The following is a 72,089-nucleotide window of genomic DNA, read 5'->3' as shown; positions in this document are numbered from 1 at the left end:
TAGGTGTTGTGTAACCCTATCAGTACTTATTGTTTTAGCTTGTTGGGTTTTCAGAATAGAGATGGCTGGAAGAGGTAGAGACGATGCTGCGATTGCTGAGGCTCTGGGTATGCTAGCTGGAGTACTTGGAGGAAATCCGAATGTTGTGGGAATGGGAGCTGCTCGTCAACTGAGTGAGTTCCAGAAGAACAATCCTCCAATGTTCAAGGGAGCATACGATCCAGATGGTGCTCAGAAGTGGTTGAAGGAGATCGAGAGGATCTTCCGAGTGACTGAGTGTGCCGATAACCAGAAGGTCAGGTTCGGTACGCATATGCTGTCAGAGGAAGCGGATGATTGGTGGGTTGCTACCCGCACTGAGTTGGAAGCTGCTGGGAATACTGAGATCACTTGGGCGGTGTTCAGAGAGAGATTCCTGAGGAAGTACCTTCCAGAGGAGGTCAGAGGAAGGAGAGAGAAAGAGTTCGTAGAATTGAAGCAGGGCAATCGGTCTGTTACTGAGTATGCTGCTAAGTTCACAGAGCTGTCGAAGTATTACATTCCCTATGATGAGGCTACTGGAGAATTTTCAAAATGCGTGAGGTTTGAGAACGGGTTACGTCCCGAGATCAAGCAGGATATTGGGTATCAGCGGATTAGAGTGTTTTCTAATTTGGTCGACTGTTGCAGAATGTTTGAACGGGATACCAAGGCCAGAGCGGAAAGCTATCAGCAGAGGGTTGATAGGAAAGGCAAGAATCAGAATGATCGTGGGAAACCGTATGCAGCTGGCAAAGGTTTCCAGAGACAGAGTGGGATGAGGAGACCTAGTGGGGGAGACTCCAGTGTCCCTGCCAAATGTTATAGATGTGGTCAGGCTGGACATCGTTTCTATGAGTGTACCAGTGCTGAGAAGAAGTGTTTCAAGTGTGGAAAAGGTGGTCACTTGGCGGCAGAGTGCCGGTTGAAGACTGCGACTTGTTTCAACTGTGGAGAGGTGGGTCATATCAGCCCACGGTGTCCTAAGCCGAAGAAAGAGAATCAGTCGGAAGGCAAGAACTTTGCTTTATCGGGTTCTGAGACTTCTGCAGATGATCGTTTGACCCGAGGTACGTGTTATATTAATGGCTTTTCTTTCGTAGCTATTATTGACACTGGTGAGGCCCATTCCTTTATATCTTTGGATTGTGCTGTGCAACTTAAATTAGAGATATCTGAATGCATGGAAGTATGGTGATTGATACTCCTGCGAAGGGTTCAGTGACTACTACTTCAGTTTGTTTGAATTGTCCTTTGAGTATTTTTGGTAGAGACTTTGGGATGGACCTAGTGTGTCTTCCACTAGTGCAGATTGATGTTATCCTGGGTATGAACTGGTTGGCGTGTAACCGAGTCTATATCAATTGTTTTGATAAGACTGTGATCTTTCCTGAGATTGAGGAAGGAAAGAGTTTGTTTCTATCAGCAAGGCAGGTGAATGAGGCAGTAGTAGATGGGGCAGAGTTGTTTATGCTGTTAGCGACTTTGGAGGCTAAAGATAAACTGGTGATTTGCGATCTAGCTGTGGTGTGTGATTTTCCTGATGTGTTTCCGGAAGAAGTGAATGAATTACCGCCAGAGCGTGAAGTTGAGTTCTCGATTGATTTGGTACCTGGTACTAGACCGATATCGATGGCTCCGTACCGTATGTCTGCTGTTGAGTTAACTGAATTGAAGAGTCAGTTGGAAGATCTGTTGGATAAGAAATTTATTCGTCCGAGTGTGTCACCGTGGGGTGCACCAGTGTTATTAGTTAAGAAGAAAGAAGGTACTATGAGGTTGTGTGTGGACTACAGGCAACTGAATAAAGTAACGATCAAGAATCGGTATCCTTTGCCGAGGATTGATGATTTGATGGATCAGTTGGTTGGTGCGAGTGTGTTCAGCAAAATAGATTTGAGATCTGGGTATCATCAGATACGTGTGAAAACTGAGGATATTCAGAAGACTGCTTTCAGAACAAGGTATGGACATTATGAGTATTCTGTAATGCCTTTTGGTGTGACTAATGCGCCTGGAGTATTTATGGAGTATATGAATAGGATTTTCCATCCGTACCTAGACAAGTTTGTTGTGGTGTTTATTGACGATATTTTGGTGTATTCGAAATCTGAAGAAGAGCATGCTGAGCATGTGAGAGTGGTGTTAGGAATTCTACGAGAAAAGAAGTTATTTGCTAAACTGTCTAAGTGTGAATTTTGGTTAGAAGAGGTTAGTTTTCTTGGTCATGTGATTTCCAGAGGTGGTGTTGCTGTTGATCCTTCTAAGATAGAAGCGGTATCTAAGTGGGAAGCTCCGAAGTCAGTTTCGGAGATAAGGAGTTTTCTTGGACTTGCAGGTTATTATAGGAAGTTCATTGAGGGATTTTCTAAGTTGGCGTTACCGTTGACGATGTTAACTAGAAAGGGGCAAGCGTTTGTTTGGGACTCAAAATGTGAGGAAGGTTTCCAAGAGTTAAAGAGAAGGTTGACTACTGCTCCTATTCTGATATTACCGAGTTCGTCGGAAGCATTTGAGGTTTACTGTGATGCTTCATTGTTGGGTTTGGGTGGTGTGTTGATGCAGAATAAGCAGGTTATAGCCTATGCTTCGAGACAGCTGAGGGTTCATGAGAGGAACTATCCGACACACGATTTAGAGTTGGCAGCTGTGGTATTTGTTCTGAAGTTATGGAGGCATTACTTATATGGGTCAAGATTTGAGGTTTTCAGTGACCATAAAAGTTTAAAGTATTTATTTGATCAGAAAGAGCTGAATATGAGACAAAGGAGATGGTTAGAGTTTCTGAAGGATTATGACTTTGGTTTGAATTACCATCCGGGTAAAGCAAACGTAGTGGCTGATGCATTGAGTCGGAAATCATTGCATATGTCTATGTTAATGGTTAAGGAATTGGATCTAATTGAGCAGTTTAGAGACTTGAGTTTGGTGTGTGAGAGTACTCACAATAGTGTTAAATTGGGAATGTTGAAGTTAACGAGTGGTATTCTGGATGAGATTAGAGAGGGTCAGAAACCCGATGTGCTTTTGGTTGATAAGTTGACTCTAGTGAATCAAGGTCAAGGTGGTGAATTCAGAGTTGATGAGAACGGTGTTTTGAAATTTGGTAATCGGGTGTGTATTCCGGATGTTACCGAACTTAAGAAGAGTATTCTTGAGGAAGGACATCGTAGTGGCCTGAGTATTCATCCTGGGGCTACGAAGATGTATCATGATTTGAAAAATCTATTTTGGTGGCCGGGAATGAAAAGAGAAATTGCGAGTTTTGTTTATTCTTGTTTGACTTGTCAGAAGTCAAAGATTGAGCATCAGAAGCCGTCTGGGCTAATGCAACCGTTGGCTATTCCAGAGTGGAAGTGGGATAGTATCAGTATGGATTTTGTTTCTGGGTTACCGAGGACAATTAAGAATTTTGAAGCTATTTGGGTGATTGTCGACAGATTGACGAAATCGGCTCATTTCATTCCGATCAGAATGGATTATCCGTTGGAGAGACTAGCTGAGTTGTATATTGAGAAAATTGTAAGTTTGCATGGTATTCCGTCGAGTATTGTTTCGGACAGAGATCCTAGATTTACATCGAAGTTCTGGGAAGGTTTGCAGAGGGCTTTGGGAACTAAGCTGAGATTGAGTTCTGCATATCATCCGCAGACTGATGGTCAGACTGAGAGGACGATTCAGTCACTAGAGGATCTTTTGAGGGCTTGTGTTTTGGAAAAAGGAGGTGCTTGGGATTGTTATTTACCTTTGATTGAGTTTACCTACAACAATAGTTTTCACTCGAGCATTGGTATGACACCGTTTGAAGCTTTGTATGGTAGGAGATGTCGGACACCTTTATGTTGGTATGAGTCCGGTGAGAGTGCTGTGGTTGGACCGGAGATTGTTCAACAGACTACGGAAAAGATTAAGATGATTCAGGAGAAGATGAGGATTGCTCAGAGTCGTCAGAAGAGTTATCACGACAAGAGGAGGAAGTCACTTGAGTTTCAAGAGGGAGATCATGTGTTTCTTCGTGTTACTCCGATAACTGGGGTTGGTCGAGCTTTGAAGTCGAAGAAGTTGACACCTCGATTTATTGGTCCTTACCAGATTTTGGAGAGGATAGGGGAGGTAGCCTATCGTATCGCTTTACCGCCGCCACTTGCGAATTTGCATGAGGTTTTTCATGTGTCTCAGTTGAGGAGGTACATTCATGATCCGTCGCATGTGGTCCAAGTAGATGATGTCCAGGTGAGAGATAACCTGACTGTTGAAACATCACCTATGAGGATCGAGGATCGAGAGTTGAAGCAGTTGCGGGGTAAAGAGATTGCCTTGGTGAAGGTAGCTTGGGGAGGACCAGCAGGTGGCAATGTGACCTGGGAACTTGAGAGTCAGATGAAGGAGTCTTATCCGGAGTTATTTGCTTGAGGTATGTTTTCGAGGACGAAAACTCTTTTAGTGGGGGAGAGTTGTAACACCCCAATTAAAATAAGATAATTATTTAATTTAAATTAATATTTTTTTTATTAATTTAATTGAATAATTGGAATTTTGGATTATTATTACTATTATTTTGGAATAAAAATTATTGGGATAATTATTTATTGGAAGTATATATAAGTTGGAATTAAGGAAAAAGTCCCATTTTGGAGTAAAAAGGTTTTTACGTGAAAAACAGAGAAAACGATCGTGAAAGAGGAAAAGGGCAAAGGCAGAGCAAGAGGAAGAAGGTTGGAGAAGGGAAGAGCTTGAAGCTTGAGATTCGCCGGATTATTCAGGTAAGGGGGGTTTATCATCGGTTAAAGGGTATTATATGATAATATGTACTGGGTAGTGATAACCATTGTTTATCTCTGATTAGATTGATGTATGATGAATTTGTGAAATAGTGGATGAATGAAATTGGATGATAATTGAAAGGAATTCGAAGAAATTTAACATCTATGCACATAACGGCCAGTGGATGAATGAAATTGGACGATAATTGAAAAGGAATTCGTAGAAATTTAACATCTATGCACATAACAGCCAAATGACGTTTGCCATTATGCCTTCGGCGTTCGCCGTTTGGGTTTTTTTTCCAGAATAAGAGCGTTTAACGCTAATGGCGTTCGCCATTAGCCTAATGGCGTTCGCCATATCAGTTTGACAGACAGTTTTTCCAGAATGAGAGCGTGTAACGCTAATGGCGTTCGCCATTAGCCTAATGGCGTTCGCCATATCAGTTTGAAGGGCAGATTTCGCGTTTTAAACTCCCAGATGTGATATCGTGGTAATGTTGTTGTTGTTTTGTTGGGTCTTGAGTAGTATAGGCATTAGTAGAGTGTGCTAATACTGTTTTTGATTATGTGGCATGATATGATATGCTTATGTGATAATATACTGATGATGTGTGATGGTATGCATGATGCTGTGAATGTATCAGTTATGTGTGCACTTGTGAATAGACTGTTTTATGGCTTAGAGTGTGAGCATATGTCTATTCTTGAATTGTTGTTGATGATGTAGCATGGCTAGGTGATTAGCATGCATATTGTGGCCTTTATGGTGGTAGCTAATTCCCATTGTGAGGAATTAGTGAGTTAGTCATTATGGATTGTTGTCGATGTTTGCATGCTAGGTGAATTAGCGTGCATAGCATAGCCCTTGAGGGGTGGTAGCTAATTCCCGTGGTGAGGAATTAGTGAGTGAGTCACTAGGTCTCAAATGAGTGGGACTAGTTGGACTTGGTAGCCGTGCCTGGATTTGGACGGTGAGGTGAACTATATGTTCACAAATAGTCGGTACCGCATGCATGGAGTCTCATTGCATAATATGTGTATGGCGTATAATATGAATGGATGTATTCCAATATTATACGTGTGTTCGTGTTGATATTGAGTATGAATATGAGTTGTATTGGTATTGAATATGATGTTCGAATTGATACTGCCGTTATTGAGTGTGTAGTCTGGTTAGAGTGATTTGATGCGTTAGTTACTTAACATTACATAATGTTGTATAATGCTTATTATATTGATTGAGGAACTCACCCTTACACCTATTTTTCAGGTAACGAGCAGTGAGTTGAATAGGAGCTAGTGCTTGGAGTCTAGTGTAGTCTCCTAGTGGGTCATGCTCTGATAGATGTAACATCGGGAAGGGATGTTTGAATATTTTATTGATTGGTTGTGAACCATTTTGCATGTAATATGTTACATGATGTGAATAATTGAATTGATTTTATCCGCTGCGTATTATGCAGATACTTTATAATTTGGATTAAATAAATGAGCATGACAGGATATTCTGATGATGGTTGTGAAATGATTGTGTGACACCCTTCGGGGCATAATTACTCTGATTGATATGTTGCTATTTTAATTGAAATATTTGGGGTATTTTAGAAGGGTGTTACATCGTCAACCAGGACACAACAAAAACAACTGTCCCAATCAAGGAGCATCATCTAGATCTTAAGCTATTTGTAACATTGTATCTAGATCTTATGCTTTTTGTAACATTGTATTTCTGTAACAATCAATCATTATATATCATTAAGTTCTTGTTACAACGAGTTTCATAACCAACATCAGTACAAAACATCTGAAAACATAAATAATTCTAACTGATTACAACAATCAAATTAATATCGTCTCGACCGAACATCATTTCCCTAGCATCCTTATCAGTCTTCATTCGCACCCAACCAAAGATATTGTCAAGTCTCTCAATACTTCTGATTTTTTCCCCTTCTGGTAGTTTCCCGTCTAACCATCGAACCAGCTCCCTCTTCAGTTGATCTAACGTGGTGATGTTCCAAAACAGCATCAGCAATTGAGGTTTGTCTCTCGCATAAATCACCTTACCGTATCGGCGACGAACACCAAACATGATAGCCAAATGATTATATGAATTGTGGAACAATAGGTCACACTACGCATCTATTTATAAGACAAAAAAGGCATTTTATGAGGGACTCGGCAATTGAGTTGGCGCCTCCTTTTAAAACATACACATAGGCGCCAATTGGATTGGCTAGGGCACCTACCCTAGGCTAGGGCACCTGCCCTAGCCAATCCAATTGGCGCCTCCATTCAAGTTTTAACAACAGTCGCCATATGAACAACTTTCATGTTCATCAAAAATCCATTTGAAACTTGGAAGCTCATCATTAATTTCAAAACATTATAGGTCATTTTGACAGAAACCCTAATTTTGGGTCAAGTTCGCAGGGATCTAACTCACTCATTTTTAATTATTGTGAGGTGGGATCAAGTGCATTGGAAAATTTAAGATGTCTAGTTCAAATGTTATGTTGGACAAAAATTCATATTCCTAAAAGAAACACATGCAATAATACAAAACATTATCGGTCTGATAACAGTTGAAAAACTCAGAAGTCCAACTTCAACTGCCCATAACTTTCTCAAAAAAATTCCAAATGTTGCAAAATTTATATCCAAATTCATTGTCTTGAAAAGATCTACAACTTTCATGTTGGAAGTTTTTTCATTTGAGGCTTTTTTAAGGGAGGCGCCAATTGGATTGGCGCCCCCTCTTAAAAATTACACATAGGCGCCAATTGGATGACCTGCCCTAGCCAATCCAATTGGCGCCTCCTTGCAATTTTTAAGAGGGGGCGCCAATCCAATTGGCGCCTCCCTCTAAAAGTGGGGTATATTGGGAATTTTTTTGAAAACTGGGTTATTTTGGGAATTTCTTCGAAAATGTGGGTTAATTAGGTAAAAAATCCTAAATTTTTGTACATGTATTTTGACATTCATCGAGGTTTGTAGAGTAACTTTTTTCAAAAATATATATAAAGTTTAAAAAAGAAAAATTATAAAAAGGTTAAAAATGAGATTTTAAAATTATAGAGGTGTGAATCTAAATACGGGGGTGCCACGTAAAATATTATCGAAAAGAACGGCCCAAATTCCCGATTCCTGTCTAAATGCGCGAAATGAAGTAAAAATGGATGCCATATCCCAAAAACTGAAAGGTGAGGGAATCGAAATCATCACCATCTACATCATTTTCACCATCGATATTCCCTCTTCCATTTTCGATTCGTTTCTTCTATCTGAAAACCTCACGAAACCTAACAATTCCTTCCCCAAATCTCACATTCTTCCATCGTAAACACAGATCAGATTCAACTTGCATGCATTTCCTCTCCTCAGATTCAGAGTATATACTCCGAGATCTGATCCGATTTCAAATTTCCGATTAAGCGAATTCTCGGTAAGAATCGTTTTCACCTGATTCATGTTCTAACCATAACCGTGTACCGCGATTTTCCCTCGGCCGAATCGGAAGATGGGATTGGTGTTTACCAGATTGTTTTCGTCTGTTTTCGGTAACAAGGAAGCTCGAATTCTCGTTCTCGGCCTCGATAATGCCGGAAAAACTACTATTCTCTGTATGTTTCGTATTTCTCTATGCATTTTATGAAGTCAATTCGATGATTTTTGTATTACTTTGGTGAATTTTTTTATTTTGCTTTTCAGATCGGCTTCAGATGGGGGAAGTTGTCTCTACCATTCCAAGTTGGTACTCGATCTCGTTTTGCGTTTTTTCCCTCTAAATTTCAATGTTTGCATTGTTTTCTTATTTCGTATGCTGAACCGTTTTAGTTTTAGAGTTTCAATTCAAGTTATAACTTAGAAGCAATGCTATTTGGTTCAAAAGAATTGTTACAGAGTTGGGTACAGATTAAAATAGTGCTTAACAATATGCTTGTGAGGTCAAATATGAAAAAGTTGTTAGGAATATAATGTAGACAGAACAGAATTACATATGTTATCAATACATGCACAATTTGGTGATATTTTGGCTGACTGGTTTATTTGATTATTTGATCCAGCCATCGGGTTTAATGTTGAAACTGTGCAGTATAACAACATCAAATTTCAAGTCTGGGATTTAGGTAATGCTTGGTTCACATGAGTTCTTTTTTATTTTTTATTTTTTATTTTATGTATGTTTTATTGTGTATGTTTTCACCGCTGTTAAGCATATTTGAAACCTGCTAGAGTCATATGTATGACCATGTATCTTTTCAAATATTTTTGCATTTTTTGATCATAATTTAGTATAGGGATGGCAATGAATAAAGTACTAAAGCACTTGTGCTTGTACAGGCTACCCACGTTTATTTAAAGATCCTTACATAGACCAAACCAGTGTGTGTGGCTTTTAGATAGTGAAATATGGTTTCCCTTTATTTTGTCTTTTTTTGTGTGTTTGTTTCAAAGTTGTAAAATAAAAGTACTATTTTAATACTAAATTATAAAAATACTGTAATAAAGATAATAGTTTTTAAAAATATAATATGTAACTCAATATGAATTGTTGTAAAAGGTCTCGCAAATACTACAGTACCATCACCATTAATTTTTTGTAGGTGAATAATTACCTATGTCTGCTGTACCTGTATAATAGTAAAACTCTATTTATAGTGGATAATTTTTGTGGGTACCCTATTGCGTCTAGCGTTGAGGTCCAATTTCCATCCCTTATGTAGAGTAGATGGCTTACACATCTTAATGACTTAGGGTTGCAAACAAAACAAAGAGTTTGGTGTTGCGCCAAGTTAAATTTTATAAGTAATTCACAGGCAGTCTAAGACCTTTTTTTTTGTAGAGGTAGGAATGAAATTTGAGCCAACCTAGCTCAAGTTTGGCTTGACATGAACAAGCAATACTTGTTAAGAAAATGAGCCTCTGTTTTTGCTCAAGCTTAGATAACTTACTTGCAACAATTTGCCTGAGCTTGATGAGTCTGGCCCAAATCCTATACAACAACAACCATTGTTTCTCCCTATTAAAATCTTATACTATCTAAATCAACTTCTGAACCTGGCTTGACTTACCTCCATCTCTACACATAGGACTATATGTCAACTGTCATGACATGACATTTCTGTCTCATGTTAGACACCAGCAAGCTTACATGGGCCCATGGTTTAAATTTGAGGTTTGCTAGTCTCATTTCTGGGTATTGGAGTGATAAATACAACATGTAATAATGCAAGTTTGGATGGTTTTTGTCCTCTTCTGGCTGGTAGTATTTTTTGTTTGTTTTTGTTTTTGTAGTTTTGAATTTTGATATATAGTGCAGGGGAAGATTAAAAAATGCTGAAACCTTTGATGGTAACATTGTTTTTCCTGTGTCGAGCTATTTTCTTTGTACGCATGAAAGAAAATAAACACGCATGAAACCATAAATATAGTTTATTACTTATAGTCATGTGAGCTTATAGTTGTACAAGACATAATATTATATGATATCGGATGGCTTATTTCAATTTCTGATATCCAACTTTTGTTTATACAGGTGGGCAAACAAGTATCAGGTAAGCCTTTTGGTTTCATTCTTGCTTCCTTTGACTGATGAAACATGTGCAATTTTAAAATAAATTTCCTTTAAGAGCAAATAACTGGTTATTTTTGATGTGTTGCAATGTCACAATTTTCTTTTGCTCATCTATAATTGATATTAGGATATAATTCAATTGTTGCTACTCCATTTGTCATGCATTTTTGAATATTTTAACTCTTCCATATTCTCGTTTACCTGTATATGAACCTACTCTAAATTCCTTGATATTTGTAATATTTCCTGTAAGAAAATACCAATCTTTATGTAGTTAATTAACATGTGTAGATGTGCGTGTGGGCGTATATGTTTCTAGTAAGAATTAAGAGTTTCTCAATCCACCCCCTTTATATGTTCAAATATGCTAAAATACACTACCGGAAGAGTCCTTCCGGTAATGAATTTCTATCAAAATGCACTACCTATAGCATGTTTACGGTAAACTCATCATGTTTAAGGGGTAGATTGAGAAAAATTCCTTTCATTCACATACACCATCAGTGTAAAGAGTTTTTACACCGGCAATCAATCATAACTGTCGGATCGCTAAAACTGTTTGACTTTAATCATAATTACTTTTAAAGTCGCATATAGTTTGTAATAATTTTTTGACAAGGTAAAACTTTTTTCACTAACAGTGTATCAAAATTAAACTCTTCTAATAATATAAAAATAAATGTCTAAAATCTAAAATAATAGAAAGTAATTGAAGAAAATCAATGCATAATAATAACAATCTCACGCGAGGTTAAGGACAAAATATAATGAGAAGCTTTAATATGCCAATTCATCTGTTAGGAACCTGGTATTTTATTTGAAAGAAAAGGATAAAACTCCTCCAATTACAGAAAGATGTTGCAGGACTTGGAGGGTTTGCACCTCCTTATGCTCAAAGTCCCCAATTTTCTCGAAAATGACAAGTGGTATCTCTTTCAACATCTCCTTTTATTTATAGGCAACATGCCTTATTTCTTCTGACCACCTCGGTCCGACAACTAACATAACCCACTCTCACTGACAGACATTATTAACAGACACCTAAAACAATCTTGTTCATTTGAAATTACACTAGCTTATATTATGAAAAGAAATGCTTTGTGGATTCAAAGATGAATTTCTCTAATATTAATTTATTTATAGTGTTACACTTACACACCCATGTAGTTTAGCTCAATTTTGATGTATCATGCTAAGCTTTGAGTTTTATTTTCCTTTTCCTTCAAGGGTCATTTTGCAATCATATACTTGTCTGTGCCCTGTTTGAACAAACATGCATGTGATAAATTTCACTTCAATAAATTTCCACGCCTAAAAAGGCCTCATTTTGTGCATGAATTACTTCTTACTTCTCACTTGCCATTTTACATATAAATTGGGTAAATAAATTATATGGTGGTAGCATGATTAAAAGAACAAATAACTGGCAAATCGATAACTAGGTGGACCGAACCACAAAATGGGAAAATAACTGTCCCTAATAAATATGCAGTCAATATTTATTCTCTAACCTTTTGCTGGGTTTGATTATCATTTTTGTCCTTAGGCCTTATTGGAGGTGTTACTTTCCTAATACTCAAGCAATAATCTATGTTGTGGATTCAAGTGACACCGATAGGCTTGTGATAGCTAGGGAGGAGTTCCATGCTATTCTAGAGGTATATGTTCCTGATACACACTTCATTTGGAACTTTGGTACAAGTATTCAGTTTGTTACTCTTAAAATTCTGTGTAGCTTCTATTACAAGGGACTGTGGGCTCTAGGTTGTATTTCAAAAGTATATAGATTATGCGAATCTTGAACATATGTTAAGAGGACTAGAGAAGAATGCTTTAGGTGTTATTTGTGATCATATTTTTCTCCTAAGCTAATAGGAAACTTTTTTGCATAGCTACAATGGTGCTATAAGTAAATATAAGATCATGAAGGAATGTATTAAAGAAAAAGTAGGCATAGGTGAATAGAACCTATTAAGATGGTAGAGCTAAACTTAAAAATGGTTTGGATATATGAGAAAAAAACCAATGGGAGCAGGAGCTCATTAAGAAAAACTTATGAATTGGAAGATAGTCGATAATCAAAGGAAGAAGAGAGAGGAAAAGCAAGAAAAACTAGTGGTGAAATAATTAAAAATGATTTATATCTATGCAGCATCTTATGAATAGGCTTTGATTGTTGTTGTTGAAGATTTAGTTAGAGTCTTTTTTGTTTGAAAAATACTTTTCTACTCCTTATTTTCATTTGTAAATGTAATTACAGAAATCCTACTTTGTTTTAAGTAGTTAACTGTTTTTAAAGATTTGTTTAGAAAATGGTGACTACATCATTTTGCATCATGTCACGTGCTCCTTGATAGCAGGAAACAAATTAAAACTATAATGACATTTTTGTAATTATCAATAAAAACTGTAACAAAAAGTGTTTTCTCAAACAAAACATAACCTTAGCAATTGCACTATTATTGTGGAGGCGTTTCATGATTAGGAAATTTGATTCAAAAATATGCTCTGGCTTGATTGTCAATTTCATTTTTTATGTGATTATAATCTAGTTCTTTTTTTAATACATTAAATACAATTTGATGCCCAATTGATTTTTATCTATTTCCTATTTTTCGTTTGACTAGATTTTATTTGTTTCCAATTCCCCTTTGGCTATGATTGTGTTGTCTCGTCTGATTGTGATTTCAGTTATACAAAAACAAGCTAACACTAATTATTTTCTCTGAATCTTTTGTTAGGAAGAAGAACTAAAAGGTGCAGTTGTTCTCATTTTTGCAAACAAACAGGTCAGAATTTTATATATATTTATTGTATTCTCATATTTTCTCTAGGGGGATAAAAATTAAGCACTGTATATATAAGAGTTATGAAGCTGATATTATCTGGGAAAGTCTATGTTAACTGACATAATGCATTAATGCTAAAGATATCTTCAATTTGTACATGCACATAGATCATATGGCAAGCATAATGAAGCTAAAATTTTGGAAGTTTATTTATTAATTTGTCTCATGCGTGTCCCATTCCATTATACAGGACCTTCCTGGTGCTCTTGATGATGCTGCTGTGACGGAGTCTCTCGAGTTACACAAGATTAAAAATCGCCAATGGTCTATTTTTAAAACTTCTGCCATCAAAGGCGAAGGACTTTTTGAGGGCCTTGACTGGTAAGTCTATTAAAATGGAAGGATATTTGAAGGTTGTTAGGATATCAAATATCATAAACAAGTAGTATTGGTTCATTGCTAATTTATTCTTTTTCATTTTTTATAAGTATTTTGAGGATATTTTTCCAATGTTATAAAACTCATTGATCATCAACTCAGTCAGGATACTGGGTCAATAGTATATATTAAAAAAAATTATAAATACTTAACCTATAGATATCATACTTTATTTATTTATTTTAAAATTCATATCATACTTCAATAGAAATTTGTAAATTTATTTTTAACGTTATTACCATCAATTATAATGTGTAACAATTAAGATGATAAAAACCACTAACTTATAATATTAGCAATTTTAGGATAATAAAAAACTATTAACTGATAATATTAATTTCATCTATCTAATAACATATCAATTCATTTGATATGGTATAGATGTTATGCAAATTGAACAAAAGTTAAAATATGCAAAAGGCAAAAAAAAAGAAAAAGACTTGGCCGGATAAATGTTGAATTGGGGGAGTCAGTGTAATTTATAGGAAACTGACCGAGTAAACTGATTTTTATCGGTTTTGATCCAATTAATGGTTGAGTGGGAGGGGTAGCTCAATTGGTTTATGTTAATTGAGCGACTAGATAAGTGTAGTTGTTGGTCTAGGGTGCTATCTATTTGTAAAACATTTTACGAGTAATGGGTGCTTTTAGTTCTAGGCTACGAAAATATAGTCCCTATAAAAGTCTAATAGAGACAAGAATTTTATAAAATTTATGTAGGGACTAAACTTAAAAAGTTGTGATATTATAAGGACTAAAACATTCACTCTTTGTTCACTATTATAAGAATATTCTATTTTTAGATTCATACCATGCACTAGTACATTATATATTCGATAAACTTCAAAAAAGAATCTAGTGATTTTGGATGGCTGCCTAATGACATACTAGTATATGCAAAATATATATCACTATCCAATAGAATTGGATCAACCTTGCATATGGGCGTTTGAAATGTGATGGGAAGTGTACCCTGGTCTAGAAAATATGCTATGTACTTTACTTTTAAGTTGTGCAGTTATTAATGGGTCTCTATTGTTACTGGTTTGATACTCTATTTCCCAATATTGAAATATATCCCTCTATTTGAGATGTTTAGTTACACTGTTTCCAGCTGCATGTTTGATATAACATTGCACTTAGTTTTCCTTACTCACTGCGGCTAATGTTGATATATAGGTTGAGCAATACACTCAAATCTGGAGGTAGCTGAAGATGCAAACTTCAATGAGATAGATATTTAAGAATGGTTGGTGAGTTCAGAAGGAAGTTCGGCATGCATATTTTGGTATCACTTTCACTATGACGATATAATGATTATTGTTATCCAGGCTCACTATTTTATTCCGTTTTTTGTGTTCAAAGATTAACTATATGAATGTTGGTCAACGATTGTTATTATCCTTTTGTCGCTCCCGTTTATATTTTTATTTTGTAAGATCATTTCTTGACCCCTTCGTATAGAGTAGTTTTTCTAAAGAAAAATTTGTCTTAAATTTGTGTAATTGAGCTACATGGGGTTTATATGTGAGATATTTGCTCATAGTAACCAGTTTAATTATGACAATGGTGGTTGATGAAGCAGGATGTTACTTCCCTATAATTAGAGATTATATTTTGGCTTTTTTAAAGTGTAGCATTGTATAAAAAAATATATAATTTTTTTTATAAAAGCTTTAAATGGAATTTCTTTTAAATAGTTATTTTTAAAATGTTATTTTATATATTTAATCATTTTATTAAAACTTTTTTTAAATATTAAAATTTTAAAAATTCATTTAAATTTAAAGTTATTTCAAAGAGTTTTTTCATAAAAATTATTTTTATAATATAATTTTTTTTGAAAAAATTATAATTATAATTATATTTTATTTTTTAATAATGAATGTTTATATTATAAGATGTTCAAATTAGTCATCCAAATTTAAAAAAAATCAATATAAAAAGATTTATAATATTTTGAAAAACACTACAATTTTAAAAATAAAAAGAATGTGTTTAGTTTAAAAATATTGCACAAAATATAAAAAGTTATATTAACGTGGGTCTGTAAAAAAGGTAAAAAAAACTAGAACAGAACGAAACGACTCCATTAGCAAAACTGAATTTATTTTTCCACCCTTACTCACCGACCTATATGGTACGGAACTTTAATGTGAAACCAATAACCAAATTAAAATTTGACCAATTCCACAACTTGTTAGCAATTTGATTTAATCATTAGAAACACATTTCTTTCTTTGTACTGAAATTATTATATTATTTTCTGTTTCAATTTTTTTAATTCTTTAAAAGAAAGTATTACCGTTTTCTTTGGTGATTAAAATCTCGGCTTTAAAAGCAAAAATGAAGGAGATTTTTTAATACAGCTTTAATCATATACTCTCACAAATCTCTAAAAATGTTTTCCGATTATGAATTTTAAAATTCGAACACGTTTCAAATACACAACAAAGTCTGAAACAAGTCAAAACAAATATATATATTTTTAAAATTTTGGATTCTACGCGCGTTCCAAATAAACAACAAAGTCTGAAGCACGTTAAAACAAATATTTTTTTTTTAAATTTTAAATTCTGCGCGCGCCCCATCATATTGTATCTAAAGTCAATTTTCTATGATGCTTGAGGAACTATTGGGATTCTTCCCTAATGTGACTAATTAATTATAAATTTATTATGAATGTAACATGCACTCATATTTAGGAGTTTTTTTTTCTTCTAGATTTTATACTTTGGAATATACACGGTTCATAAAACTAGAAACAATGGTAAACAAAAGATGAAGCAAAACACAATTTAGCATAAATATTTATTATCACATACGTAATTTTATATATATTTTTGTTAACCTAAGTATTATCACATACACAAAATACACACAAAATATGTAACTTTACATATATGTTTGTTAACCTAAGTCTATCATGATATTTCATCATCAAGACATGATTGAAGAAGATATTTCAACATCTTTAGAATATCATTGCTTGATCTCACAACGGTTGCATCCATCTCGATTGGACAACTTTGTTGCATAACGGTGAAATGTACTACATATAACTCTTAAATCTTCACCCGACTCTAGCTTAAACTACCGAATTTTATCTTCCATTCGTTATCAATTGAGGATGAACGATACTCGATCTTAACCGCTCTTCGATTATCAGAGTAGTGAAATATACTTCGTATAACTCTTAAATCTTTATCTGTCATTACCTCAAATTTGTTGAACTTCATCTTCCATTCGTTATCAATCAAGGGTGAATGCTACTCGATCTTAATCGGTCTTCAATTGTCTGAGTAGTGCAAGAGATTCTTTAGTTGAATTTCAAATTTACAATAGAGTTGTCCTCTATGACCTTAAATTCAAAATGACGTTTCACACGTTAAAGACTTGAAGTAACAAAATGTGATAGACATATATTTTTCAATTTTGTGTGTTTTTGTTAATAACATATAATGCATATTTATACAAATTTTAAATTAATATGAAACATAAAAAAACAATCACGTCTCAAGGAACATCTCAAAAATTAAAATCAAAATTAATCCTTTTAATATGAAATAACAAAAAAAAAATAGTTTGTCCGAATATTAGAATCCGGATTCTCCCATTATAGAAGCTGTTTTAAAAACTAAACTGATTTACACAAACATAACATGTTATTTAACAAAGAAAATTTTTATTTTTATTTTTATATAGTAATATTACATATAAATTGAAATACATTAGGGGTTTAATGGTGATGTATTGACTGTGTAAAATATTTTTACACTGACATCTAATAAAAATATATCATTTTTCCATATTATATAAAAATTTTAAAATTTTCAATTTGATATGATGAAATTAATGATCGTCATTGGTTGACAGTGTATAATAAATTTATCGTCAGGATATCACCTTTTTTCTCATACATTAGAATGTATTAGAACAACAGCATAGTTGGGATGTACTTTTGCCAAAAATGGTGGAAGTGATTTTTAACTATTTTGCTTTCTAATTTTTAACTATTTTAATTTCTTTCTTCTTTGCTCTTCATTTTTTTTTCCATCATCATTCTCATCAACCTTCATCCAAAAATCCAAAAAGATAAAAATAAAAATAAATAAATAATTAAAATTTAGATTTAAAAAAATTGTATATTAAATTATAGTTAAATAAAATATCATATAAAATTTGTCAAAATTCATAATTAAAACTTTATGATATATGATCATAAATAAAATATGTCAAAACTCGTAATTGAAATGTTATGTCAAAATTCCTAGAATATGTAAAAATCATTTAAATTCATAGTTAAATTATAGTTAAATATAATATTATATAAAATTTGTCAAAATTAAATAATAAATAAAATCATATTTATTATCACACTTAAACAATCAAAGGTTTAGGATTAGGAAAGTATGAAATAATTGAATCTAGGGGTGGTAAAACGGACTCGGTCCGTTGGACATGCCCGCACTTTAGTATGGGGCGGACCAAAGATTTAGGCCTTCTTCCTCTAATGTGTCCGTCCCGTCCCGTTTTTTCACGGACTTTTGCGGACACGAGCATTTACATGAATTTTTATATTTTTAGACTTAAAAAGTGAAGTGTCTGTGGACTTTTCCGACCCCACTCTCACTTTTTCCGGAACGGACCTAATTTTTAAAGCCGCATCGTCAATTATGACCACCCCATCCCACTCCATTTTCTTGCGAGCTTTTTCAGGATGGAAATATCAGTTAGCCACCGTTAATTGAAATTATGATCATAAATGCCGAAAGGATGTGCCCTTTGATGAAGGGAAGAGTAAATGCAATGCAAGGCTGTCACAATAAGACGAACGCAGCCTTTTGGAATCTCACTCTTTTTGTCGTTTTATAAGCATTTTCCTTTTCACCATGCTTTATTGCCACCGTCCAACAAACAAAGTCTCAAAGTGGACCAAACTAGCCCACCATTATTGCTCTCAACTATTTTTATATTTCTAATGTATCCATTAACTTAGAATATTTAATGTAGTTAACATACTTAGATATCATGAACAAATTTATCTATTTCTGCTGCTTCCGTCTAAGTTTGAGAGAATGAGGTCACCAAACACTTATATACTAAAGTCAGTGGATGACTATTATAGGAGAATGGACTATTTAGATTTAAAGTTTGAATGCAGTTTTAACTTCCATGCTCATTCATAGTTTCGATTATTCATTTTTAAATCTAAGATTTAGAAAATAAAATTGATGATAACTAACTTTTGAATCAAGACATCTTCACTTGTATCGTGATAGTCATGATTTACTCAATTCATGAATGATCTTAAAATTTTAGAATTTCATTTGGGAGATGTGACGAGTCACACATTAGCTTTGTTCGAAGGACATGATTTAAGTCATGGTTTAAATTAAATCGACTACATATTGATTTTATCATCTTGATTAAAGTCACTCTATCGTTTGATTTAAATCATATTATTTTGGGTTCTGACTCGAATTATATTGCTTATTTTTCATCTATTTAGTGTCTTATCTCTAGCACATATAAAAGTCAAAATTTTCTCTTCGTAAATGAATTCATCTTTGCAAACATAATTCTGTGTGTTCTCTCACAATATTTGAAAAACTAAAAAAAATATTTTGTCAATCACATAAACTTTATTTCAAACCAAAAATAATGTTGTGTGTGAGATTCTTTTGAAAAGCTTCATTTAAGCAAAAAATAAATAAATTCATTATTGCGGTTAGTTTACTCTAAATGAGAGTTTGAAGAGTAGTTGTAAGATACATTAAGGATTTTAATGTTTTTGTGAAGTTTAATTATATTTTTAGATTGAAGAATCATATTGTGATTATGAATTATGGAGATTGACATCCAGTGAACAAAAATAAGATTATCTTTTCCAAATGAATTTTGATAGGATCGGGTCAAGATCGTTACAGACAAAATCTTATAGTTTCTATCTCCTTAATTAGTTCAAATACTCTGACAAGGAAATTTCAATAGTATCAAGTGAAGATCATTGCAAACAAAATCTTGGAGAGTTTTGGTTTTTAAAAAAAGTGGTTTGTTCAAGATCGAGTGAAGATCTTGAGGGATTTGCAACCTAATAAGATATGTAGAACAAAAGGAAAATCAAGATTCATATCTATGCTCCTTAGTAGTTGGCTTTAAGTTTTTACTCTGTCTATGATTATCTGTTCTATTAAAAGACACTTGTAATAATTTCAAATTAGTGGAAGACCAACGATTTTTTAATGGTTCACAATTGGAGAATGGATTGAACCAGTATAAATTCGGTGTACAATTTTCTCTATCCCTAACTCATTAAATAGTTTGCATGATTTTACATTTTAATCGATTTCTAGAATTTCACGATGTTAGATTTTACTCCTTATAATAATTTAATGTTTATGCTTTGTTATATGTTAGTTCTTATGAGCTAAACACTCTTTTCGGGGATTATTATGGAAATCTATAATTGTAGAATATTTTATTAATTAATCGAATTTTGTACAAATCTTTTTTTGGATCGAATTAAATTAACCATCATATTGTCAGTTGTTTGATTGATTGATTAAAGTTCTTTTGAAAACAGATAATCATATTGTCAGTTGTAGAATATGATGGTTACATATATGATTATCTTACAATATTGTGCTTATCATATTATCATATTGTAAGATAATCATATATGTAAAGTTCTCATCAAAAGAAACATGCACAGATTATTCAATAACAAAAGTTCTTTTTTTAAAAATTGGGTGATCACGACAGGTTCTCCATTATTGAGAAAGATCATTTTGGTTATGCTCTTGTTGAATGAATTCATCTTGATGTCTGAATTGTTAACATGATCATCTTTGTGTTGTTTTCAATTGGTACTTCGACCAAATCATCATCATCATCACAAATAACAACTTTATCCTCTTTAGAAGGGTTAGACTTATCAAAAGAAATATGCATAAATTCTTCAATAACAAAAATTATTTTATTAAAAATTCTATAAGATTTACTTGTAAGAGAATAACCAAGAAATATACCTTCATCGGAGTTTTCATCGAACTTACCAAGCTTGTCTTTGCCATTGTTTAGAACAAAGCATTTGCATCCAAAGACATAAAGATGTCAAATATTTGGATTTATTCCCTTGTAAAGTTCATATGGTGTCTTCTTTAAAATGGGTCGAATAATAACACGATTAAGTACATAGCATGTCGTGTTTACCACATCTATCCAAAAATGTTTTATAAGATTTGATTCATTAAGGATTGTCCTTGCAAGTTCTTCTAGAGACCAATGCTTTCTTTCAACTACACTATTTTGTTGAGGAGTACTCGGTGCTAAAAAGTTATGGGAGATGCCATGCTCATCACAAAATTCTTTGAATGATGCACTTTGAAATTCTCCTTCATGGCCACATCGAATAGACACGATCTTCATGGATTTCTCATTTTGCATAAGATTTACATACTTTTTGAATGCTTTAAATGCATCACTTTTATTTTCTAAAAACAAAGTCCATCAATTTATCATTAAAATGAGATTAAACACTTGTATGAACTTTTTAACTATGCACTCTGTAGCGGTGTATTCGTCACTTTATGATTTATTGACTAAATCAAAAGCAAAGCATACAAAGAAATCGAGTCGCCACCGTACTTTTATTTATCCTAAGGAATGGCTAAAAAGCGAACAAAAGCCTAAGAAGTTTTACACATAGAAAACTAATAAAAAGATCAGAGAATCTGGGTAAGGGGTTAATTACGCAATGGGAAGGTGTTAGGCACCCAAAACGTCCTAGGTACTCCTAGGGAGCCCTTTTCATACTTGTTGTATAAAAAAGTTTATTTGTTTATGACATATTGTGCAAACATGATTGGGAAGATGAGAAAAGAATGTACAATTTTTATTGTTTTTGTGTTTGAACGGATGAACCCGTTGCCTACGTACCTTCCATGAAAGGTAAGGATCAAAACGCCGTAGTTCGGCTAAAAGATTTCCAAAAATTAATGAATTCATTTTAAAACACAAGCACTAAGGCTTTTCATTACCAATGGGAGAAAACTCAACCTGAATCAACAATCCACCATGCGAGGACGGCTTCAACATACTAGTGAGGGGTTAACCCTATAATAAGTATGGAAGACTTACAATCAACTCACTAAGGATAAGGTAAGATTTACATCAACCACTATGGTAATTGAAACCTATGGCTAATGTATGAAAAACTTAACAAGAATGGACAAAGCCACAAAAACAATTGAATGGGTGAAGTTAACTGATTATGAATATTCACAAAATATGGTCAAGGTATGATTAAGATTCAATTCAGAAAGAAGTACTATCAAAAGTGAAGTTTGGAAAATCAAGGACTTAAGGTCCAGGTTTCTAATTTGAAAAGGCATGAAGATGTTTGCACAACAATTATTTCAAGTTTTGAAAGCAACATGTGAAAAGGTTTAGGACAAAGAGGGTGAATGGATAATGGAGTGTAAAACTTCTCAGAAAAGTTCACCTCTTGAAATCATATAGAAGATGATTCAAGTATGTCCTTAGGAATAGGCAAATGAGCAATAACAAATAAGCAAAACAAATGATACCGGAAGCCAATTGTTGGGCTTATACCAATCTCATAACAAAGGTGGATACCGGATACCAATAAATGGATTTACACCAGGCTCCTAAAACAAACAGGGATGTCAGATGCCAATAAATGGACTTATTCCAACCTCCTAAAGCAAAACAAACAAAAGAGTGGATACCGGTTGCCAATAAACTGGACTTACACCAATCTCCAAAGAACCAAACAAACAAAGATATCAGATGCCAATATATGGGCTTACTCCAATCTCCTTAACAAAACAAAACATGGATGTCAGATGCCAATCTATCTGGACTTACTCTAATCTCCAACAGATGCTCATAGGAATACAAAAGCCAACAACATGGTCTTACAATTGCATCCTCACATATAACAAACAAACAGAAGCACTAAGCAAAGAGGACATAAGTGACCAATGAAATGGTCTTACACTTAATCCCTTCCAAATCATAGGAACAGTGGCCAATAACTGGACTTATAACTGATTCCTCAATGGGCAAACTCAAACAAATCACAAAGATATGAAATGATGATCATGCAATAATGAACAATTAATGATGATAAATGCACAAAGGCAGACAAGCAAACATGTACAGATGAATCAAGAAATCAATCAAACAAAGTCATTTAGCACACACTATATCCAAGCAATTAGGCTCAAGCAAGGGTTAGACTTTAAAGTCAACTGGAATGGGGTAAATGGTGCTCTTAACCTTAACATTGAGAGTTAAGGTGAAGCAGATGAAAAGGATATGAGGGGTGTGCCTCATGCTCTTATCCCTGGTTAGGGAGAGCTTCAAGTGATAGAAGGTGTGGGAGTTCAGAAAGTTGGAACTCTCTCCACAAGTTAATGACTTGATAGATCTTGGGTTAAGATCCACAATGCTACAACATGTAATGTGAGCAAAGGGAAGACACACAAAATAGTAGGAGATGGACTATACATCTCTTCTTTCTACCAATTGTCTTATCAAAAGGACTTTTCCTGCTTGGGGACAAAGATAAACAATCACAGACATTGCCTCTTAAGGAGGACTTCAGATAGGTGCCTGGCCAAGTAACATGCCAGGTCTTCCAGACTACATGAAGAAGAGATGTTATACCTCAATGCTCAAGCTATCAATCAAATCAAAAGTAAGTTCACAATGAACTATAGCAACTAAATGTACCTGTGGAAACATCAAACAAATCAGTATGCTATACAGGCAAACAATCAACAGTTGATACAACAGACAACCAATATAGGCAAAGGCATAAGCCACAAGTCAATCCCAATTGAATCAACTTCAACCTACAAAACACACATTAGTAATCGAAAGCAAATATCAAATGCTCTCAAGATGAGGCATCATCAATTGTGTAACTTGCATGTGCAACCTGAAACAAAGCTTCAAACATGAGAGTCAAACCCTTAGGCCAAAGCCTAGGGTCAAAGATGAGGAAAAAATTTAAAACAGAACATGAAAATTGATAAAAATCAAGTTTAATCCATCAAGAACATCATCCAAGTGGTCTCATATCAAAAACATCAACCAATTTCATTTCATAAGCAAATCATGCCAAAGTATGCAAGTTGAAAGCTCAATGAGGCAAACAGAATGATCACAAACATATTAATTCCAAAATGGCTCAATAAATCTCAAGAAAAATCATGGCTAAACAGAATTCATCATAGGATCAACACACCAAAATTCAAGTCATTTGGATAAGTGGAAGAATGCCAAATAAAATCCATAAGGCAAGGCAAGGCAAAACAAGCTCAAAGGAAGCACAAATTGATGCATCAACTTAAGGCAATCCTCAAACAGAGATGACAAGTGATAAATGACTCAAACCAAATCCAAGACAAACTTCAATGTGTCAACAATCAATGTACAAAATTTCGGGCTCATATTATAAGGCATAAGAATTTCACAAATCATGGAAGTTCAACACTCATCCAAAGTCCAAACATGACAAGCCAGAAGAGAAAATCTCAAACAAATTGGAAATGAATCTAAAAATTCTATAAAAATTCATGAACAAACTTAACATCCAGAAGCAACATCATGCAAAAATTCAGATCATTTGGCAATTAAATGGCATGGTAAATAAAATCAGCAAGTTGGACAAGAAATGGTGTGACACACATTGTCACACCTATATTGATCACATCATATCTGACAAACCAGAAATGCAAAAATAGCAAACTCAATGCCAAAATGCTCATCAAAGTGTCTAGATCAAGCATGTAAATTTTCAGCTTCATTGGATCAAGCATCATTATTTCACAATCAAAATGGCAAAGTAGGTCAAGAAAGCACATGTATACACATTCCCTAAACAAAATAAAAATCCATGCATGCACAATTTCTGGAAAAACACCATAAAATAGTAGACATCATGAAGAACAAAGTGCAAAAAACCTCATCTCAATTGGACAATTATTCATGGAGTTATGATTTTTGGAAGATGCAAGAAGAAAATGAAATAAAAATTGAGAAAGAAATGGAATTAATGGAAATAATATGAAATAATGGCAAAACTGTAAATAAATGGAACTTTTGAAAACCGGCGCCAGTTCAAAACGCCGCGTTTCATTTAAATGAAACGCGAGCCAATCAGGAAACGACATTTGGCCCAATACATGAACGAGAAATAGAAAAACGCATGCAGGCAAGGCTTAGAAGGATCAAACACGACTGGAAATCAAAAACCCTAGCTGTTCATCACACATTCATCATGTTCATCATCATCAAGATCCAATGTGCACAGAAATTTACAAAACATATATCATTGAACTCGTCATTCAACACACATCACATATCCAGCATCAATTTGACCTAAATCTAACCATATCAAACGGATCGAGCAAAATAAGTTCCAACTATCAAACTTCAAATCATGATAACTAACTCAAAACAGCATGAAAATTCACGATCTAAAGTTCAGTGTAACCTACACTCCAAGATCTACAAGATGCACATGATTATTTCAAGAATTGGAGCATTCGAATTCTAACCTCAATGAAGATGCAGAAGTTGATTTGCTTGATTCAAGGCCTGGAAATGCAAAACAGATGCTCTCCAACACTTGAATGAATGAATGGATGAAGAAATTCAGCTCAACAGTGCTTGATTTGTCCAGAAATTCCAGTTGCCATGGTTATGCACAAGCTCCAACAGTCCACGATTTTTGCTTGAATTCTACAAGATCTTCCTTCAATCTTCTTCAGTTATCCTTGTATATCATGAATAGAACCAGAAACAAGCAAAAGAAATGAAGAAAATCGATGAAAAAAGTGAGAGAATTTTGAGAGTAAAAGTTTAGATCTGAGTTTGTGAAGTTGTTGTTGTGATTTTCTGTTAGGATTAGGGTTATATACCCTCTGCTAATGAAGTCCCTTAATCATGTTTAGCCACAATCCAAAAGATTAGTGAAATTAGCATGTTTATGCAATTTGGCCAAAATACCCTCATGCACATGCTAGGCAATGGAACAGTGCGAATTTGTGCTTGGAATGAGCTCAAAAAATCTGTTTGGATGCAAATGAGATTGGTTGGGATTGAAAATAATGCACATTTTTCAAATTGACATTTTCCCACCAAAATTCAAAATGAAATCAAGTGAAAAATGCACTTTTTTGTGATGAGTTTTAATGAAATGTGATGCACGATTATGGTAATAGAGATCAAGAGAAAATTGCTCCAAAAAGAACCACATGAATTGGCCTTTTGGTTCAAAAGTTATGCTAGCTTGAAGTTCAAAATTCCTTGACAATGATTTGATCATAACTTGCCAACCACAAATGAGAAATGGATGTTCTTGGACTTTTTGGAAAGGTGAGAGCAAGATCTTCAACTTTAATGTTGGACAAAATTTGATTTGAAGCTTTCTTGGACATGTAATCTTGAGGAGAAGACCTTTCCATTTTTGGCAGTTTGAAATTACAGGTCACTTACTATTTTTGGAAACTTTTTGTCTGACCTCAAATCCTTCAAGGTTGATGTTTGACATGTTATATGAGACTTGTATGGACATGAATGAGGCCTCTCTATCCATCTCCCACCTTTAAATCCATGATTGAATGCACAGTTGACTTGTGTTGACTTTTCTAGGGTTTCAGCTGACCTAGCTATGCTCTGATGAAATCCAAGCCTCTACCACTTGAGATCTTGATTCAAAATGATATCCCAACTCATATGAACTCTTGATGAATGATCATGGTGCCCAAATCCTTCAGAATGGCCACCATCTGTAGTTCAATGCTTGCCTGTGACTGGCTTGACCTAATTGCTTCATCTGCAAGTAACAAGGTTAGATGACAATATTTTTGTACTTTTGGTTAGTAAACAAATGAAAAGCAATGATATACAAATGCAAAACATGCTTGGTGATCAAAAACCACTCTCAAAAGATGGCCCACCTACAAGGAAGGAGGCAAAGGTGCACAATGATCCTTGAGGCAATGATATGATATGATATGATGCCATGAGGGATCTTAGGGACAAAATTGGGGTCTTACACACTCATTAAGTACAGGTAAAAAGAACCAAAAAACACACAAACAACACTAAAAGACTTCACCAAGCAAGAACACACACCTTCTAATAAGACATGCTCACAAAGTGAAGAATAGGGTCGCGCTAAACGAGCAATGTCGACACAATATGACTTTAGAGCTAACCAACTTCAATGTTAAGTAACATAACTCTCTAAGAGAAGTATCAAACTCTCTAAGCTAGTTATGTCAGTTCATTTATTCTTAGCTAAGTTACTTCAGAGAGAAACAATGGTTTGTTTGCTAAGCGAGAATGAATGGCATGCTAAGAGAGTCATGTCGGCAAATCCACTTGCAGATAAGTTGGCTTAACTTAAGTGGGAATAAATGTATATTCAATCTTTCCATGAAGATGTTTTTATGAAGACAATCAAGATTGTGAAGACATGATCAAATGATAAAGTATGAAGAAACTACTCAAATGACTATGTTATGGATGATCAAACAAGATGGTAAATATGGTATCTCATGGTTCATATAACCTTAAGTGCTCAAAATATATAAAATCAATCCATGACATCTCTCACATTTCATGACTTTCAATTTTAAACTTAGATTTTTTTTGCATAATTTTCATTAAAAAAACCTATTTCTAAGCCAAGCACTCAATTACATTGATATGTCAATCGATTGTTCTCTTTCAAATTTGGATTTTTTTTAAAGCCATCAATCGATTGCATGGGATAAGCAATCGATTGACATGAGTTCAAATTTCAAAATTTTCAAAGTATCTTTGAACAATCGATTATTTATCCCATACAATCGATTGACACTGTGAAATTTCATAAAAATACTTATTTGAATTGCATCTTTTCATGGAACCTTCATTGTATCTTTTCAAAATAATTTCACACCTTATCAAAATTAATCAAGAGTTATGTCTTGATTCAGAAGGGTGTGAATGTCAATATAAATAGAGAGTATTTTATCTGATTAAATTCACCTCTTTCGAAAATTTCTTCTTAAGTATTTCAATGTATCTCACTGCATCAGTAATTTCTAATCATAAAAAACTTGTGCTTATTATCATAAATGAAATAACGTAAAACTTCTTGAGCACTTAAAGATATATTGTGATATACAATAATTCTTGAAAGGGAAGAAATCCTAATGTTATGATTTATTCTATCCTACTACTTCAAACTCTTATTTATCAAAAACTCAGATATTTGTATCAGTACCTTGTTGTCCAGGATTGTTGGAAACAAGAGAGTTGAAAAAAGAAAGGATTATTTTCTTTTTATGTATTGTAAAATCACATATGGTTTTCCCTAGTGATTTAGTTAGAAGCTTGTGCATAGAAGCTAGGTATAGGCTTGTACAAAGTTCTAATAATACTAAAATCTCTTACAGTAGTAAGGAGAATAGATGTACTCTCGGATTATAAGGGGAACTAGTATAAACCTTATGTGATCTTTATTTTTCCGCACTTTACTGCTTTCATAACCTAACATCATACCAGTAAAATAAAGATACACTCCTCTAAAAACCAGAAAATTTCAAAGTACCTAATTCACTCACTCTTAGGTACACTTTATACTTACAAGAAACACCGGCATGCTAAGCGATATACAAGCCTCACTTAGAAATAAGGCCATATCAGTAGGGTTTTTCATTGGTTTGGGAGAATCCGAACCAAACCGGAATCCAAATCAAACTATGGTGTTTGGGTTGAAGATTTTTTTTATTTAGGGAAAAAACCGAACCAAACCAATGGAATCCGATGTTAATTGGTTTGGGCAATGGATTTCCAAAATGCTACTTGTGATCCCGTCTATCTGAACCAACCATAATTAAATCATATACTTATATCATCATTATCATGGAAATTAGTATGAGTTATTCAACTTTAACAAGAAAAAAAGGAAACACCACTTGTGACATTCACAACCTATACGGAGAAATGAAATAATTAAGAATTTGTTATTACTATGGAAAATTAATTGATGTAAAATAAATATATTTAAAAAATAATAATTTTGCGCAATTGTTTCTAATGTATATGATCAATCCAACCCAACCCAACCCGTTGTTTTTCGGGTTGGTTTGGTTTGGGATTTATCGCAAAAATGTAAAAATCCAATCAAACCAATCCCTATATTTTAGATTGGTCTGGGCATCAAATTCTCTTGAAACTGAACCAAACTGGCCCGTGAACACCCTTACATATCAGACCTCTATAAATAGGAGTTCAAGTCAGCTAAGCATGGGGCTTTTAGTGTATTTTATGTGGTTATGAGGAAAAAACACATTTGATACTAAAATCACAATAGGAGAGGAAAAAAGAGGGAGATTGAGGGTGGAAGCGTTGTTCGAGGAATCATCACAGATTCTATTGAAGTTCTTCTTTTAGATATTAATTATAAAGTTATGATGGGTAAACATATCTAATAAGTGGTATTCACATCGTTTTTATTAGTCGTTTTACTTCATTATTTTTACATCTTCGTTTGAATTGCTATATTTTATCGCAATTTATGCTTTGGTATCATGTTTTTGGTAATTTCAAGCTTTAATAAGTATCCTGAGAAAAAGAGGAACCAAAATGAAGCAAAATGCAGGGAAAAGGAAACAAGTTGGAAGTTTTCCATACATTTTCCAGAGGGCTATTACGGGCGACCATAGCACCTGCTACGACCTGTAGAAACCAAGCCCTAGCTCCCCATATTTTGAGAAAGCGCCATACGGATTCCAAGGGCCTAATACGGCCACCCGTAGCAGTTTCTATGAGCCGTAGCATGCAAACATGCTTCTCCCTAATTTGTTTCCCTTTCTTGCTTGATTGCTACAATTTTGGGACTTTTTACATCTTTTTATCTGAATATTTTCTGATGTAATTGGAATTGATCAGTTATATTTAGTCCACTATTAGAATTTCTATTATAAAAACTCATAGGTGATCTTGAGTTTGGAATGCAATTTTTATTCCAATTTTCCACGTGTTTTTACTTTTCCAAGCTCTGTACTCAAGTCTTCATTGGAGCATTGGATCAAGTTTAATTCAAGTTATTTCTTGTTAGTCATGTTCTATTTATCGCTTTCATGGCAACTTTTATACCATTTCAGCTGTTTATCATAATTTCAATTACGAATATTCCTCTGATTGTGCCGTTCCTCACCATGAGTAAGTAGTCCATTAGGGAGTAAGGGTCACGAGGCTTATCTCATGACTATTCGTATGATCCATTACAAGTCGATCACGAGAGTTTTATTCACGTTTATTTTAATACCTGAATTCTGTCATTCCAACCCTTGTACGTAAGTAAAGAGTTTTCAAGTACCGATCGTAGTCTGAAAGGGTATGTATTGGTACCTGAGAGCAGGCTTTTCAACAATCGAGTTCAATAAAATGAAAGTGTTTGGATGAGATTGAGAAACACACCATTTTTATAGCTATGCAAAAGTAAATAATCCTTGACGAATAGTCCAGCCGTGTGAAATTAGACAAATTATTCATCATAGATAGGACAACACGTTGGCAAAAGCATGTGTTGTCCATATTTATCTATTTTCTATAAGTCGTGCCATAATTCTTGAAATAGAAGTGAATTGGATCACACAGATATGTCTGAGCAAGAATTGTGACCCTAAGTCCTATTTGTTTCATCATATTTAAAGTGATTTTTATTTAAGCTATTTTTATGAAAAAAGTGCTTTTTAAATAAGCTGCCTTAGAAAACCCCAAATTTCGATCTCTCTAGATATACAATGATGAAATAGAGTTTGATACTCAATCCATTAGTCCTTGTGGTTCGATAATCTTTTACTACTTTGCACAACTGTACATTTGCGGCGTGTCAAGTTTTTGGCACCGTTGTTGAGGATTAACTGTGCTTGATATTGAATTAATGTTTAATCATCCTATAAACTAGAGCTTTCTTTTTCTTTTTCTTTTGCTGTAGTTCTCTCACTTCCTTTGTATGCGAATAACTCATTATGTTGAGAATTTAGTCGCGCCTGTGAATGTAATCGAGCATTTATTACATGAGAGACACGAAGCCTAAGATATCATGAGATGAATGATTTAGTAATTGACACTAAGCCTCTTAAGGACTATGCAATTCCTAGTGAAGAGGAACTGCACTATAGTATTGTGCACCCACTGATTGCGACAAATAATTTTAAACTCAAACCATCTTTGATAGGTATGGTGCAAGAAAACCAATTTTTTGGGGTTCCCTATGAGAACCCAAACCTTCACTTATTTGTCTTTGTTGATAATTGTGGTACTGCAAAGGCTAATGGCATTGACTAAAATTCCATATGCCTCAGGTTATTCCCTTTCTCTTTGAGAGATCCTGCACGAGCTTGACTTTAATCCTTGCCTACGAATTCGATAACTTCCTGGACTCAATTGAAATTTGCCTTCTTTGCACGATATTTTCCACCAAGAAAAATGGCTTAAGTAAGAAATGAGATTAATAATTTTAGGCAGGAAGTAGAGGAATCTTTGTTTGATGCGTGTGAGCGTTATAAGGACTTGTTAAGATTGTGCCTATTTCACGGGCTTAAAAAATGAATGATTATTCATACTTTTTAATGGTTTCCTTTACTCCACAAGGATGACCTTAGATGCAAATTCTGGCAGCGCCCTCATGAATATCCCTTAGGATGTGGCATATAATTTAATAGAAGAGATGGCTAAAAATCACCACTCATGGGGAAGCGCGCGACAAATCGTCTCTAAATCTGTCTCTAAGACTAGTGGGCTTGATGAAGTAAGTGCGTTTGACCATATGAATGCGAAGGTGGATGATCTCTATAAGAAAATTGATAGTTTGAGCATCACACCTCCCGCACCTGTTCCACCTACCCCTGTTTCTTTTGTTACCTCTGCCACTATTTACTGTGAGATGTGCAGAATAAATGGGCACACTGATAAAGATTGTAAAATGATCGTCACTGGAGGATCCACCTAGGAAATTGATAATTTTGTGAACAACAAGTAACATAATAATCTATATTCTAACACCTACAAACCAGGGTGGAGAGACCACCCAAATTTATAATATAGGAACAACCACCCTCAGCAAGCTATGGGACCACCGTGTTTCCAAAAAGTTATACCAACTGACCCTAAGAAGTCTAACTTAGAACTTTTGATGGAAAAATTTGTGATGCCTTAAACTCGTCAAAACGATGAAGTTAGAAATAAGAACCTCCTCACTAATTAGGCACTTAGGTAGTTGACTACCAAAATTGACAATGTTTCTACCCATAATAAAATGTGGGAGACTTAGATCTACCAAATTACGCAGCAACAAGCTTCTTCTTCCTTCCCTCCAGGATCATTTCCGGGGTAACCCGAGCAAAATCCTGAGGGGCACTTTAATGTTTTGACAACCAAAGTGGAAAGCAAGTGGTTAGTCATGATGAGAGAGATAAAGAGATTGAAGAGAATAAACTAACACCACCTCTGACGTGTCAATGTATAGTTTTTGTTTTGTTATGGTTAAATGTAGTCTTCCATATACTCCTGTATTGATTAAGATAATAACGTTTTATGAAATTCTTCATATCCTTTAATATTGATGGATTCTTAGTACTTAATGTTTGTTTTGGATTAGTTACCTAAAACACGTTTTCATGGGTTTTATTCGATATTTGAAAGGTACTTATCATTAGTAGATCCAAGGTTTTCATCTACTAGATGTTAAACTCTAGAGAGAGATTTATGTTTAGTATCTGAATAAACTATCAAAGCTTAATGCTATCGAATTGGTTAATAGGTTAAGAAATCGTCTAATAGGTAATACAATTGATATCACATTGTTGAATCAGACATGTGCTATGATTTAGATTGATGGGTTGTAATGTTGAAAGTTGATTTGAATGACATATTATTGATAAATGATCATACATAAGAATATGTCGATGTAATTTAATCCCAACATGTTCTCTCAACTGTTTACATAGAAGTTCAATTTATTTTATGTATATCAATTTCACAAAACCAATAAACTTTGACAAACCATCCTTAAAATCATAGAAACTATTTAATGAGCTTTGAAACGAAACTAGTCCCCGTGGAGACAATAAAAATATACTCACTGTTGTACATACAATAGTACCAGTTTTACTTAGTGTGATAATTAGATGAAAAGTAAAATTGATGATTGGTTTATGATAATAATAATAATAATAAATTCTTAGGATAAAGACTTCTAACGATGATAAAGAAATTACTATTATTTTTCTCTTACTGGTAAGACTTGATTAAAGATCAAACAACACTTCTTTTAACCAAGATTTCTTCTCAGTCTCATGAAGTGTACTTTGATTGCATGATTCCCATTTTCATGGTGAGTATATGGTTAAAGTCCATTTCTCGAGAATTATCCTCTTTTGATGAAAAGAAATCTCGGGAAGACATCTTGTCTAGATGAATTGTTTAAATAACTCGATTTATAAGTTGGTTACTTCACCCAGTTATCCATGAATTTATAACTATGTATTTATAAGAAAATAATGCAATAATTTTGAAAAAGTGACTGCAAACTGTAGCGGGGTTTTTGTTACTTTTAGGTTTATTGACTAAACCAAAAGTCAACATACAATTCGAGTCGCCACCGCACTTTTATTTGTCCAAAGCAAAGGCTAAAAAGCAAACAAAAGCCAAGGTAAGAAGTTTTTCAAATCAAAAACTAATAAAAATGTCAGAGATCTAGGTAAGGGGGTTGGTTATAAAATGGGAAGGTTTTACGCACCCAAAACATCCTTAGTACTCTAAGGGAACCTCTTTTTGCAAATATGTGTTGTAGGTTGGTATTTGTGAAAAGATTTGTGCAAAAGATTGGAGGGATGAGAGGAGAATAGATTATATTTACAAATTTTGTTGTTTGAATGGATGAACCCATTGCCTACGTACCATCACAAAGGAGGATAAAAACCTCGTAGTTCGGGGTGAAAATCTCAAAGATTGGTGAATTGATTTGACCAAAAGCCTTAAGGTCTTTTGTTATCAAAGGGAGAAAACTCAACCTAAACCGACAATCCACCATATGAGGAAGGCTTCAACATACTAGTGACGGGTTAACCCTATAATAAGCATGGAAGACTTATAATCCAATCACTAAGGATGAGGTGATATTTACATCAACCACTATGATAACTCAAACCTATAACTAATGTTTTTGAAAAGTTTTAACAAGTGGCCATTGGAACCATAAAACAACTTGAAATGGGTTGTATTCACAAGTTAGATTTATTTACAAAATGAAGTCAAAGTTGGATTAAGATTATTTACAAATGAGTATTTATGAAAAGAGTTTTGAAAAGTCAAAGGCATAAGGCCTAAGTTTCTAATTTGAAACAAAGTCAAAGTTTTGAAAATGGTTTTTGGCTTGGTTAGAGTGGGGAGAAGAAGAGAAGGGCTATTCCTAAAGCATACAAAGATAAGAGGGTAAAGATAAACCCTTGGAGTTCCTTTTCTTGAAGTCATAGATATGACTCAAGATGCTCATTTCCTTTGGACTTAGAACACAAACAAGCAATCAATAAATGAATTCAAGCTCCTAGGATCTTCATTTGGCTTGGCTCTTAACTTGGCTACTCATGACAATGGTCCTATTTTCAAAATCTCAAGGTGGGATCCCTATCACACAAGAGCAGACATCAAAAAGTTCACAACACAATAAAGGGAATGGACAAATAATAAGTTTGATGGAGAAGTCCTTTTGAGGTCAACTTTGAATTTTAGCATTCTAAAGGCATGAGGCCTAGTTGCTCTTCAACAAGTTTTGCATTCTAAAGGCATGAGACCTAGTTGCTCTTGAACTCCTTTAAGCATAGATAAGTCCTAATTCTAGGTCCTTTCTCCTTTTGCATTTGGTTCACACAAAACAAACACAAAGCAAACACAAGATAGCAATATATTTATATACAATAATGGGCTCAAATGAGCAAAAGAAAAATGACATAAACATAAAATATGTGCTCAAGTGAGCAAAGTGAAAATCAATATGAATAATGAGCAAGAAATAAATGACATTAAAAGTAAATGACAAGAAATTAAATGCTCGAATTAAAATTAGTAGTTAGTAAAGTTATGTTAGCTTGTCATAAGACAATGTAGCGCTATGTTAAGCAATCGTAAGTGGACTAACGTAGTAGTCACACCTATTTGAGGCCGATCAATAAAAATATAGGCAAAGAACACAAGTTAGAGATCATGACTAGTAAGCCAAGCTCCATAAACTTGCCATGCCAAACAAAAGAGGAAGGGCCTTGTATTGACTTTTAGTTATTTGCTTGACCAAGAAGCAACCTATCTTGGACACAAAACAACTCACTTGATCATGGATCAAATTGAGTTTGGCTTGGATCAAAGAAGGTTAAACTTCTCATTTGTCAAGACCAACTTCAAGACTTTAACTCATTGGCCATTGATGGAAAGAAAGGGATGAAGATGAAAGGGAGGGAAAAAGAATACCATAACCAAATCCGATTGATCAAATGTGAATCAAATCAACATCAACCAACACCAAATAGAAGAGAAATAAAGATAGCAAGTCAAGAGGTCAACCATATTTTTTGGTATTTTTTTTAATTAAAATAAAATGCAAATAAAAAATAAACAAATAAGGTCAAACCTCAAATTCAATTCAAAACAACTTCAATGAGTCCAATTAAATTCTCATAGGTTCAACATAGTCAAACAAACTTTGACTAATTTTCTCACCAATTTTTGAAATCAGAAAGCAATTAAAAACAATTAAAAACAATTAAAAATAACATAATATGAATTAAAATCTCAAATAATCTTAAAACAATCAAGAAATTGTTGAGACTATTTTTCATTGACTTATCATGATCCATAAATGCTATGAAAATATTTTTGTATTTTTCAAAAGTCAGAAAGTATTTTAAAATGAATTAAAACCATTAAAAATCAAATAATCCATAAAAAATATCAAATGACGTCACAAAAATGATTAAAAATCATAATATGAAACTAGATTTTTCAAGAAATTTTTTGGAATTGGTCTCATATTTTTATGACATCAAATGAATTTTTCACGAATTTTTGAAAATAAAATGAATTAACTGAAAATAAAATGAAAAATGGAATAAACGAAAAAACCACAGCCACGTGATGAACTCATTAATTGACGTGGCATCAATAGATGATCCAGATCTGATGGCGCATGATACACATGAGTCAAACGCGCTACACAAGGCATTAAATGAAGTATTCAAAATGGATGCACACGATTAGATCCTGAAATGAAGATCCAATGGCCAAGGAGTAAGACACGTGGTGGTGGTGGTGGAAACCACCGTCTTCTTCGGCGAAGCAACAGAATCCGGCCACACTTGCAAAAAAATTAATTTCAATGAAAATGGAAAGTAAGGACATGGAAATGAAGCTCGTGTGATGGAGATCATCACTGTACCAATGGATCTTCCTCACTCTTCCTATATTGAGAGAAATGTGAAGGAGAAGATCATGGTGTTCAAACTGAAAGTTCATGAAATGAAGAATTGAAAGCACCAATGGCTTGCCTCAAGTGTGAGGACTTCAGAAAACCACAGAAACACAAGGATGCTACATTGAATTAAGAGTTCTAGATCCAAAAAGTTTGAGAAATAACCTTTGAATTGAAGAACTTCTGGCCACGAATCCTTCAAGATCCTTGCTCCTATTTGATCCTTGAGTGTAATGGAAGTGCTAGGCTAAGGAATTAGGCTTTAAAAGTCAGCTAATGATGCTGAATTTCAAGCTCGAAAGTAAGAACAATTTTTGAATAATTCCTTTGGTATGGCTGTGGTTTCACTTCTGCAGCAATTTGGATCTCCAAAAGGTTACCAAATGAATGAGAGGAAGTGGTTATTTATAGGTGAATGCATCAGCTGATCACACTTCTTTCATGTGCATGGCAATTTGAACTTGCATTGCATGGGCCTGTACAGGCGTGTGGGAGGCCCAATGATGAATGCAAAAGCTTGCTGAGATCAAGTAAAGGGCAAATGGTCATGTGCATTGGACTGAACAACCTTGTATACTCAAGTTTCATCATAAAATACCAAAATGCACATATATGAAAAGAATTTTGAAACTCACAAATGGTAGGTCCAAATAAATAATGTGAGTAATGGTTGGAAATCCCTTTAAATAAGGAACAAAAGTCATGTTTGGCAAAAATTATTTTGGCATTTGGAAATTGATCAAAACTGGCTGGGAAAATCCAAGTACGAAACATGTTCAAATCATTTTGAAAAATTTCACCAAAAGCAAGCTTAATCAAACCCCTTTCTTTTCATGATTCAAGCTTCAAATGGAAAAACATCCAACATAAAAGTTGTATATGTTTTCAAGATGATCAATTTAGACCCAAAGTTTGCATCATTTGGATTTTCCAAGACAAAGTTATGGGTATTTGAAGTTGGGTACTTTTTCAAATTCAATGAATTAGGTCCAAGATGACCTATAATATTTTGCATTATCACATGTATTTCTTTTAGGATTATGAAATTGTTTCCAACATAAAATTTTAATTATACATCTCAATATTTCCAATGTATTTGGTATCACCTCAAAATAATAAAAATTAAGGAAGTTATGCCCTTGTTAAGTTGACCCAAAATTACGGTTTCAGTCAAAATGACCTATAATGTTTTGAAATGAATGATGACCTTAAAAGTTTCAAATATATTTTTTATGAACATGAAAGTTGTTAATATTGTGATTAGGAACATTTTGTATCTTTGGGTCATCTTCATTTGACAAACACATCAAAAGTTGTATCTCAATGGACCTCAGTTTAGTCAGATGACTTGACTGGTCAACTTTTCAAGGCCAAACTTCCAATCTTGATGAATAAATGATTAAGGGGCCTCAAATAGGCTCATATATGCATAAAATTATGAATAAAAGAAATTCCCTTGATTAAATTTGATCATAGGTTAAGATTGCTTCATGGACAAGGCACAATCAAAGCATAGTGGAATTAGAGTTTCCTTGGGAAACAATCTTCAAGCCCCTTGTGTTATCTTGATCAAATTATCAAATTGAGATACTTGGAAGACATATATGATGATTAGGAACTTTGTGGACCATTGTCATGCTTTTTCTCATCTTCATCTAACCATTTCATTGGGCTTGGGAGCATCCTAGGAGCATTGTGGAGCACATGATCACTTGAGCTTCAAAACAACAAGAGTTAGTGACATATTTTTGTGCTTTTGGTTAGTAATCAAAATAATGAAAGCAACAATATACAATACAAGCATGCTTGGTGGTCTCAAAACACTCAAACAAGTCCCAACCCTAAGGTCAATGAGCCAACCATACTATGATTCTTGAGGCAATGCACTTGTGCAATAACATGATGCCATGAGGGATCTTAGGGTCAAAATTAGGGTCTTACACAAACATAAGAGGGAGAGGTGGGTGAATTGTGATATTCACAAATTGTGATTAATTTAAAAATTCTTTTACTTTGAATATTTTTATGTTAGTGTAGAGATAAAGTAGTGAAAAATAGAAAGAAAGATTTAGAGAGGTAATAAAATAAACAATGAAAGTTAAAAAGATATGGATAGGGAGGTTCCATCAAGATTTATAGAGGTTTGACCTACCACTTGACCTACTCCTCTCCCAAAAAATTTCTTCTTGAGAGTTTCAATGATAAAATGTATAAGACTTTTAAGGATATGCCCAGATACCTTATTACAACAGACGAGGGATTTTATATAGGCTGATAAACCAAACAGGGCTTTTGAAAACTCAACTCACAAACTACATAGAGATTTTGACGGGTGAATCTCAAGAACAAAACAAATATTCTACTAGGAAAATCTCAAGAATCAAACATAGATTTTACCAGGACAATCTCAAGAAACAAAGAGAAATTTTACCAGGAAGATCTCAAGAACCAAACAACTCAAACACGTGAATCACACTCTTGATGAAGAGCACTTAAGCATGAACACCAGTACAAGCAAACTCTCACAAGTAGTTTTAGTTCATAAGACATTAAGACGACTTTAGTTAAAAAATATAAAAAGGAAGTGAAAGAGTATAAAATTATAAAAGAATAGTAGAAATCTAAATTCTGGTGTGATTTGAAATGTGGAGAAGCCCTATATTTATATGAGAAAATATAGCTCAAAAAAGAAAACAATAAATGATTACTTTCATGCTCATAAATGATTATAACCTAGGTTTAATCAATTATGTAGGCTAAATATGGAAGGTTTTCAAATTTGTTATCACTAATCGATTAGAATCTCTCTTAAATGATTATGAGATGTTACAAAATAAATAATCAATTGACCCTAGTGTGTTACTCCCTCCGTCTCATAAAAAGTGTCTCATTTGCAATTTTTCTCTGTCTCAAAATAATTGTCCTTTTAAAATATCAATGCAGCAATTATTATTATTTTTCCACTATCATACCCTTATTTTTTAACTTTTACTTTATCCAACTACTCTTTTAACTATAACTAATAGGGGTATTCTAGTAAATGTTATTAGTTTTATCCTCAAAACCAACACATTCAATCATTTTCTTAAGAACCGTGAATTGTTCAAATAAGACATATTTTATGAGACAGGGGGAGTAATTGATTATCTAGTGTAAATAATAATACTAAAGGTTTAACAAACTAGTAATAAATTAGGTATATGCATAAAATATTTTTAGTTGATTTTATAAAATGAGAGAGGCTTCAAAAGCATTTGTGTGTGTGTGTGTGTGAATGTGTGTGTATGTGATATATATTTAGAGAGAGAGAGAGAGAGAGAGAGAGAGAGAGAGAGAGAGAGAGAGAGAGAGAGAGAGAGAGAGAGAGAGAGAGAGAGAGAGAGAGAGAGAGAGAGAGAGAGAGAGAGAGTTTCCTTAGTATCTTGAGAGACACTCTTATACTTTTACAATACAATAATCACGCATACATACACACACACACACCTTGAAGCTTTATGGTCGTTGTTTGATTCATCATTGATATAACACTTCATATGAGACTTGACCGTTGTTTGATTCATCATTGATATAACACTTCATATGAGACTTGACTTCTATCTAATAAGGCTTGATAAGACTTATGTGATAGACACCATCATCATCATAGGTTCTAAGATCAAAGATCCTCAAGGACTCCACCGAACACTACGTCTCATTAGGTGTTGTCAGCATCAAAACCACCAAAGATTATCCGCCACTAAGATCATCTTCAAATGAGTGTATCTGCAAGCACATAATTTCATAAATAAAACATAACTACATTGACGACTTCACCTAATTATGTCTTATAGTTTAGATAAATAGAATTATATGTTCGTCAGACTATTCAATTATCTCTTTGGGTTGCAAAATGAGTATTTACAAGACTAAAAAATATTAAGACTATATTAATCTATTTTCCACAATAATAACTAGAAACAAAACAAATTTACTTATAACCTATCATCGTAGTTCCTTTATTCCAAGATAGATGACTATTCCAACATGATTGTTGATCCATAGTTGGTTTAAAGAACAATCCATATAATTTTTATTTGTATCGCAATAAGATGTAAAATAATACTTTTATTCAGACATATGTTACACGTGTAGAAATATATTTAAAATATTTTAAGTAATCAATATTCTAAAAAGAGCATAAAAATATACTTTTAACAAATGATCATCCAAACTTAAAATAAATTTAAAAGATATTTCATTCGACACGATGGTCATTAAACATTTGTTAAAGTATCATCTAAGCGCAATTCAGGAAGATATAACCATGTCAACCTCAGATTAATGCTTTCAACATTACTCTCTGCTGAAAATCTACTCAATCAAGGTAAACTCAAAACTACAATCAAACACTTTGATCGTATGTTAAAAAGACTCGGTTGTTATCATTTGGTGACCAATAAATAAATGTATAGAAGTTTATTCTTGAGAAATGGTTTTGAGATATATCTAGAAATAACTTACGTGATACAACTTCTATGCAACACACTAGTAAGCATATCAGAAGATATTTCTATCACTTTCTCAATTGTTCCATCCTCCACCTCAGTGTCAATCATTGTTGAGAGATATCTTGTAGTCCATTCTAGTTACTACATCTATCGTTTCCATAACTATGTAATATATTTCCCTTTTTGTCTGAGCTCGTCTAGAGTTTAAGATTGTATACGTGCTAGGGAGTTAGAAAATAGAATTCGTTTGAGACCTATCACCAGTTAGTGAAAAGCCAAAGTCGGATTCATGTTATTGATATGAGACATCTCATCATTGAAACTAGCCATGAATGAACTAAGAGATTATTCTTACATGTTTTTGAATTCGATGAAAAATATTAAGCTCTTCTAGGTTATTCAATTTATAGTGAATATGTACACAAACATCTCAGCCAATTGTTTCCATGACTTAATGGAAATCTTTGGTAGATGTGAGAACCATAATAAGGAAGATGACTTAAGGATACAAGAGAAAAAAAAAATGTACTTTAGGTGCATGAGATGCTCGTTGAATCTTACTAGCACCACAAACATCTCTACTCTTAAAGATATGAAATTTATTTCATAGCTAGATTTATTTAGTTTAAAACATTTGCAAAAGTAAGCCTCACAATAAGTGTTGGAGATTTTTTCTGAAAATTCTAAAATCTAAAATTTAATTTTTCAGATTTAAAATGCCAAAAACATATTTAAGAATAATTATAATAAATATATCACTTTTCAAACATAAAACCAAAAAAAAATGAATATACGAGAGATCAAAAATATATTTAACTCTTAAAATTTTTAAATTACAATTTATTCTATTAAACTTACAAAAATATCAAATAATTTAATTCTTTTTAAAAAAGTGTGCACCACAATATTATATTTCTGTTGTTTAAGTTTATATATAGATGAATGTTATATTAATATAATATTTTAAAAATTTAAAGAGCTAAACTATTCTACCATTAAACTAAATTTTTTTAAAAAAAATTTAATTTATAATATCAACAAATATATTAAATAATATATAAATATAAATAAATATTGGCGTCAATATTAAATTATAAAATAATAATATTTAATTCAACTAACACATATTACTGAACACATATTACTGAAGTTATCCCACACATCCTACGTTAGAATTGCTACAGTGGTTTATTAAATTTTTCTTGTTGTATTATTTATTAAAGATCCTCACAACTAGATTAGGAGAAGTGATAAGTATTATCATTGATGACAATCAATCGAATTTTATTCCTGGGAGAATTATTCATGATAACATTATTATGGCTCAAGAGTCGGTCAGAGGCTATGGCATGAAAAACATATCTCTTAGGTGCGTGGTTCAAATGGACATCCACATTATGTCGGTGGAGTCGACAACCCTTACACACATTATGTCTGAACTTGGTTTTTCTCAGATTTTCATTAATTAGATTTTGACTTGTGTTACAACAGTCTCGTATAGAGTACCTGAACAAGAGAGGTTTGTGGCAAGGCGACCCCATTTCCCTCCTCTTATTTGTTCTCATTATGGAGTACCTGCGCAAAACCTTGAAGAGCCTTAGCATGATCCCGAACTTTAATTTTTATCCTAAATGCGAGAAGTTGAAAATTATTAGTATTTTTATTTGCTGATGATATTTTATCATTTGTGAGAGGGGATTTATGCTCTATGAAATTGATCATGGACAAGGTAAAAAACTTATCTACAACCACTGGTTTTAATGTGAGTATGTTTAAGAGTAAAATTTACTTTGGAGGGGTCGACGGGGATACTTGTAAGATTATACAGCAAGAGATTGGGTTTGCTATTTGTACAATGCCCTTAAAGTACTTAGGGGTCCCTCTGGCTAGTAGAAAGCTTTTGATTTCTCAATATCAACAATTGATCGAGAATATGCTTGTCCGGTTTAATCATTGGAGCAATAGGCTGCTTTCATATGCTGGCAGATTCCAACCTGTGAAGGGTCTGATTTTCTCTATTGCAAATTACTGAATGCAAATCTTCCTTATGCCTAAGAAGGTTGATCAATCACCATTTGCACTTAGTTTTCATCATCCGTCCAACATGAATCTGCAAGAGTCGGTAACACTTTGTTCTTTCTTTTAATTGATTTCTTAAGTTTTATCGCATTTCATAATGTCCTTCTTGTTTTATGTTGTATTAGTGGTTCATCTCTTTTTGTCACATTTTATGCGTTTCCGTGGTAGTTCTATTTGGTTTCTAGGTCCAACAATAAGCCCTAAAGATGCGTAAGGGAAGAGCGGGAGTCAAAGACAGTGTGCAAAGCGAAATAAGGAAAAAATAGGGTGTTGACACGGGTGCCTGTGTCAGCTGGCACGACCCGTGTCAGCCTGTGCAGAGTGGAGATCAAGGAAGCAAGAAAACAGGGGGCTGACACGGGTGCCCGTGTCAGCTGACACGGTCCGTGCCAGCAAAGGTTGAAGGAAATAAGTTGACAGAGAGCCAACACGGGCGCCCGTGTCAGCTAACACGGCCCGTGTTGGCCAATTCGCCCCGTTTGCTGATTTTTATTGTTTTGGTCTCTTTGTAAGTCCGGAGGGCAGTCTTGGTATTTCACGATGTTTTTAGATGATTTGGAACTATTTAGTCTGCTATTGGAAAAGAGAAAAGAGACTTTTGGATCATACGAAGAATAGATAGAAAAGAGAAGAGAGCTTTCAAGGTGTTTGGAGAAGAGGAGGTTTTCAAGATCAGAAGAGATTGAAGATCAACCTTCATCACCAAAGAATTGTAATGTCTCTATTTTGTAATTTGCTTTCTTTGAATACTATGAGAAGCTAACCTTCCCAATTCTAGGGGGTGTCCCTGAATTGTTACTGTATGAACAATATTTCTATGTTTTTATGATCATCAGCGTTGTTCTTAAATCAAATTATTATACAAAGTTCTTAATGCTTTATTTTATCGGATAAATGGAATTTTGATCTATGGTTAAGGTTTAGGTCGGACAAACTGTCATACCCTAAATTTTTTCACTTGCATCATCGTAGCATGCATTGATCCATTTTGTCGTGCATTTCATCAGTCAAAAGCGCTCATTAGGGTTTAGATGAAAAATCAAGAGTTATGGCATTTTATCTGACCTTGATGACGTTCATTCAGTCATTTATTGACTAAGAAATCGAAAGATCTGATTTCTCAATCTCAATGCATCGTTCGTTCCATTGCATCATGTTTTTAGAGGGTCGGAGGGTGACAATGAAGGGTATTACCGTTATCTAAATCTTTCTTAAGCTTTGTTTGTGATTGAGAATCAGAGGTAAATGGTCCAAGAGCGACTCATTTGCATCTGATTGTCTGTTCACGGTTATTTAGTAAGCAATTTAGTTAATTTACAAGATGTTTGCATTTTTTACTCGTCACAACATGCATTTTGTTTCACATAACACTTATTGCTCGAAATAATTTTTCGGATCTACAGGCAGACCAGTCGAACCATTTCTCAACTGTACGTCGGATTAGCGGGCGAAAATTTTCAAAATTAAGCTTGTAGACGTCAGTTATCTTAATCTATGGTTCGGGTAGCTTAATCCGATGTGCTCATTTTATTTTTTCGACTACTTTTTCATTCACATTTTTATCCGCTTGAGCCTTTTAACCGGTCGATTTTTATTTTAAAATTTGATCAAAACTTGTATGTTTCCGAGAAGTTTATTTCATGCTGATCATTTTGGTGCATTCAGTTTAACTTTTCAGACATTTTTACACCCGATTTATTTTATTTTATTTTAAATTCTTTTATTATTGTTTTTTTATCATTAAAATGTTTAGAAAAGATACTTATAATTAGTTATATTTTCATTTTACTTTTATTTTCTTTTTTTTATCTTAAAATATTTAAATATTATTTACTGAATTTTTTTTAATTCATTTTGGTCTTTTAAAATATCCAAGGGCATTTTGGGTTTAAATAAATTCTTAACCCTAAAACACAGTATATATGTTAACTTGTGAATAAAATAAAAGAAAAAACGCAGTCGCTGCTCGCCCAGTCCTAGGACATCTCTTTCCATTTTCCGAATTGAATCCGTGAAGATATAACAAAGAGACAAAAAGTTGTTTTGCTTCAAATAGCAAAAGAAGATCGTTACTCTATTCTTTCGGTGAGTTTTCTTTCTAAATTTATTTACTCTCTAAGTGTATCATAAGATTCACTCTCTTACTGTATCATAAGATTCACTCTCTTATTGTATCATAAAACCTCAACCTCACATAAATCCCTTAGATTCAAAAATAAAAGAAAACAATAGAAAAAAAAAGAGAAAAATAAAAAAGGAGTAGCATAAACATTGTTCTTCTTCATCTACCGTTTAAGTTATATATATATATATATATAATATATATATATATTATATATATATATATATATATATAATATATATATATTATATATATATATTATATATATATAATTATATATATATATATATATATATATATATACTTTTGAATGAGTACTTCCCTGCCTCTGTTTATATCCGTAAGAGATATGACATAGTTAATTTCAAACAGAAGGAAGGAGAGTCACTCGGAGACGCTTACAGGAGGTTCAAGCGATTGTTGGTTGCGTGTCCTACTCATAACATGGATGCAACTGAACAGATGCAAAACTTTGTGAATGACCTTAGAATGAAGACTAAGCAACTCATAGACACGGTTGCCGGTGGCTCAACAAATTTTACAACAGCCACTGGAATAAAGAAAATCATCGAAGCCATTGCAGCAAATGAGCATTTGGAGCTCTATGACCGCAGTGTAAGTCAACCTGAAGGTATCATTGATCTCAAGCTAGCAAATCAAGTTGTGAAGATGGAAGACCAAATAGCAGCTGAAGTAGAGCGAAGAATAAAAAAAATGGCTCTTGACACTCAAACGGTGGCACAAGTTCAACTGGTTCAACCAATTCAAGCGGTTAGTTGTGAAATTTGTGGGGGGCCTCACTTCGCCATGCATTGTGTGGCAACTGCACAATAGGTAGAAGAGATTAATTTTCTGAAGCAAAACAACCCTTACTCCAATACATATAATCCTGGATGGAGAAATCATCCAAATTTCTCCTGGAAGGACCAACAAGGAAATGTTCAGAAGCGAGCGCCCAATCAATATCAAAGCCAACCACAACAACAGTATCGACCACAACAACAACAACCGTACCAGCAACAGTTTCACCAATCCCAACAACAATTTCAACAACAGGTACCAAGAAAAGCAGATTGGGAAATTGCCATTGAAAAAATGGCAGCTTAAAGTTCCCAATTTCAAGAGGAGACTAGAAGTAATCTAAGAAATACCGGTGCTTCGATAAAAAATCTGGAAGTGCAAATGAGTCAGATTGCTCAACAACTCGCGGGTTCTCAAACACCGGGTGCATTACCGAGTGCTACAGTTACAAATCCACAAGAGCATAATAATATGAGTGTTGTAACCACAAGGAGTGGTAAATCGAAAGAAGTCCCTGAGAAAGATGACGACCAAGAAGACCAATTGCTTGAAGTTGAGTTGGAAATAAAAGAAAATGAGGTTGTGAGTGAAGAGGTGGTGGTGCCTAAACTGGTGGTTAAAGAAAAAGTTAGTGAATCAAAGTCGGTTGTCAAACTCCCTTTCCCCACAAGAAATAAGAAGAAAGAGCAACATGAGAAGAACTTCGAGAAATTCTTGGAGATGTTCAAAAAGCTTGAGATTAACATTCCGTTCTTGGAGGCATTTGAACAAATGCCCTTTTATGCCAAATTTATGAAGGATATTATTTCAAAAAAGAGGAGCACCGACACTGACCCTATTGTACTAACCGAAACTTGTAGTGCAATTTTACAGGGTATGAAGATTCCGGTGAAGAAGAAAGATTGAGGCTCGGTAACTATCCCTTGCACTATTGGGGATAGGTCTTTCAAAAAGGCCCTTATAGACTTAGGGGAAAGTGTGAGTCTCATTCTGTTATCCATTTACAAGAGGTTGGGGATCGGAAAAATGCAAGATACCAGAATGACACTTCAATTTGCTGACCACTCTGTGAAGAGACCCTATGGAGTAGTGGAAGATATTCTTGTGAAAATTGATAAGTTTGTATTTCCGGTGGACTTTGTCATCTTAGAAATGCCGGAAAATGAAGAGATACCACTCATTCTTGGTAGACCATTTTTGGAGACAGGAAGATGTTTGATAGAAATAGAAGAGGGCACCATGCCTCTAAAAGTTTACGATGAAGAGTTGAAAATTGATGTGCGAAACACCATGAGATACAAAGATGATGTGGCCACCAGTCAACACATAGAGGTGATTAATCAAGTGGTTCTGCAAGAAAATCCTTTAGGTGAACCAAAATTTCCCTTGGAGAGAGTTCTAAGTCTATCAATTTCTGAAGACACTCAAGAAGCTGATGAAAAGGAGATGGAAGTGTTAGCTATGATGGAAACACAACCACCCTTTAAGGGATCACGATCACTCCGGTGGGAAAACTTGAGGGAACCTCAGTTTGAGGAAAAGAAAGATGAGACCAAGAAAGTAGATGAGCTGAAACAACTGCCTGAAAATCTCAAGTATGTTTTTCTAGATTCTGAAAGGAGATGCCCGGCTATAATAAGCTCTAATCTAGAAGTTTCCTAAGAGGACAAGCTCGTCAAGGTTCTGAAGAAGCACAAAAGTGAAATGGGATGGGTGATAGAAGACTTGAAGGGGATTAGCCCTACGGTATGTATGCATAAAATTCTCATGGAGGATGGTCACAAACCAGTGGTGCAACCCCAAAGAAGACTAAATCCCACAATGAAAGAAGTGGTTAGGAAAGAGGTTGTTAAACTATTAAATGCGGGGTTAATTTATCCCATATTTGATAGCTCTTGTGTAAGTCCTGTTCATGTGGTTCCAAAGAAAGGAGGAACTACCGTGATAAAGAATGAGAAAAATGAGTTACTCCCTACAAGGACAGTCACGAGGTGGCGTATTTGCATCGATTACAGAAGGTTGAATTTGGCAACAAGAAAGGATCACTTTCCTTTACCATTCATCGATCAGATGTTGCAAAGGTTGGCTGGTCATGACTACTATTGTTTCCTTGATGGCTACTCTGGATATAATCAGATAGGGATTGCACCAGAAGATCAAGAGAAGACAACTTTTACATGCCCCTATGGTATTTTTGCTTACAGAAGAATGCCATTTATGTTATGTAATGCGCCAGCCACATTTCAAAGATGCATGACTTCCATTTTTGCTGACATGCTTGAAAAGCATATGGAGGTCTTCATGGATGACTTCTCGGTATTTGATTTCTCTTTTGATAATTGTTTGACTAACCTCTCCCTTGTCTTAGAAAGATGCCAACAAACCAATTTGATTCTCAACTGGGAGAAGTGTCATTTCATGGTGCGAGAAGGCATAGTCTTGGGTCACAAAATTTCCCACAAGGGAATAGAAGTGGACCAATCCAAGATCGAGGTAATAGCAAAGCCGCCCCCTCCAATAAACGAAAAAGGTATAAGAAGTTTCTTAGGGCATGCGGGTTTCTACTGCAGGTTCATAAGAGACTTTTCTAAGATAGCTAAACCTTTAACTACCCTGTTGGTTAAGGACAAGGTTTTCATTTTTGATAAAGAGTGTGTCGTTGCATTTGAAACGATAAAAAATAAATTGGTGACGGCACCAATTATCATTGCCCCAGATTGGTCTCTACCTTTTGAGATCATGTGTGATGCGAGTGACATTGCAGTGGGAGCAGTTCTTGGGCAACGTAGAGATAAACTGTTGCATGTCATATATTATGCTAGTCACGTTTTGAACCCTGCACAGATGAACTATGCGACTACCGAGAAGGAGTTGCTAGCGGTGGTCTATGCCTTCGATAAATTCAGGCAATATCTGTTGGGTTCTAGAGTCATTGTTTATACTGACCATGTTGCTTTGAAGTATTTATTTGCTAATCAGGACTCTAAGCCAAGACTATTGAGATGGATCTTACTCCTCCAAGAGTTTGATGTGGAAATTCGTGACAAAAGAGGGTGTGACTAAGATCATCAGGTCGATAGGCAGTTTCAAAGTAGTTTTGAAAAGCTTGAATTTCTTTTATAAGAGTATAAGTACCTTTCTTGGTCTTTTCCTGCACAAGGAGAAAAGCTGTGTTAAACAATTGAATAAAGGAAGTAACATCGCAGAATTCCTCGATGTAATACTTAGCCCACCATTTCCCAAATTCTCGACTACAAAGGAAGCTAGGCTCGAAATGAAATGGAGTCAACTGGGTCCTGCCAGTATACTTGGGTATTTGTTTGAAAGCCATGGTTTTAGTATGAACGACATTATGAAGGAGAAGGCTACTCTTCTTGTCGTATAGGCACTTCGGGAGAACCTGGACCAACCCAAATTGTCGAGCAACAAGGTTGGGCTGGTAAGTTATCAATGTGACCTGGACTTTCAAAGGGTTAAATCGAAGGGTAAGGATCCGAGGCGTCAAGAAGGCTTCCCAAATCAGCAAGGATTCTGTCCCTTGCTTTTTAGATGAAGAAGGAAAAGTCCTGGTAAACCACCTAGGGCCAACTTTCCTGAGAGCGAAGGGAGCCATACTCGAAGTAAAATTATGACGTTTAGCGAACATCATGATGTAACTCATGAAGGTTGGTTGAAGAGCTTGTCCTTCGTCCCTAGGGGTTAGTTGAGCTAACCTCGGTCCTTCGACCCTCCTATGCCGGATTCCTTCAGCATCTTCGTCGATGAGGCCCTTGTTTGGCAGATTGGCCTCGAACGTGGCATTGAGCCAAAGTTGTAATAACCAAAAGGGGCCAGACAACAAAAGATTCCCTTTGTCCTCCAGATTCTTTAGCTGAGCCACTCCGTCGCTCAAGGATTCGTACATGCTAGCCAAAATCATCTCACTTAAGAAGACATCATGCCCCGCATGCAGTTGGTTAGCCAGGGTGAGATATTTCTTGGCCACTTGTAATGATTTCGAGCAAAATACGGAGTGTGACAACCATAGAGCCAGAAAAGCTATATGCTTCACGCCAGAGACAGTTTCGGTGTCTTTATCATGATAGTGGGATATATGTGTTGAATATGCTGCTCTTGTAGTCGAAAAGGCAATGGTATCTATGGAGTCAACATCAGGATCATAGGTGTAGCCAGTGGGTTTCAGCCCTGTGATAGTGGCCATGTCGAAAAGAGTGGGTGTGACCATTCTACAAGGAAGGTGGAAGGTATAGTGTGTGTTGTCCCATAAGTACAACAAAGAAACTAACATAGGGTTACTATAATCCAAGTCCAATTTCGACAGCATAATAAGGTCATATATCCCTATATCTTTCCAAGCCTGAGATTTTTGTTTCTCTATTTTGTTTAACCAATTGGAGTAATAAGTGGGATCTTTGAAAGTTGGGGTGGCACGAAAGGCTCTACAACCATTATTCATAAACCTCAAATCTAAGCATTTTTAGCCGGGGTGTTTTCGGAAGAAGAAATCCTAGGATTTCTAGCCTGTCCTATGGGTTTGCATTTATGGTAAGACGGACAAAACTCTCTAAGCTTGCTGGTATCAGTGTCTAAATCTGCTAGAGGTCCAGATAAGGCATAAGTTTTATTAGAGACAGAAACAAGAATTAGTACCTGAGAAGCATAAATCTGGCGCTGTTCCTCTGAGGTTCTGGTAGGTACTGACGATTACCAACTGCAAGGGGGGCGGATAAAATAGCAAATGGCGGAAGTTCATAAATTTTTTTTGGAGCTTTGGACCTATTGGCAGTAGTTTTGAAAGAAACTTTTGTTCCCTTGAGAGGTTTGTTTGAAGCATCCATCGTTAAGGTTTGAAAAAAGCGAAGTCTGGGTTTCAGTTAGAAGGGATTGGAAGAAAGGAAGGTTTGAACGCTTGAAAATTCAGAGAATGTGAGAAAGTTCTAAAATGGGTAAGTAATTGGGTTTTATAGGCCTACAGGGAGACGTTTCAAATTAACATTAAATGGTAGACAAGTTAATGGCACATGTGTATCCCTTGGACAGTGTAGTGAAAATGGCAATTAATGTTATAACCATGATTTCCTAGAAGCTAGGAAACATGATGAGTGAAAAAGATTCCGTTGTGGGCTGAAAAGACATGGGTAGGAAAAACAATGATGATGTTGACGTCACCAGACAAATGGAGAAACTAAAAAGGTTTTACCAATATTGAGACACGTGGTAGTATCAGCCATTGAGGCGTCGAAGTAAGGTCTCAAAAAATGTCTTTCTCTCTCTTGTGTCGAAAATGACATTTTTTGGGGGGCAATCTGTTAGCTCAAATTTTCAACGCCCACTTCAAATTACCAAAATTGGAAAAGCATGTACAACTAGTTTCGACTAAGAGGTGATTCGATCAGCTGAGGGTAGACTGACTTAGCTGATTGGATAAAGATCAAGCTTATAGCTGAAGTTTCGGAGCAGTTCCTTAAGGAGCATTTAGAAAACGGTTTCGATCAAAGATTTGAAATTTAAATAAAAGAGGGAAGATTACCTTCGTTAGAAACCGCGAGGATACACGTGGAAGCAGAGTGAGCGAATATACGCATGCAGGATGCCACATGTATTGACGTGATTGAAGAACCATCAGAGCGGTTATTTTGATCCAGTATAAATATAGGGTCTTAGAGTTAGAAAAGTGTGTGTCAAATTGTGTACAAAAACCTGCAAATTTACTAAGTATTCGTGTGAAGAAGAACTGTAAAACGCAGAATGTACGTTGTCTACACCATTGCTTAATCATTTCAAAGCATTATAAAATTATCTTTACTTTCTTTTCAGAAACATCTTTCCTTGTTCTTTACTCTCAAACACTTTATTTCTTACTTCTTCATTTACAAGTTTAAAGACTCTTAGTTCCTTTCCTTACTTTGAACTTTTACCTTACAGTTTTAAAGATTCCAACACTTATCAACCTTTTTAATTATTTTCAACCCTTTTACAATTCCCGTCGTTTACTTCTTCTTTAATAGTTCTAAATGTTGATTTAAGATTGTTCTTTTGTTCAAGTCACTCTTTTGTCTTTAATTTTTATTTAACGCTTTGATTTGACGTTTAGTTCGATCATTTATTAACGTTACGTTTACGAGAAATTTAGCACATGTCCTAGGATCAATTTGACCGATCCTGTGAGTGACCAAATTTAGAAATTTGGAAGATCAGCGGTTGTTTACCATTTTTCAAGGTAAACACTCATATGATGGACATGTGTGTATTGATAAAGGCAACATGCTCGTAGGGATCTCCGCACCCATCAAACATGACCAAGGAGGGGGTTTGAAACCCTCTAGGACAAGCGCCCCTCATTTCCCGTTGGAGAGTGGTTCGGGGTTCAACAATTCCATCTCCTTCGGAGGGTTGGAATATTGTTGGCGCTGTCAAATGTTGTGGACGTCTTCTTCCAATATCTGGTTATGACAGTGTAATTCATTCACGACGACACACATCTCCGCAAGAGCGTCGACATCACCGCTACCGATAGCGCGTTCCGGCGTAGGGGATGAAGCTCTCCTATTAACCATATCTGAAGGTGGCTAAGTATATGAGTGAATGGTACTAGTGAGAGAGGTGACAATGATGAAGAAAGTGTGCGCCATGTTAGTTTTACCGGGGTCCCACAGTGGGAGCCATTGTCAAAAAGTACAGGTGTACATAGTCCCCATAGAAGGGCAGAGAGACTTAGCGGTTTTAGTAGGTTTATAACACGATATGGTGATTAGGATTTGCCCATGACGGCGAGAAACCATGTACGATAGTGTTTTGAGGTAATTTATGAGACCTACTCACGTGAGGTGAGAGACTCTAATGATGATCGGTGATGCTTGGTAGCAAGCATATAGTTATAGACAATCGTGTGTTAAGACTTTAGTGAGCATTGTGCTCTTTAGGGTGTAGAGAATGTGTATCACTTAGGTTTTGTCCATTATGCCCTTGAGGGGAGATGTATGTATAAAGATCACTAAGACATAGAGTTTGAGTCACCCTTAGTGGTGTCAACCACTCCCTCCCTCCTAGAAGAAGTTATTTACCATCTATATTTCAGGAGTTAATGGTGACTTTTTATTTCTTGACTAACACATCAGAGTTACTTCTGGGCAGATCTCTTGATCATCGCCCAGATGACACGACTTCTAGGTGAAGGCGTTATGATTGATGACTTTCACAAAAATGTCACTACACACTTCAAACTCATATCTACGACTATTATTGACTCCATGTTGGTGGAGTTACCGATTCATAAAATCAATGTAGTATAAAATTTAAAAAACAAGAATGGATTGAGTATTTTTTTCCTAACCCTTCTTCTTAATGTTTGATGTTATGTTTAATTTTATAAAAAAATATTAAACAAGATGGACACCAAATACTTGTACATATTTAAAAGATAGAAATAGAAATATCCGGTGTCATATAATATACATTGTCTTTCACTTGCTCTTCAATGAGGTTAATCTTCATGCTTACGTAGGAAGTGATGATATCATACCAATAATAGTTATCGAAATATTTTATTGCATAGTTGAAGGCTTTTATATTTCATTTAAAATTAAATGCTACTTTCACATGCTTTTACACGTTTTCTATATCCTACAAAACTAATATATTTTTACAAAAACTTTTAGTATGCAAATGAATTGTTTGAATTATTGAAGACCAAAATTTTAATTTGTGAGAAAAATATCTCTTGTGTTTGGTTTAATCCCATGTGAGCCGGTTGTCAGCTCTTAGTGCCAGCTTCAGAGTGTCGCCTCTTCTCAATCCTTGTCTCCCCGGTTAGTATTTAGGCATATGATATTTTTCTATTAAATATTTTGGCATGTCACTTTTTTTTCTGGTTAAATATTTAGGTCTATGATTTTTTCTGGGCTAAATATTTAGGTCTATGATATTTTTTGGGCTAAATATTTAGGTCTATATGATTGACAAATTGAGGAAATTATCCTATTTTATTTTTCAAACACCATAAAACTAAAATTTGGTAGTCATTAATTTTTCTTCTTCTTTTACTTGTGATAGTTGATAGTTCGAGATAAGAGATGAACTTGATACTCGTGTACTTTTTATACACTTTATCATTGCTACTCATCTTTAAAAATTAAATGTAAATTAAGATGAATAGTTTTTTTTTATCTTGGATTTTACCGAAATGTATCTAATAGGATTGGAACTCTTAAGATTCAAATCTCCTTATATTTGATTAAGATGAATAATTAATGAATTTTTGAAATTCACTGTCAATGTAAATATATTTTACACTGTCAGTTAATCATAACTATTGATTTTTTTTAAAAAGTTTGATTTTTTCTATAATCATATATAAAGTAACATATTGTAATGTATTGACAATATAATTTTTTTTACATGAATAATGCATAACAAAATAAGTATAGTTCGATTTTCCGTAATTGATATAAAAAAAAAATGGATCTTCAAACTGAATTAATCCGTCATTGGATCGGATACCAATAGTTAAAATAAATAAATAAAAAAGCATAGCATAGCTTGATTGCATCCAATGTCCGTTGAGGTCCCACGTCGGCACAGACAAAACACGATGACAACTACTACTCCCTAATAGATATATATCTATTTTAATATTTGTTGTTTTCAGCGAACCCATTTACTTGGCCAATATACACCCACGTGTCATGTTTTCATTTGTTATTACCTAGATTTCCTTTCTATGACCAGTCACTTGACTATAGATATTAGAAAAACAGCACCCAAAGAAATCATACTACCTCACCCAACTTCATACATTGTTCATTCAAACTTCCCTATTCTTCCTTTCTTCAAATAAGCACTTAATATCAGAAGCGCGTTTATAACTTAACTTATAACAACACAAAAGAACTTGTCTTGTCATTAGTGTGAGTAGCATGGGTATTGAAAGAGCAGGAGGAGGAGGGCTTAAGAGTTTTCGAAGCGGATGGAGTGTGCCACCTAAGCTATGTGATTCTTGCAAGCTTTCTTCTGCCGCGCTTTTTTGCCATTCTGATTCCGCGTTTCTATGTATCAACTGTGATTCCAGGATTCATTCTGGGAACAAGCTTTCCACGCGCCATGAGCGCGTGTGGATGTGCGAAGTTTGCGAACAAGCACCAGCCTCCGTCACGTGTAAAGCGGACGCCGCTGCTCTCTGCGTCACGTGCGATTCTGACATCCACTCAGCGAATCCACTCGCCCGCCGCCACGAGCGTGTCCCCGTCGAGCCTTTCTTCGACTCTGCCGAATCCGTTGTGAAATCCTCCGCCGCTGCTGCCGCTTCCTTCAATTTCGTCGTACCTACCGACGACGGTTTCAGCCAAGACGACGCCGAAGCATCTACGTGGTTGATTCCGAATCTGAATCCGAATTTCGGATCTAAACTAACCGAAACTCCAGATATCAAAACCAGAGATATGTTCTTCTCCGATATGGATCCGTTTCTCGATTTCGATTACTCTAACAACTTCCAGAACAATAATTGCAACGCGATAAACGATAGCGTAGTTCCGGTTCAAACCAAACCTACTCCGGCACCGATGATGAATCATCATAACTCAGAAGCTTGCTTCGACATCGATTTTTGCAGATCGAAGCTATCCTCGTTTAACTATCCATCACATTCTATCAGCCAAAGCGTAAGTTCCAATTAATCACTTAATTAACGTAATTAACTGCGTTAAGAAATTTATTAACAACTATTTTTCATTTTTTTATAAGCAGGTTTCTTCTTCTTCGCTTGACGTCGGAGTGGTGCCGGACGGGAACGTGGTATCGGAGTTTTCATATACTTTCGGTTCGGAATCAATGGTGTCAGGTGGTGTTAGTAGCAACAACCAAGGGGTGCAAGGAGCAACTCAACTATGTGGAATAGATCGTGAAGCGAGGGTTCTAAGATACAGAGAGAAGAGGAAGAACCGTAAATTCGAAAAAACAATTCGTTATGCTTCGCGAAAAGCTTATGCAGAAACCCGGCCTAGAATCAAAGGCCGGTTCGCGAAACGAACCGAAATTGACTCGGATATAGACGGCCTCTATAATAACCCTGCAGATCCTCTCACCATCCCTGCATCACTTTTAATTGATTCCCCCTACGGAGTCGTCCCGACATTTTAGTAAACAATATCTGATGTTCTTGCATAACTATCGATTAAGCCCGCAAAGAAATTGAAATGGATGAATATGAATCTCCTATAATGGTGTTTATGGGAACAGTTGATTATTATTATGATGCATGATGTATGAATCTGTCTAGAGTAAAAAAAAGGAGTATTATTACTTTTTTTAGTTGAATTGAAAAGAAGGAAAGAGTTTAGGGGAGTTTTTGGTGATAGTATTAATCTGGAGTAGAAGTAGAATGTGTACTGTAAACTCAATTTCACTGTTTAATGTCCTATTTTGAGTAAAAAAGAAGTGTCTTTTTCTAAAGGGATCACGGATCTCTTTCCTCGTTTTTATTGGATGGGGTGGCACTCCCCAACTGTGTATGTGTATCCGTGTTTTCTTTTTCTGAATGATTAATATATTAACTTCCAGTCAACTTCTTTTTTAAGCTTTTATTATTACAGTATATGCACTTCCTCCCCTCATATTATGGAGGTCATTTGAGACGTGTACACTTTAAAAAAATAATATTTATATAGTATGAAATAATATGTTAAGACAATTTTAACTCTTTCCTCTCTACATGGATCATGATCTTCATGGATGATAAAAGAGAAATGTTATATATAGGAATACAACCATTCCACCCTAAGGTTAAGGAGGTTGAGCTAACATTGTTAATAATTTATAAGATTTCATTTAAGCCATAGTCACTCACTCAAACCAAATTGAACTAATTTCATCACATTTAGTTCGACTAATTTTTATTGTTTTACATTATTTTTTATTTAGATTTAATTATAATTTTGATCTTCTATATTAATTTATTTTAAATTAAAATAGTTTTGATTAATATTTTTGTACTAAAATTTATGATGTCTCTATTTAAAAGAAAACGTATCTCTAGTAAAATATGAAAAGTTACTATCATATAAGATTTTTTTAAAAAAACTTTATAAATAAAAAGTATAAACTATATGCCAATAAAAAATTTATACATCATCAATTTTCATCGTAAAAATGTGAGATAAGGTTCATAAAACATTGATAAATTTTAGAGATAAAATATATAATACATAATTTAAAAAATAAATATATCATTAATTTTTTGTGCAAATATTTAAGAAGGTATTAAAAAAACTTGAATTTAAAATTGAGAACCTAATTTCATGAGGTTTGTCATTCTAGTTGAAATCCCTAACTTTCAAGGTCATTCTAGCTTGAATTTAACAAAAAGTTTGAGGATTGTCATGTTAGCAAAAATCAAGAAATATGAAGGTTAATAAGGTTATTAAAAAGAGAATAAAAAAACACATATGAGTATTATCCAAGAAATTAAAATTTTATTCAGGTCTTCTGTCATCTGTAGCAAATCCTTAACTTTCACTACCCGGAAGGCATCCATAACGGCCAAAGCCCGAATTTCTAGAACGCTTAACTTGTCATAGTCAAAATCGGAGACCACCAATGAACTATCTGACCAGTAAATAGGAAAATATAATAAGAATTTTAAAATCCTCCATTATCCTTGAGTAGAAATAGAAGTACTCATAAGACACTCCCTTGGGCCGAGTAATACAGACCCTCTGACCAAACCACACAAGGTTCTAGTATAACGTCTTCCTCATTCCCGGTGGAGTAGATTAGGTCATTAGAATGAAGCCTCGAGATGTAGCTATCGTCAATGACACTATGGTCGTAGCTTAGAATCTCTTTGTCTATCAAAGATCATGTTGCCTCCATCAGAGTGTCCAAAGAATCTGAGGACGAAAACTCTGAGTTAGTGTTACTAATGGATGACAGGATTTCATCATAAAATTCTCTAATAATCCGATTCAAAATCCGTCCGACTCAATTGACCTTTACACTCTCTCATGCAATCATTCCAAATGTTATTTCTATCACAGGCAGTAAGGGGAATCGAGCATTCTCCCAAACGATCATAACTTCGTATTAAAGACATAATAAAAGTGCAAAAAAAATGAAAAGGGAAAGAAAATGATAATAGAGCTTAAGATTGTAGAAAAATCGAGCAATGGATAAAGTAGAAGCTTGTCCACAACGCTTGAAAGGATGATTACTAGCTTTAGTAAATAAGCCAAGTGAAAGAATAAGTTCCATTTTTATTTTAAAATAAGCTTGCAACAGTCAAGAATTTATACCGAAGCAGAGTAATGATGACAAGTGGGAGTTCCCATATAATCCATCATGACAAGGAGAGAGAAATATTTGTCATCATTGAAATGACTAGCCGAATAGAAGGTCGGTTTAAGAAAGAAGAAATTCCAATATTATCTTGACCGAACACTTTAAATCTTGGTTGAGTCTTGGCATTTCATTATAATCCCAAGTGAAGCAATATTTGAATTCTTTAAGCAACTCAACCAACTGGCGCTTTAGGCTTGGATCAATCTTTGCGCTTATGTAAGTTGGTTTCTTAATTGTTTTATCCCCTAAATCAACACCTTCCAGTGGATCTTGAGCTTGTATCCTCTTATTTAAGGCTAATGGATATTTCTTAAATCCCAAAGGATCATCATCATAAATACTATCAAGCCTATGGCCTTCTAAAATTGGATTCTCACCAATCTCCTCTATTTTATTAGTTTCAATTGTAGTGGCTTTGACATTAATTCTTTGTTGGGAATCGAGGTCTAAGGCCGCCTTTATTCTATTTTCATCCATATAGGTTAAAATTTGAGTGAGTGTGCTAGACTCAATCATCGTTATTATCCGTATCTGACCATTCATCACCTCTGATGGTCTCATATATAGGATGTAACTTCATTGAATATAACACATCTCCACGCAGAGAAAATCTTGTTCCAGCGAGCATACATGGAGAAATATTCACCAATTGTTTATCAAAACTTTTCTTATCTATATGTTTAACCTTAGTCAGGAAATAACTTTGATCAGCCTCAACATTTTCTACAATGCCATATGATATACCAATTGAAATCCTCTAGTGCAGAGTTGAGGGGACTACCCCCACACCATGGATTCACTCTCGACCAAGCAATAAATTGTAGTTTACTTTAGTCGAAATGACCACAAATAATGTTGGTCTTATAGTTGTGCCTACAATAATTTTGACATATTATAACTCCCAAAGCCTTACTTGTTTTGCCTTCATAGTTAGACATAAGCATATTATGAGGCCTTAACTCAGTATCACACTTGCCTATTTTCTTTACTAAATAATGTGGCATTAAGTTAATATCCGCTCCTCCATTTACTAGAACTTTATTAATGCCTACATCATCAACCTTAGCCCAGATGAAAATGGGTTTTAAGTGTTATTTCATACCATAATCAGGCCTTTAAAAAACGACCCTTTCTTTCTCTACGCACCCATTATTCATTACATCATAACATAAATGCTTATCATTTTCCATTTATGCAGCAAAATCATCATCCTCTTTTTCAGTTACCTCGGTAATCTGGTCATACTCTATGGGCATGATAAAGATCGTGTTGTATATTATATCCAACTTACCTTCTGATCCAGAATCAAAATTATCAGTCAACACATCATCATCTTCCTTTTGCATGTCGTCCTTCCTCTTATGTTTAACTATTGATGCCAAAGGAGGAATCAATGTTTCCCCCATAGGTTTATTCACCATATGAACTTCTGTCACCGCCTTTTTACTCGAATCTGCAACCTTGAAGCTCGCCTTCTTCTTGTATTGGTGTCTTCTCCATTGGGTCCTAGTCATAGGTTTGTTGCCCAAGTAATTTTTAGAAGCATATGACTACTTCTATAACACTTGTGAGTTATCGTGGTACGGCGAGCCTGCACTAAATTCGATCAACCTCCATTTTTATTGATTAGTATTTTTTTAGCTGTAGGTCTAATTCACTCCCCAAAGGGAACATTGATTGGTGGAACATAATTCCTTTTCTGGTATGTCTTGTAGGGAACTCCTCTTTTGTCGAAAGCAAATTGGGTTCTCCTGTCATCTCGAACAACCTTTCTTGGCTATTAGGGCTTGATTTTATCAAGTTCTTTAGTAGCCTCCTTATCGAAAACATCACTGTAACAAGGGCATAACATCACCTCATGCCCCTTGTGTTTGAAATGGTTTAAAAAATTAACCAATGCTTCCCCATTCTTTGGGTAGACTAGTTTCATCTTCTCAGCATAATCTTCCATAGTCACCTCTTTGACCTCTGTGTCGAGTCCTTCAGTAGCTTTGATCATCATAATTTCTATAGGTTTGACCATATTTTCTTCTTAGACCAACAAAGGGTCCGAGTCGATTGTCATTGGTGGCTTTTGTTTGTCCCCAAATTTCATCCTACCATCCTTAAGAGTAGTTTGCATTTTATGATCAAGAAAGTTATGATATTTACAAAACCTTTTTTCTTCCTTTTGTTCTAATGGTGGCGTCTTTAGGCCCGACATCACTATGATTTGACCATCGACAACTAGAAGATCAAAGATCTCATCACATTTAGTTATGTCGAAGGTATATGTTTTTATAAAAAAACTTTTTCATTTTTACTTGGTTGGACGTGATTTTTCCCGTTTAAAGGTCTTAAAACTTTACAAACATATGGGGTCCTGACTTTAATTCTTCTAGATTAACTTCGCTTTCTTCGACAAATTCAAAAACTATGTTAAGCTCTTGACCATTTTCATCTATCTCTACATAAGCATCTTCTTATTTTCTAGGGTGTCGATTTAATCTAGCCTTTTGAACCTTCAATTGTTCGACTTGTAGAGCCATGTCTACTAATTTGTCCATGTCCCTTAGGCACTGGATATCTAACTTCTTCCTAATTGAATAATCTAGGCCACCTATATCCATTTCGAATAACTCATGTTCATGCACTTGAGTAAAACATCTCTCCTTCATTAACCTAAACATATTAAGATAGTCATCTATCGATTTAAAGAATTTTCTCTTCATGATGGCTAATTCTTTCAGCTAATTTTCTACTGACCCATATAGAATTGCTCTTGGAATACTCTTTATAGTTGATTCTAATTGTATATGGAGTGTGGAGGAAGGGTGGTGACCCATGTGGATTTTGAATCGCCCTAACTGTTTGAATTTAAGGGGTTGGTTGAATAGGCGTTTGAGGAGCACCAGAGAAATCAGTAACTCAACTCATTTGATGTGTACCAATTGTTGGTAAGTATGGTTTATGTTTTGGATTAGGGGGTTAAACACAGTACATATTTGTTGGGTAAGCATATTGACCATATCATGATTTCTATCATCCATTTGTTGCCACATATCCAAGAGAAAACTAGTAGTTAAGGGTGACATAACCTGAGTGACATGTCCTAATCCTCCTTAGGGTTGTGCAATTCGACTAGGATTGTTGATTGAAAACCCTATTTCTAAGTATTGATTAAGAGGGGATGCAATAGTCGTTGTGTTATCTACATATGTAGATGCATTAGTTTGTAGACCTGCCATCATTGCAATTGGCATGCCATATGGATATTCTCTGTTACCCGGGGGTAATATAAAATTGGGGAGAAAAGAAGGCCTAGGGTTTCCTATAGTAGTTTGTGTAACCCTGAGAGTAGTTGGAAAATTGGTTATTTGTAGTGGGGGAATCACCAACTCTAGAAACATTATCGAAACAGACATTTGACTCGTAACATGAGTGATTACTCCAACGGGCTTTGAAATTCCTACACCACCAACCTTCGATTTGATTGGTTGTTATTCTACATTTGGAGGGTCGTTATGAGGAAGGGAATAATTTTTTGACGTTGGAAGAGTAATCTTAACAAGAGTTTTACCACTCCTCAAGCATATAAACACTCAGGCATTGAAAACATTGCATGTATGAAGAACAAAATGAATAATACAAGCACAAACACTTTTTTGCAAAAGTTTAAATTTCTTGCACAAAATGGTCCCACCGAGTGTGTCAATTTTTCTATTGGTATTTTTGGTAAGTAAATCATAAGTTTTAATTCACTTACAAGATTAAACTCGAAAATATCCTAGAACATTTTGTGCATAAACAATTAGAGAGAATGTATTCATGCTTAATAACTTAGTGTTTGAATGTAGAACAATTCGATGAAAACTTCAAAAAGTAATGCAGAATTGCTTGAAAGGATAAAATACACATAAAATATCATAAAGATAAAAGGTAAGAGGCAAATTCATACACTTCTCACAAATTTCTTCTCTCTCTTTAACTTAGATGTTTGAAGTCTATAAAGAATAACAATGAAAAATACGAACCCCCATCTCATAGAGGAAGTCTGTTTATATAATTTTCACATCTATAATCGTCGACAACGATCAATTCTTCAGCATTCAACATGTATATTATTATATGGCTTTTTGTCTTCTGCATTACTTCCACGTTTCTCCGGTCCTTGAAAAGCTGCAAAACAACTTTGGTTGTCAAAAGAACATCTCCAAGTCTCTTAACTACATTTGTCGAGAATCTTCCTTATCGAATCTTGTGACTTTGGTGTCGAAAACATTATTTAGATATCTATACTTAGCCTAAATTTTTATCTCAGTACTATTTTTGTCCAACATATTGGATGGAAAATCTCAGGCTATCACTATCATACTTTTTTGAGATGAATTTTAGTCTTTTTTTTGGAATCTAAAAAACTTTTGTTTTTAAAACAGATTAATACATTCGATAGTTTACACAATTATGCTTAAATTACTATTAATAACATGAGTGGCTAACTTTCTATTTATACTACGTCTTAAAACAATATTATAAACTAGACTTTTTTGCTACAAATGCCCCAATTTTAAAATAAAAGTGTCAAAATACCCTACTTTGAAAAAAAAATTATAGAAGTGCCCTACTTTTTGAAAACATTCGTACATTAAATGGCCAAGAGAATGCATGGAATTTTTTAAAGATACCCTCGGCTATCCATTGGCCGAGGACTTTATTATTATTATTTTTTAAAGATATAAATTAGTTTTTTAATTAATAAAATAATAAAATTAATATTTAAAGTATAATAGTTTTTTAATAATTTAGAAATATACTAATTAAATGTTATATTATTTTTAAAATTTTGTAGTATATGATTGCAAATGTTTTAAACCGAACCGAATTGGCTGGTTGAACATGATGAACTATGAATTGAAGAGGTCATCGGTCTGGTTAAATTATTAGATCATTTAAGATATTGAATCAATCAAATCATACTGGTGACCCCTCTAATTTGTATATTTAAAAAAACTATTGAACATTAGAATAAAAATAATATTTAAATTATAATTTTTTTACTAAGGAGTCCCTGATGTGGTTTAATTGGTTCAATATGCTATATAATTTAACAATCAAATCAGATTGATGACCTATTCAATTCATAATTCAACCTGTTCAACCAGTCAATTCGATTCGATTTAGAGTATTTGCAAATATACACTACAATATTTTAAAAAATAGTATAACATTTAATTAGTATATTTCTAAATTATAAAGAAAGTATCATAATCTAAATATTATATTTGTTATTTTATTAATTAAAAAATTAATTTATATCTTTAAAAAAATAAAATAAATAAAGTCCTCAGCCAATGGATGATCGAGGATATCTTTAGAAAATTTCATACATTCTCTTGATCATTCAATGGACGAGGATTTTCAAAAAGTAAGGCACTTCCATAATATTTTTTCAAAGAAGGGTATTGTGGCATTTTATTTCAAAATTGGGGCATTTGTAGCAAAAAGTCTGTAAACTAAACTAGTTTTCAAGTTTGGATTCAACAATTGATGACTAAATATTATTTCATTCCTTTTCCATAGTGTGTAAAATGTTTATGCAAGTTGCTGCACCAACCTTTCCTTTTTGTTGCTTTAATAAGCCAATCTTTTTCACTCTTCGACTCTTGCAGATCTCTATCATATTCAACGACTTGCATGACCTCTTTCCAAATCATTTTTGTGGTGTTGAACTCAAAGAATAAGAGTATATTTAAAACACTTTTCAATTTTAATTCTTAAAATTTGTTTTTCAAATCTATTTTTAAAAAGAAAATTAACAAAAAATTTGTTTGATAAACTAGTTTTTAGAAACTGTTTTAAAAAATATGAAAATTAAAAAACTTTTTTGATAGTCTAATTTTTTAATAGTATTTTAAGAAAAGAATAAAAATATATATTTTATCATCTACTTTTAAAATCTATTTCCTTTTATAAAATATTACAAACTTAAGAAAATTAATTGATATTTGTTCGAATACAAATAATTAGGTAAAAGCAATTTTTTAATTTTACAAATCACATAACATTTATTTGATGAATATTTTTCTTTATTTTTTTTATTACTACTTTTAATAACGTTTCTCTTAAAAAAAATAGGAATTAATTATTTTCAATAAATTTGATAATTTTTAATAGTTTAAATTTTTTGAAAATATAGAAAGTTGTAATGACTATGAAGAATATGATATAAAATATGAAGGAGAAACCATTGTGTTAAAAAAATAATCAAACCCAATTTTTTTAAAATTAAATTTAAATAAATTATAAGAACATTAAAAAAAGAAAAAAAAATAGTATTAATAAGATTTAGCTATATAATATTTCAAAGTCAAAGAGATAAATTCAATGTTTTAGAAATCGGATTGGACCTGTCGATTGAACCGGTCGAATAAAAAATCAAAGGGGTCATTGATATGGTTCGATTGGTGGATCAGATAACCTATTAATCAGTGAGAATTGGCCAAACCAATCAAATCGATAAAAGTTGAAGAACCGACGATTTTTATAAATCGACGCATTAACTACTTGCTCTTTTTTCACAAAACACGACGTCGTTTTGATAAAAAAAATTTAAAATATAAAAAGATTTTGCTTAAAACTTAATTGAAACACCTTTCACCCCTTAAATCTAATTTGTCTAGAGAACGCATTATATTGTTATTCGAGTTTATTTTATTTATATTTGTATTATATACTATTTTGTTGTGTGCGATGATTATGTTTAGAATTTGAGTTTAAAGAATAAATTTGTTAAATTATGAGATTTTAAGATCTTAAAAATTTATAGGTGTCGTAATTTTTTTAGAGACGGGATCATTTGGTTCGACCAATTTAATAACTATGCATTTTTTTCATGGAGACTAGTTTATTCAACCGAATTACCTAGATTAATCTGGTTTAATCATTCGGTTCGACCAATGACATAGTGGTTCAACCAATAAATTAGTGATTCGATACTCTTATTGATTTGATGACCAATCTAATTTTCAAAATAGTAAATAAATTTATTTAAAAGTGATTTTTTATTATTTTAAGAATTTAAAATAAAATTAAGAAATATAATAATAATAATAATAATAATAATAATAAAATAAAAAATGGGATTGCACGTTTAATAGAAAAAAAGGTTATATAGTAAAAATAATTAAGAAACACAAAAAAAAAAATTAACTAAAATAAATAAATATATTTGAAAATGTTACTTATGCATAAAAAAACATTCATAAATAAAGAAATATCATATTTTTTCAAATACATTTTTCTATCTTATTTTAAAAGTACTAAAAACTAAGAAATAAAAAACAAAATACAACTAAGGTGTTTTACTCTTTTGCTTTTAAAAACTAAAGATTTTTTAAAAACACTTTTACAAAATATTATATTCAAACAAATTTTTAAATCTTAAATTTTTAAAAACTAAAAAAAATTTTTTAAGACGTATTCGAAACAGTCCCTAAGTGTTCCAATGATTTTTTTTTACAAAAGCTACTGTTTCCATCGGTATTGATATCAAACTTTTGAAATCATTCTTTCCTAAAAATTTGCTAAAAAAAGACAACCCATAATGTGAATTTTCATTTTGCACGAATAAGACTTCATTAGATTTCAATAAATTAACCGGTATTGATTTCATAATTTATTATACTTAGTATCTGGGGCAAAAGTGGATATTATTTAAGAAATCGATACTGATTTTCGTTAAATATATTCGTATTAATCCAACAAACCGAAAGAGTTTTTTTTACCGAGATAACCCAGTTTTTCAAAAAAAATCCCAAAATACCCCAGGTTTTAGAAAAATTCCCAAATTACCCCACTTTTAGGAGGAGGCGTCAATTGAATTGGCGACTCCTCTTAAAACTTGAATGGAGGCGCCAATTGGATTGGCTAGGGCAGGTGCCCTAGCCAATCCAATTGGCGCCTATGTGTAAGGTTTAAGAGGAGGCGCCAATTCAATTGTCGACTCCCTTAAAAAAGCCTCAAATGACAAAACCTCCAACATGAAAGTTGTAGATCTTTTCAATACAATGAATTTGGACAGAAATTTTGCATCATTTGGATTTTTTATGAGAAAGTTATGGACAGTTGAAGTTGGACTTCTGATTTTTTCAACTATTATCTGACCTATAATGTTTTGTATTATCGCATGTGTTTCTTTTAAAATTATGAAATTTTGTCCAACATAACAATTGAATTAGACATATCATATTTTCCAATGCACTTGGTCCCACCTCAAAATAATTAAAAATGAGTGAGTTAGGTCCTTGTGAAGTTGACCCAAAATTAGGGTTTCTGTCAAAACATGTGTATGTGAATTTTGCCAAAAGGGACCAACTTCAAGCCCTTCTGTTTGAATGATAAAATCCTCAAATGACAAAACCTTCAACATAAAAGTTGTATATCTTTTCAAGACAATGAATTCGGACTAAAAGTTTGCATCATTTGCATTTTTTATGAGAAAGGTATGGGCACCTGAAGTTGGACTCTTTGACATTTCAATTGTTATGTGGCCTATAATGTTTTGTATTATCACATGTGTTTATTTTAGAATTATGAAATTTTGTCCAACATAAAAATTTAAGTAGACATCTCAAACTTTCCAATGCACTTTGTCCCACCTCAAAATCATAAAAAATGAGTGAGTTAGGTCCTTGGGAAGTTGACCCAAAATTAGGGTTTCAGTCAAAACATGTGTATGTGAATTTTGCCCAAATGGAGTTTAGACAAAGAAACCTAATGTTTGGAGTTTACACAAATATAAATTTGATATAATACAACTTGATATTAATAAAATTTGGAGTTTACACAAAGAAACCTAATGGTGATGACCGGGATCACCTAACCGACCTCCGGTCCCACATCCCCTAGCTACCCTAACCCTTGGCCCTAACCCACGTTGATGATTCTGCACCGGTGTTTGTTCATCTGAGGGGCCAGGAGCGTCATTACCTCCTACAGGAGAAGGTCCATTGAGGTATTCAGCCAAGTCAGCATAGTCTTCAGTATGCAATGATGGTGTACCGCTGTAGCTGAGCTCATGACCCATGCCAGAGAAGTTGGGATGTGGTTGACTCATGGATGGGCGACCGGGATGGTTGAAGGGAGACATGGGTGTGAATGATGCGTCTAGGAAAGGTTGGAAAGGTTGTTGGGGTGTTTGGAAGAGATAGGGTTGTGGGATGTTTTGGTTTTGTGATGTTTGGGCTTCTTGGCTACGGTAGGAGGAGGGGCGGTTGGTGTTTTGGCTAAGGCGACTTTGGTAGGGTGATGGTGTGGGTGCGAAGCGATGTTCGGTCTCAGGTTGATGGTCAATTTGTTGGTGGTGGTATGGGGTATGTTCTTGGTATTAGGGTTGGGTGAATGGCATGTTTTGGTTGTATGTTTGTGTGTTTGTGGAACGGAAAGTTTGACGGATAGGGGGTTGTGAGTAACCGGGCTGAGAATGTTGTTAGGGGTTAGATGTTGATCCTTCTTGTGTGTAACTTGTCTGGCGTGGGTCGTAGAGGTACATATCATCGGCGATGAATTGAAAATCAACCGATCTGTACCAAGCCATATAAGTACGACTTGGTTTTACCTCATTTGGCATGACTGCGTCAGTTAAGACATGGTCATGATGGTGCTTCCACTTGCGACACTCCGATCTTGCGAAGGTTTGCCAAGGGTTGAAGTTCCATTGGTCGTTCACTTTACGCATATGCCATTCTCCTAGGCTAGCTAGGGGATTTGGGATATTCTGGACCATACCGAACTGCAGCTTCACACGATCGGTGTTGTGCATCTCCACAGTTGTGAACCGTATTATCGGTGTGCATGTTGTCCATACGGCTGTGTCTTCAGCGTTGACCTCATGCTCATGATCCAGATTAAGGTATGGACGCCAAATGAACTGAAATGTTAAAGAAGATAGGATTATAATGAATGTAGAAAAAGTTAACATAATATAACGAAATAATGAAGTTATTTTGCTTACGTCTGTCGGTCGAAGGTGATCCAACAGGTTGCGATACTGAGTAATACAGTGTCTCGGACATCTGCTGTAACTCATACCACGTGCCGACCATCTACACCAAAAAGTTAAAAAAAATTAGTTTGAGGTAATAAACTTTAAGGAAGTAAGTAAAGATATAGCAATTTAAACAACTTACTTTTTTGCATATGAAAAAGTGAAAGGGTTGTTATTGACCGGTGCTAGAGACGGTAGTCTTGACCAACCCCATGCTTGTAGCAAAACAGCACATCCAAAAAATGTAGATGTGTCTTTGTGGGAGTTTTTGCACAACGAACTATAGAGATAGGCTAGACAAGCAGATCCCCAACTGTAACTACCTATTCTATCTACATGTCTAAGTAGAGGTAAGTACATAATATGCATGCTAGAACCACTACCTTCGGGAAATAAAAAGGATCCTATTAACAGCATAATGTAACACCTAGTTTTTATTATTCGAGCATCTTCGGTAGAATGCTCATCTAAATATAAACTATTATAATATGACTTTAGGCGTGACTGTAGTATACCTTGACCTCTAGCATTATCATCTAATAAATCAGTGTCTAAAAGCTCCATGCAAATTGAATTTGCATAGTTGGTCTTACCATTAACAACTTTGCCTTCAATTCGTAGTCCTAAAAGCATGTAGACGTCTTCTAACGTCACGGTACACTCACCGGTTGGAAACCAAAATGTGTGTGTCTCTGGCCTCCATCTTTCACATAAGGCTAGAATGAACTTGTTATCTATAGACCAAGACATAATCTTACTAATATGACCAAAACCGGCGAGTTCAACATAAGGTTGAATCATCGGGTCCATTGGGACAAATTCGTGGACTCGAGTTCAAAACCTTGATACATCCTATAATAGAAATAATATAACACTTGACTAAGTTGGTATTTCAAAATAAAATGGGGTTGGTGAAGATGAAAGATAAAAAGTTAACAAAAGAAAAAACTTACATATGTTGCGATGTTTGCAACTGTTCCTCTGTGTGCTTCGCCCATTGTGAGTAAAGACATATTGTTGGGGAGTTGGTGTAGATGAAACTAGAAGATGTTGTTGAAGATGAAATTGCAAAAGAAGTATTGTAGAGGAAGTAGTGAGAATGTTGGTGTGGAAGAAGTGTTGAAGGAGTGGATGTATTTATAGGCAAATGGATGAGAGCATGAAAATTTGTGTTTTCATGGTGTCTCCATATGAATTGGCGACCATGTACAATCCTAAAGAGGGATCGCCATTCAAATTGGCGCCTCCATAGGGACATGCATGCAAGGCTAGGTCTGAATGCTTGGTTTCGAGGTCTGAATGCATGGTGTCTCCACTTGAATTGGCGACCATGTACAAGGATTAAGTGGAGGCGCCAATCCATTTGGCGACACCATCTGCATGTCTGACACATGGCTGTCTTGTATCCTACATGCTAAACAAGTCACTTGTTGATGGCTTGCATGACTGACACATCATCTCTGACTATCTTACATGTCCGACACGTGGCTGTCTTGTCTCCTGCATGCTGATGACTAACTTCTTGATAGCTTGCATGGTTGACACATCATCTCAGACTGTCTTGCATGACTGACACATCATCTCTGACTATCTTAAATGTCCGACACGTGGTTGTCTTGTCTCCTGCATGCTGATGACTAACTTCTTGATAGCTTGCATGGTTGACACATCAACTCAGACTATCTTGCATGACTGACACATCATTTCTGACTATCTTACATGTCCGACACGTGGCTGTCTTGTCTCCTGCATGCTGAAGAGTCACTTCTTGATAACTTGCATGGTTGACACATCAACTCAGACTATCTTGCATGACTAACACATCATCTCAGAACTATCTTACATGTCCGACACGTGGCTGTCTTGTCTCCTGCATGCTGAAGAGTCACTTCTTGATAGCTTGCATGGTTAACACATCAACTCAGACTGTCTTGCATGACTGACATATCATCTCAGAACTATCTTACATGTCCGACACATCATCTCAGAACTAGCTAGCATGTGAGACACTGATACCATCTATTTAAGTGTCTTACTATCAACATCCAAGACACTTCACTCACATTCATCTGCAGTAGGAAAATAGTTTTCATCTCCACAATGTCATCTTCATCATTATACAGTGTCAACGTTCACTGCAACGGTGAAACTTTTGAGTCCGAGCTTCATGGTTTTTGTTTTCGAAACACTGATACCATTAGAATCACGATCAAGAGAAATGAAACCTTTTTGCATTTGAAAAAAAGAATACAATCCTTTATAGGATCGGGTATTGTGTCAAAGATCACATATCAAAATCCAATATTTTTTGAGAATGGTCAATGCAAGTTTTTCCCCCTTAAGGTACGAGACGATGAAGATGTTGAATACATGTTTGTTAGTCATGAACATTCAGGCAACAATTGTATCGAGTTGTACATTACTCTACAACCATGTATACCATCTCAACAATCTCAACTAACCGATCAGGATGAAGCTGGTGAAGATGATGCAGATGATGCACAATGGTCAGATGAACTCAACCCAGAAGCAGAAGTAGAAGTCGACGTTGTTGATGAAGAAGAAGAGGAGACCGAGATACAGGTTGATCACATGCTGAACAACGACGATGAAGATGATGATCAATCACCACCAATACCTCCTAGTCATGTCTACAATCCGCCTCAACATATGACAAATATGGATCTTCACGATGATGAAACATCCGACAGTGTCTTCTATAATCCATATCCGAGACCAGTAGGCGAATTAAAGGTGGGAGACATGTTTCGTACCAAAGAAGAATGTGTTTTGGCAATCAAAAAATTCCACATGAACAACTTTGCTGACTTTACAGTGAAACGCACTGATTCTAGAAGGTATGTTATCGAATGTTGTAACATGCTTTGTAAGTTTCGTTTGGCTGCGTCTTACAAGAAGAAAAATGACTCTTGGGAGATCGCTTCAATAGACCCACCGCACAGTTGCATTGCAACTAACGTTGAACAAGATCACCGTAAACTGAGCACAACTTTGATATGTCAAGACATTCTGCCATTGGCAAATAAAGACCCATCAGTGAAGGTGAGTATAATTATATCCCATATCCTAACAACATATAATTATACTCCATCTTACAAGAAAGCATGGATTGCGAGGACAAAGGCTGTTGAACAGGTTTTCGGCAACTGGGAGGATTCATTCAAGGAATTGCCACGGTTTTTATGGGCACTAAAAACATATGTCCCAGGAACTGTGGCAATTATGGAGACAGTGCCAGCAATGATGCCAGACGGAACCTGTGCTACAGGTAATAGAATATTTCACCGTCTCTTTTGGGCATTTGACCCGTGCGTCAAAGGTTTCGCTTTCTGCAAACCTATTATTCAAATTGATGGCACTTGGTTATACGGAAAATACAAAGGTACTTTGCTCATGGATGTTGCACAAGACGGTAACAACAATGTCTTTCCCATTGCCTTTGCTCTTGTTGAAGGTGAAACGGCTGATGGATGGGGTTTCTTTCTTCGACATCTCAGAACGCATGTGGCTCCACAAGCCAATCTATGTTTGATTTCTGATAGACATGCTGCCATTGAGAGTGCCTACAACAACCATGACAACGGATGGCATGATCCTCCTTCTACACATGTCTACTGTATCAGACACATTGCACAAAACTTCATGCGTGCTATAAAAGATAAGAATCTTCGCAAGAAGGTGGTGAATGTCGGGTATGCTTTAACTCAACCGTCATTTCAATATTATCGTGATGAAATTAGACTGTCTAATGAAGATGCATGGAGATGGATAAATAACATACTAGTAGAGCAGTGGACAAGAGCATTTGACGGTGGTTGTCGATGGGGCCACAGGACAACAAACATTGTGGAATGCATGAACGGGGTTTTCAAAGGAATTCGAAATCTGCCGATAACCGCCTTGGTAAGATCAACCTATTATAGGTTGGCTTCTATGTTCGCAACCAGAGGTGAAAGATGGAGTGCAGTGTTAATGTCCGGACAAGTATTCAGTGAGTGTTGCATGAAGGTCATGAAAGAGGAGAGAATCAAAGCTACGACACACGCTGTAACAGTCTTTGACCGTCATAGAC

General features: G+C 34.6%; 2 protein-coding genes and 1 non-coding gene across 3 annotated transcripts; 2 read left to right on the top strand and 1 right to left on the bottom strand.

Moving 5' to 3' along the window:
- The first annotated feature begins 7,950 nt into the window (after positions 1–7,950).
- Positions 7,951–15,170, top strand: LOC127138521 (ADP-ribosylation factor 1). Its single transcript, XM_051064987.1, has 8 exons — positions 7,951–8,407; positions 8,496–8,534; positions 8,852–8,914; positions 10,324–10,342; positions 11,909–12,020; positions 13,104–13,151; positions 13,402–13,532; positions 14,769–15,170. Exons 1-8 carry the CDS (start codon positions 8,305–8,307, stop codon positions 14,800–14,802), a joined length of 549 nt encoding a protein of 182 aa, XP_050920944.1. The 5' UTR covers positions 7,951–8,304; the 3' UTR covers positions 14,803–15,170.
- A 15,955-nt stretch (positions 15,171–31,125) lies between these two features.
- LOC127077523 (small nucleolar RNA R71) lies at positions 31,126–31,232 on the bottom strand. Its single transcript, XR_007787321.1, has one exon. It is a non-coding gene; the product is annotated as a small nucleolar RNA R71 (small nucleolar RNA).
- A 23,127-nt stretch (positions 31,233–54,359) lies between these two features.
- On the top strand, positions 54,360–56,200 carry LOC127138520 (zinc finger protein CONSTANS-LIKE 5). Its single transcript, XM_051064986.1, has 2 exons — positions 54,360–55,298; positions 55,384–56,200. Exons 1-2 carry the CDS (start codon positions 54,555–54,557, stop codon positions 55,774–55,776), a joined length of 1,137 nt encoding a protein of 378 aa, XP_050920943.1. The 5' UTR covers positions 54,360–54,554; the 3' UTR covers positions 55,777–56,200.
- Positions 56,201–72,089: the final 15,889 nt, after the last annotated feature.

This window comes from Lathyrus oleraceus, chromosome 4 (assembly GCF_024323335.1).
Source record: "Lathyrus oleraceus cultivar Zhongwan6 chromosome 4, CAAS_Psat_ZW6_1.0, whole genome shotgun sequence".
Lineage (NCBI taxonomy): Eukaryota > Viridiplantae > Streptophyta > Magnoliopsida > Fabales > Fabaceae > Lathyrus > Lathyrus oleraceus.
This window is presented reverse-complemented; position numbering and strand designations above follow the sequence as displayed.

What these genes read in the sequence shown, in the direction of transcription:
- LOC127138520 (XM_051064986.1), top strand. Translation starts at nt 54,555, where the DNA reads ATGGGTATTGAAAGAGCAGGAGGAGGAGGGCTTAAGAGTTTTCGAAGC. An exon ending in CACATTCTATCAGCCAAAGC is followed by an intron (nt 55,299 to 55,383) that starts GTAAGTTCCAAT and finishes TTTTATAAGCAG; the next exon opens with GTTTCTTCTTCTTCGCTTGA.
- LOC127138521 (XM_051064987.1), top strand. Translation starts at nt 8,305, where the DNA reads ATGGGATTGGTGTTTACCAGATTGTTTTCGTCTGTTTTCGGTAACAAG. An exon ending in CGGAAAAACTACTATTCTCT is followed by an intron (nt 8,408 to 8,495) that starts GTATGTTTCGTA and finishes TTTGCTTTTCAG; the next exon opens with ATCGGCTTCAGATGGGGGAA. An exon ending in CTTTTTGAGGGCCTTGACTG is followed by an intron (nt 13,533 to 14,768) that starts GTAAGTCTATTA and finishes GTTGATATATAG; the next exon opens with GTTGAGCAATACACTCAAAT.